Source organism: Rhodamnia argentea, chromosome 1 (assembly GCF_020921035.1).
Source record: "Rhodamnia argentea isolate NSW1041297 chromosome 1, ASM2092103v1, whole genome shotgun sequence".
NCBI lineage: Eukaryota > Viridiplantae > Streptophyta > Magnoliopsida > Myrtales > Myrtaceae > Rhodamnia > Rhodamnia argentea.
The window spans coordinates 32,782,989-32,852,896 of NC_063150.1; the positions used below are offsets into that span (position 1 = coordinate 32,782,989).

The following is a 69,908-nucleotide window of genomic DNA, read 5'->3' on the forward strand; positions in this document are numbered from 1 at the left end:
GATCCTCGCAATTGAATGGCAACCAAGGTCGCCAAGGCTCGAGTAATTCTTAAACGTGATTTTTATCACGGGTCGATACGCGTAGCTCCTAAAAGCCGCCCGTTAGTTTGAGACACGCTGAAATTTCTATTGATCGAGATTGATCGCGAATCAAGCTTCGGAATTTGACGTCGGACCTTAGGGGTTTCAATACTTAAATTTTGGACATTTCCTCATCCCGTGTGAAATTCCTTCGCGGTTCGCCCCAAAGAGGTTCGGGAAAAGTATATTTGGACTGGATATGGGAAAGGACCCATTTGCCCTCGAAAAATACCCCATTTTTCACTTGGAACTAAGGGTATTTTGGCCATTCTCCCTTTTGGCCGAGATTGACTAGTCAATGAAGGGAAATAATTATTTTTTTCTCTTGACTTTGGGAGCATAATTAATTATTATTAACCTATATTAATTATTATATTGGCATCTTCTTCTTCTTTATCCAAAGACTCTCTCTCTCTCTCTAGCTCACTTTCTCTCTACCTCACTCTCCCTCTCCCTCACTTGGCCGAACACCCTCTCTCTCACCTTCCGTTGCCGAAAATTCTTCAAGCCTTCTTTGGTGTCGCTTTGGAGCGCTTGGAGTCGCTAGAACGTCGCCGAGTCGCCGGCCGTGCAAGGACCGCCGGAATCGCCGCTCGATTCAAGCTTTTCCTCAACCGTTCAACGGAGGTTTTTGCGAGTTTTTGAGGTAGGATTGTTTCTAAACCTAAATTAGGTGGTTAGGTTGCTAAAAGACCATGAAATTGTGAATTTTTGATGAAGAAAAGTGTTGGATTGGAGCTTGTGGAGGGGTTGGACGAAAATTGCAGAAATGGAGGTGAGATATGCTTGTTCTTGCAATGAATAGTAATTGCAAGAGGATATTTGTTTGGTCAAAGTTTGACCATGGTTACCCTACCAACCCTAGTTACTTTTTGTTCAACTGTGGTTGCTTTATGCTATTTATTAATCATGGTTAGGTTAGTATTTGACTCTAGTTAGTTTTTGAACCATGGTTAGTTTAAATATTAACTAGAGTTACTTTTATGTGACATAAAGTCGTTATGCCACGGTGCTAATTAAATGTGACATTGTTATAGTATAGTACTATGGTCGTGAATTAATTATATGTTAGAAAATTATTATTGTTCGGCCGTGATAAATTTCCACGTTAGTATAATTTTAGTGGCGCGTGATTTATAAATTGCTACGTTAGCGTAATATGGTCGCATGACGTGGATTGGATACTATGGTAGTATTAATTGATCGGGTAGTCTGAATTAATATTTGGATTAGTGTGAATTAATCGGGTGATCCCGAATTATTAATTCTCTAACGTGAGTGAATCACGTGGTCCCGATCTATTCTGAGAAAATGAGAAGGGTCGTATTCAATCGAGTCGTCCGAGGCCAAAGTGAGCCGTATTCGTCTGATTGTCCGAGACCGACGAAATGTGAGGGTCGTATTCAATCAAGTCGTCCGAGGCCAAAGTGAGCCGTATTCGTCTGATTGTCTGAGACCGAGGAAATGTGAGGGTCGTATTCAATCAAGTCGTCCGAGGCCAAAGTGAGCCGTATTCGTCCGATTGTCCGAGACCGAGAAAGCAAGAAAGTCGTGTTCAATTAAGTCGTCCGAGACCAAAGTGAGTCGTGTTCGACTAATTGTCCGAGACTTGATCCGGTCGTGTTCCTATGTGTCCGAGACCGAGATCCGTGGGTCGTATTCCTATGTGTCTGAGACCCTGATATATATAGAGCCGTGTTCCATAAAGGTCCGAGGCTCAATTTCATGAATGTATGATGTCGGTGGAGTAACATGGAATATTTTTGGAGTAACGTGGAATATTCTGGAGTAACGTGGAATATGTTTGGAGTAATGTGGAATATTCTAGAGTAACGTGGAATATTCTAGAGTGACGTGGAATATGTTTGGAGTAACATGGAATATTCTGAAGTAACGTGGAATATTCTGGAGTGACGTGGAATATTTTTGGAGTAACGTGGAATATTCTGGAGTGACGTGGAATATTTTCAGAGTAATGTGGATATTTATATTATGGCCGGATGTGTTAAAAATGGGCCCCGGAGTACGTAGAATATTTTATTGTCGGACTGAGGCGTGGAACGCCGAGACGGGAGTAACGTAGAATATTTGAGAAGGTGTGAGAATTTTCGGAGAAAGAATGGAATTTTCTGGAATTTAATTGGGGAATTTTTTTGGGTAAGAAAGAAAGAGTTGTTGGAAATTGTTGCTCGCCTAGATTGTGTCTGGAGGCACTAGCGACCTGATCTAGGGTTAGAGATTTTCCTATCGAGATTTTATCTCACCCCGTCGTGGGTTCGTTGTTTATTTCGGACCCTCCGCCGCAAGCATGAATGATCTGCCCAGGAGATTCGGTATTCCCCGAGGTCATGGTACCGGGAAAAGATGGGAAGGTTGTAGAGCCATCGGATTCGAAACAGCCACTTGAGCTTGACGAGGATGAGTTGGAGGCGAGAGATGATATAGTACCGGATAGCGAGGACGAGGCCTAGGGTAGTTGGCCTCTTGACTTTTGTTGGTTGTTTTATTTTGGATGTATAATAGGCTTCGACCACGTAATCGTTTTGTTTTAGTGGTCATAGGCTTGTACAGTGGCCTCCGAAGCCGTAGGTTTGGAAAATTGTATAGAACATGTGGATATGTATATAAGTTTGTTTTTACCGTCCCAAGTCATCATGATGTTAATTGTTTCTGTACGGGGATTTGTTTTTGCTTCCAAATGAATTTGTTGGCCTTTGGATCCTGGAGAACTGTACATAATCATGGCCAGGTGGGATGTTAACGAGCTCGCAGGATTCGGGTCGTGACATCCCCGTTTGGAGTGGTATCAGAGCAAGGTCAGCTCGATCAAATGAGATTGAGACTTGGAGTAATAAGGAGTGATGACTTGGGGACGATTAGATACTGGGACCCTTAGGATAAGGCATTGATTTCTGAATTTTGAGGATTATAGGCTTGAACTTGTATTGTATTCTAATGGTTCTAGTATCGTTTTGTTTTATTGGTAAATTTGGGTGATGATATTATTGAGGTTTATAAGTGAGCAAGCAGGAAATTGAGGAGTCATAAGTATGGATTTTGAGGGTGTACATGTGGTTGAGGCTAATAGACGATTGCTTTTGAGTGAAGGGTCGGTTGGATTATATGACTATGATTATGGTTTGTCAATGACTCAACTTGAAGAATATGCTAGAACATAGGCAATTGATCTATGAGACGTGACAGTCATTGGTGGAATTAGAGATCTTTTGTGGATAAGAATTGATCGGGAAGCGACTATGGTACGTCGAGTAACGAGGACAATCATGCAGTGTAGGTGTTTGTGGCATTAAAATGAAAGTTGATGAATGTGCATGCATGAGCTTATCACGATTGGACTTAATAAACTGTCGCTTGGTATGGGACAAGTGACGGGATACCTATAAACCGTAATGAAGCATGATATGGGTCGTGTGGAACGGGACTCACTCCGTAGAAGTATGACTTGGGACAACCTGCAACGACCAGGTTTGATGAGGGCGGGGAGTGGTCGCCGGGACAGAGAGGTCCAGACAAGGAGCGGCTCCCGACAGGCTTCTAAGATATCAAGGAGGCAGGAATGACCCGGGCCATAAATTGAAAGGGAAAGTCTAGGTATCAGGTTAAGTCCGATCTTGATTAAGAGACGTGTTGCACCGAGTTGATCCTCAAGGTGAAATTTCAAAATTTGCTTGGCATTTGTGATGGCGCCTGGGATTGGCATGATTAAAGGCTTCATTTCGGGCGGTGGATGCCGTTATGTAGTTGGCATCATGTGATTATTGTGGCAAAGGTCTAACCGAGAGATTAGACGGCGTGTAGGGTTCATACCCCGTTGAACTGGTATCTTCCGAAAGTGTGATAGTCTATTGTGTTCGTATTAGAGGAACAAGTGCCTTTATACTTAAAATATGAGTGATTGACTCACTGAAGTAATGTCTTGAATAATTGCTTGATGTTGGCCTAGTTGAGGCATGCTTAGTAATTGGTGGCTAATTGAGAAATTGCCTCGTTGAGGCTAACTTGATAGATAGTCACTGGTAAAGGGTGACTTGGAACCCTTGGATAATTGGCCGATAGTTGAGAGTTGCCTAAGAACCACTGGGTGGTTGATTGCTGGTGACAGATAATGAGATGAGCAACTTGGAACTGCTAGACTCAAGTATATAACTTAACTCTTTAATTCCTATAGGGAATTATAGTGGTTCAAGTGCTATAAGAACCTAATGAGGTCAAACAACCAGAGTATGGTCACCGGAGGAGCATTTGGCTCGAGTATACAAAATATGAGTAGATCCAAGAACCGAAAGGAATCGTGATAAGTGAGTAAAGATGAACCACGAGAGTATGAACGCTGGAAGAGTGTTTGGCCCAAGCTTGTAAATTGTGGGAGACCCTAGAGTTGAAGGGGTCAAGAGAACCTTGAAAGGAATTTGAAATTCGATGGGTAGGCGACTCAAGAAGGAGCTGCCTTTGTTGCCCAAAGCAGATAAGACTGCTCTTGTTGATTGTGTTGTTAACAAAGTAAATGGTAGAGATCGTGGGAAAGACGATGGAGAATGGAAAAGAAAATTATTTGAAAGAAAGCTTGTGGAAGGATGCATAAGAGTGAGATTGATTAAGTTCGATGGAGAGAGAGTGAATTTTAAAACTGCCTTTCTCTGGATTGGGGATTATGTAAGGAAACCTCGGAGGTTCGGGGTGCACGGATGAAAAGAAAGTGACCCTGGCAGTTACCAACCTTAAGAGACCGTCGATAATTGGTGAAAGATTACTAAAGGAAGGGTTTTTCCTTGAAGGCATGATACATGCCTGGATTGTCTTCGCCAAGTTGTCCAATGGAAAGTACCTTTCTAAGGTTACTCGAAAACAAGGATTGTCTGAACTTTAATAGCTTTGCAAAGATCTGAAGGCGATCCACCAATATGAGACAAAGTTCTCGAAGCTGTCTACGTGTACTAAGGGTGGTCAAGGACCCTTTGAATGAAACGTGAAGTTCGTGAGGGGATTGAAATTCGAAAGTCTTATGACTAGTTGTTACCCTAATTCTGAGGAATGATAATGGGTCATAATGAATGAAGTGGATGATCGGAAGAGGAATAAGCAAGAGAATTTTCGTTCATGGATTGCGAGTAAGGGAATTTCACTTATGGAGCACAGAATGTGCTGGGGAGGAATGGCTATTACCTTGGCATATAGCCTCTAATGAAAGATTGACGTTTCTTCCCCATTACGGGAAAAAATTATGGAAAAAGTTATGTCAATAGTCCGACTTCGTTGATTTATATGCGATTGAGTGAGGTTGAATCGGGACCACTAGAAGTGGTATTGCGAGTTATCATCCTAAAGGATAGGGCGTTGTTTTTAAGGGGCGATTGGATCATGAGATGGTCGTTAATGGAAAGGAAATGGAATAGACTTGATAATCCCGATTACCCACAGTGCTTATGGATGGAGGAGTAAGCAAAAAGGGGTACTTGGATTGTAACCGCAAGGTGAATTGATTTAATCAATTAAGATATACAAGGTGTGGATGTGTGGAGGCCGAGGAAAAACCTCGACTCCTTTGAACCTTGTCACTAAAGATGACTGGGTTACTAGAAAATAATGTCAAGTATGGGGGCATCTGAATCTTGGAGTAAGAACACCGCTTTTGGCATGGACTCCAAGGACAAAGTGGATTCGAAGTAGAAAAAAAAAAATACCACTGAAGTGTACAGTTTCCTTCATAGGGTAAGAGACCCTAATGTGGAAAGAAGAGAAAGTTCTAATTGTCGTGGCATTAAGATTGAACATCTAGATCGAGAAAGAAGACGCAAATTCAAATGATCTCCGTAAAATTATTCTAAGGAGCTGTCTTGTAGACAATGTTGAATTCCGGGAAATGTCGATGTTCGGTTAAATGAATGAAATGGGGATAAGATCGCATTAACTGGTTGTGGAACCAAGAGATTGAGACACCGATGCTTCCCGAGGAAAGGGTGACAAAAATGAATAAAATGCGGCATGGTCTAACCGGAAATCTATAAAGACAGAAAGCCAAAGTATAAGCTCTCAAATGGATGGTACAAATGACAGTTTAAACGAATCGACACATGGTAGCAAGAGTTAACAATAGTCGGATTGTGTATCCAAAGAATAATTGAATTAATTGTTACTGTCTTTAGAGACGATGATCGGACTCGTTTAAGGAGTCACGAGAAGCATGACCCCGAGGAAACAATCATTGTATGCTAAGTGTGAAGAGTGCGAGTTTTAAGTCCGATAAGGTGAAATTCATTAGTCGTGTGAAGTCCAAGAGAGGGGATCCCTATGAATCCTTCGGGAGTAAAAAGTGATGATGGATCGACTAAGGTCGATGTGAGTTATTGAAATTTGAAGTTTCCTGAAATTGATGGATTGTCATAGACGGATCGTAGGAAGATTCCCCACAAGAATTATTCCATTGATGAAAAGGACTAAGGACAAGACGTAGCGCGAATGGATGAAACTGTTTATGAAAATGAGAGCGTTGCTTGTGCAAGGAATGACCTCGTAACTATGTGAACTACAAGAGTTAGAAATATTGACTACACCAAAGGGAACCGAAGGAAAGGTCATGATTGCGATGCCCTTATCGCTAAGGAATGGTAAATTAGTAGTAGAGGCATACAATTGAAAATTGAGCGTCTTGCATTTGGCAACGAAGGGACAGACCTTACCTCGAGGAATAAGAGATTCAACTTCTAAATTGGAAGTTTACCAATTGACTAGTTTGATGGCTACTTGAAGCATCAAGCCCGAAGGTCAGAAAGGAATTGAGATGTAGCAATGAATGGACCCGGACTTCTAAGGGTCGTGGAAACGAATAGAATAAGGAGGAAATCCAAACTTCTGAGTACTTGGAAAAGAAATCTCGAAGTTGAGGATAGAAACCTTGAAGTTCAATAGACGAGTGTACGAGTTCAATAGTGGAGAGGAATCTAAAGATATGACCTCATCGAAATTTGAGGGGAGAATTACGGTGTCCAATGGAATGGACTGAAGGTTGGATCGGTCTTACATGTGGTCAAGGATGAGACATGCCGGCCGGGAAGAGGCATGACCTTGAAAATCGAAAAATTACTATGATCGTTGAAGGTTTTCAAATGGAATTAAGAGCAGATTACTATGAAAGTAATCTTGAACTTGCTTAAGGAGTCGAGAAGGTTACGACTCGATTTGGATAATAGAGGGCAAGTTGATAAAGGCCATGAGTCTTATGCAATGCTTTGGAAAGACCTTGATCCCAGAATTAGAAAAGCAGGTATGCATGTTATTCTTGGACCAATAGGCAATTGAAGAGGTGATTTGAATACTCGAGGGCATGCTACCAACAGATTTTGCGAAGGTCAAAAGGGAAGAGGAAGGTGAACACAGTGGAGGACCAAAGAAAACGAGTTTTGAAGGATGAAAACCGTTGCTGTTAAGGACGTTATCGAAGTGTCAAGTGACGACAAGAACTACTTTGGGAAGCGTGGTAGCGATGAGGCGTCGGTACCCTATAAGACGAGATGATTGGAGGATTGCAAATTTCGAGGACGAAATTTTTGTAAGGGGGGAAGAATTGTGACATCCTGAATTCCGACCCACTTTCGAAGCTTTGAATAAATGAAAGGTCTCATTGATGTATTTCAGTCTAATCTCACTCGGAGTTGATCCCTCTCGAGCGGACTAACCAAATGGGAATGGCTAGCTAGGAAAATCAAGTACGTGGACCTAAGAACTTGATCCTGGATTGACTCTTTGGCCATGAAAATTGTCGAGGGAATATTCTGGACCAATATAGGCCGATCCTAGAATGATTAAGGAACGATTTGGATAATACCCTACACTTGGATCACGGGTGATTCCGTTTGACCTCGTATGGGTTCCGAACGTCCCTAAATTATTTTCTAATGATCGTGTCCATCGGGACTAGTGATTGATCCTCGCAATTGAATGGCAACCAAGGTCGCCAAGGCTCGAGTAATTCTTAAACGTGATTTTTATCACGGGTCGATACGCGTAGCTCCTAAAAGCCGCCCGTTAGTTTGAGACACGCTGAAATTTCTATTGATCGAGATTGATCGCGAATCAAGCTTCAGAATTTGACGTCGGACCTTAGGGGTTTCAATACTTAAATTTTGGACATTTCCTCATCCTGTGTGAAATTCCTTCGCGGTTCGCCCCAAAGAGGTTCGGGAAAAGTATATTTGGACTGGATATGGGAAAGGACCCATTTGCCCTCGAAAAATACCCCATTTTTCACTTGGAACTAAGGGTATTTTGGCCATTCTCCCTTTTGGCCGAGATTGACTAGTCAATGAAGGGAAATAATTATTTTTTTCTCTTGACTTTGGGAGCATAATTAATTATTATTAACCTATATTAATTATTATATTGGCATCTTCTTCTTCTTTATCCAAAGACTCTCTCTCTCTCTCTAGCTCACTTTCTCTCTACCTCACTCTCCCTCTCCCTCACTTGGCCGAACACCCTCTCTCTCACCTTCCGTTGCCGAAAATTCTTCAAGCCTTCTTTGGTGTCGCTTTGGAGCGCTTGGAGTCGCTAGAACGTCGCCGAGTCGCCGGCCGTGCAAGGACCGCCGGAATCGCCGCTCGATTCAAGCTTTTCCTCAACCGTTCAACGGAGGTTTTGCGAGTTTTTGAGGTAGGATTGTTTCTAAACCTAAATTAGGTGGTTAGGTTGCTAAAAGACCATGAAATTGTGAATTTTTGATGAAGAAAAGTGTTGGATTGGAGCTTGTGGAGGGGTTGGACGAAAATTGCAGAAATGGAGGTGAGATATGCTTGTTCTTGCAATGAATAGTAATTGCAAGAGGATATTTGTTTGGTCAAAGTTTGACCATGGTTACCCTACCAACCCTAGTTACTTTTTGTTCAACTATGGTTGCTTTATGCTATTTATTAATCATGGTTAGGTTAGTATTTGACTCTAGTTAGTTTTTGAACCATGGTTAGTTTAAATATTAACTAGAGTTACTTTTATGTGACATAAAGTCGTTATGCCACGGTGCTAATTAAATGTGACATTGTTATAGTATAGTACTATGGTCGTGAATTAATTATATGTTAGAAAATTATTATTGTTCGGCCGTGATAAATTTCCACGTTAGTATAATTTTAGTGGCGCGTGATTTATAAATTGCTACGTTAGCGTAATATGGTCGCATGACGTGGATTGGATACTATGGTAGTATTAATTGATCGGGTAGTCTGAATTAATATTTGGATTAGTGTGAATTAATCGGGTGATCCCGAATTATTAATTCTCTAACGTGAGTGAATCACGTGGTCCCGATCTATTCTCGAGAAAATGAGAAGGGTCGTATTCAATCGAGTCGCCCGAGGCCAAAGTGAGCCGTATTCGTCTCGATTGTCCGAGACCGACGAAATGTGAGGGTCGTATTCAATCAAGTCGTGCGAGGCCAAAGTGAGCCGTATTCGTCGATTGTCTCGAGACCGAGGAAATGTGAGGGTCGTATTCAATCAAGTCGTCCGAGGCCAAAGTGAGCCGTATTCGTCGATTGTCCGAGACCGAGAAAGCAAGAAAGTCGTGTTCAATTAAGTCGTCCGAGACCAAAGTGAGTCGTGTTCGACTAATTGTCCGAGACTTGATCCGGTCGTGTTCCTATGTGTCCGAGACCGAGATCCGTGGGTCGTATTCCTATGTGTCTGAGACCACGATATATATAGAGCCGTGTTCCATAAAGGTCCGAGGCTCAATTTCATGAATGTATGATGTCGGTGGAGTAACATGGAATATTTTTGGAGTAACGTGGAATATTCTGGAGTAACGTGGAATATGTTTGGAGTAATGTGGAATATTCTAGAGTAACGTGGAATATTCTAGAGTGACGTGGAATATGTTTGGAGTAACATGGAATATTTCGAAGTAACGTGGAATATTCTCGAGTGACGTGGAATATTTTTGGAGTAACGTGGAATATTCTGGAGTGACGTGGAATATTTTCAGAGTAATGTGGATATTTATATTATGGCCGGATGTGTTAAAAATGGGCCCCGGAGTACGTAGAATATTTTATTGTCGGACTGAGGCGTGGAACGCCGAGACGGGAGTAACGTAGAATATTTGAGAAGGTGTGAGAATTTTCGGAGAAAGAATGGAATTTTCTGGAATTTAATTGGGGAATTTTTTTTGGGTAAGAAAGAAAGAGTTGTTGGAAATTGTTGCTCGCCTAGATTGTGTCCGGAGGCACTAGCGACCTGATCTAGGGTTAGAGATTTTCCCTATCGAGATTTTATCTCACCCCGTCGTGGGTTCGTTGTTTATTTCAGACCCTCCGCCGCAAGCATGAATGATCCGCCCGGGAGATTCGGTATTCCCCGAGGTCATGGTACCGGGAAAAGATGGGAAGGTTGTAGAGCCATCGGATTCGAAACAGCCACTTGAGCTTGACGAGGATGAGTTGGAGGCGAGAGATGATATAGTACCAGATAGCGAGGACGAGGCCTAGGGTAGTTGGCCTCTTGACTTTTGTTGGTTGTTTTATTTTGGATGTATAATAGGCTTCGACCACGTAATCGTTTTGTTTTAGTGGTCATAGGCTTGTACAGTGGCCTCCGAAGCCGTAGGTTTGGAAAATTGTATAGAACATGTGGATATGTATATAAGTTTGTTTTTACCGTCCCAAGTCATCATGATGTTAATTGTTTCTGTACGGGGATTTGTTTTTGCTTCCAAATGAATTTGTTGGCCTTTGGATCCTGGAGAACTGTACATAATCATGGCCAGGTGGGATGTTAACGAGCTCGCAGGATTCGGGTCGTGACACTTATCTTCTCACATGTTTCCTTTAATCGGCTGTTGTTAGAGTATATGTGTTGCATTCGCCGTATATATGAGGAACTAGAACCTTCTAGTTATGATGAGGCAATGACTGATCCACATTGGCAAAAGGCTATGGAGGCAAAACTACGAGCCCTAATGGAGAATCATACATGGGATATTATACCACTATCTTCCCATCACAAGCCGATTGAATGGAAGCGGGTATACAAGATTAAATATAGAGAAGATGGTTCAGTTGAACTATATAAGGCTCGGTTAGTTGCTCAAGGTTTCATAAAGGGGGAAGGATTTGATTACCATGAGACTTTCTCCCCCATGGCAAAGGACATTAGAATTTGTTCTTTTCTATTGGTTACTGCTTTTCGTGACTTGCCACTACATCAAATGGATATCCACAATGCGTTTCTTCATGGTGACTTGGATGAGGAGATTTATATGGATCTTCCACAAGGATTACGGAGACAGGGGGAGTCTAGATTATGCCATCTTTGTAAATTCCTTTATGGCCTCAAGCAAGCTTCTCGACAGTGGTATGCAAAATTTACCAACACACTTACATCTGTCGGTTTTAAACAGTCCATTTATGATTATGCTCTATTTACATGGACAAAAGGTATGTCATCTATTTATCTAATGATCTATGTTGATGACATACTTATCATGGGAAATAATGAATCTGTTGTGAAGAATCTTAAAGAGTATCTACATTCCACCTTTCACATTAAAGATTTAGGCACCTAAATATTTTCTTGAAATTGAGATAGCCTGTTTAGATCAAGGAATCTCTCTTAGCCAACGGAAGTTTGTGCTAGAGATTATATTAGAAGCGGGTCTATCGGGGTGCAAGCCAGCTGTTGTTCTAATCGAGCAAAATATCAAGTTAACCACATTGGATTATGATGCAGGAATATCTCAAGATGACTATCCCATGCTCGGAGATCCGTTAAGTTATCAAAAACTCGTTGGAAAACTCATATATCTAACCATGACTAGACCGGATATATGTTATGCCGTGCGAACACTTAGCCAATTTATGCATAAACCAAAGCAATCCCATATGAATGCTGCCTTGAAAGTCATGAAGTACTTGAAGAAATGCTTGGGACTCGGGATACTTCTTTCCGGGAAATGCAACAGGGAAATGACGGCTTGTTGCGATGTAGATTATGCAACTTGTCCGATAAGTAGAAGGTCCATCACAGGTTTCTGTATTAAAATGGGAGAATCTCTACTCTAATGGAAGATGAAGAAGCATCCAACTGTCTCATTGTCTTTAGCAGAAGCAAAATATCGAGCTATGGCAAAAACCACTTGCAAGATAATATGGTTACGAAGCTTACTTCAAGACCTTGGGGTACAAATAAAGGGACCAACCAAGTTGTTTTGTGATAATGATGCAACACTCAAACTTGCATCTAATCCCACAATGCATGAAAGAACAAAGCATATAGAAGTGGATTGTCATTTTACCGGAGAGAAGATTCAAGAAGGGGCAATTGACACAAGAGGAATTGGGACTACGGAACAACCCACAAACATGTTTACTAAGCCTCTTTGTCACAGGCAATATGCATATCTATTAAGCAAGTTGGGCATCTTGGACATCTACAAGCCACCAGCTTGAGGGGGACTGTTGGAAGATATGCTCGAGATTCGGGGGATTTGTCTCAATTATACTTGATACACAGATTTGTCCCGATTATAATTAATACACTTAATCAGGGATTGTGATCAATCTAGGATAAGTTTTGATACACCTATATTAGAGAATATATACTTGCTTTTATTAATCATTCTTTGAACTTTATATAAGTCCTCTTGTACAAGCAGAAGAAGTATGAATGAGAAGTGCACAGTACATAATTTCACTTCCCATTTCCTCCTCTTTATTTTCTTTTCATCTGAAATTGTGACATGTATTTATTCGTGAACTTTTGTGACTTATCTAGGCAACCTTCTTCAGTGAAATGACGACATTGACGAACGTGGGGTTTTCCGTGGACATGCGAGCGGCTAGTTGAGCCTTGCACCTCTTGAAGACCTCATCGATGATCTCTTCCCCAAAGTGATGGACGACCAAGGGCTCGGCCACAGCTCTAATGCACCTGGACAGATGGTATCCCCCATCCTCCGAGACAACATTAGGGTCGAAATCTGAACCAATTTTACTCCAATCCACTTCGGACACCTCCAAGCAATTGATTGAGAAAGAGCCTTGCTTTTGGACCTCCAGTCGTACTTCTTTTGGTGAGGGAGTATAGTTAGGGATGTTGAAGGAGTCAAGTTTCTCTTCTTCTATGAGTCCCTAGATTAGTGGTAAGATGTAAAATTTAGATTGTGCTACCGAAGATTAGAAACAATTGCGAAATCACAATTCTTTTGAATTTCTCTTTTTTGTTTTGGTTACCTCGGAGACCATTTGATTGAGAGCAACAGCCAAGAGCTCCCAAATGGAGCAACACTCTTTGCTTGAAGGATCGTCGCTTCTTCGACCCATGAGGGTCAAAACCATAAACCCTCCCATTACCAACTCTTGCCCACGACACTCCAAGAATGTTGAGAAGTCCCTCTGGAATTGCTCGTAGTATGCCCTAATCACCTCCGGAGGGCTCGATCTGGCAATGTATATGTTGCCTTTGTTTCCCTCTAGCCCTCTTGGGATCTGATAAAACAAGGAGAGAGAGAGAGAGAGAGAGAGAGAGAGAGAGAGAGAGAGAGAGAGAGAGAGAGAGAGAGAGAGAGAGAGAGAGAGAGAGAGAGAGAGAGAGAGAGAGAGAGAGAGAGAGTAAGTTTGTTTTGCATCAAGTTAACAAATGAAACTGTGGGCCAAAATATTACTTGAGACAGCCAATGGAGACTGTACGAAGAATAAATCAAGTGCAGGCTCTCCCGAGCAAACAATCTCCCATAGAAGGAACCGGGAACCCCATTGAAGAAGCACGACAAGGTCGCTGACGCTCCATACTTGCCCTTCATTTGCTCGCTAAGCTTTTCTTGGAATCTCGGCAAGAGGCTACTGAAGATGGTATTGAAGTCGTTCCCCGGGAGATCGTTCAAGAACACTTGGAACTCCGGCAGCTTGCTGTTCGTAGCCTCGCAGAGATTGATCATGATGGTGATGATCTCAGACATGGCAAAGAGAGTGTTGGGGCCAGAGGAACAGCCCAAGTCCGCGATTGCGAGGCTTGCATGGAAGGCGGTGTCGGCAGCGGAGAAGAGAGCAGTAATAGCTGCCTCGGTTATGGGCTTCGTCATCAGTATCACCATTCTCTACAAAAGAAAAAGAAGAAGGCATTGACTCTGGATAAAGAGAAAAGGCTCGTATCTTTAGTTTTTTTCACGGACAAAAAGATAAATCTCATTTGTTATGTATATCTTCTACTGTCGAACAATGATATATTCTCGATTGAAAGGTGAACATTTCATATAGAACGATCAAATCTTGTGGATTCCACATATTTGCTATGTTGATTCGAATTTGAATGTCGCAAAAAAAAAAAAAAAAAAAAAAAACTAGTTTCATATAGAATGAAGAGAATATGTTATGGCACATAATTACCAAAAGAGTGTGTAATAATCAATCTTTAAATGCAGTTTAATCCACAATTTTATGCGATGAGAGACGCACCTGAAGCAATGAGTTGTTAGCATAGCTTGTTTCTCCCATTCCTCCATTCATGTGTAATACTTGCATGACTTCCATCTCTCTCTAATTGGCTTGCGTTCGAATTGGTTTGAGACTCTTCTATTTATAGACATTTTAAACGTACTTTGGGTCGATGATTGATTCTAAGTTGTGTTTCAGTTAGAATGTGAAACACGCATGGGCACGAATTTTGTACCGAACAAGTCCATTTGGTGGGATCTCTATCCGCCGTGTGAATTCTGATTCCTTCCAAATCAAGGACAAAAAAAAAAAAAAAGACAAGATACTTGCGACATTCATGTCGTGTTGTGCTTCTTCATGCGCGCACGAGTTTAGGCACATGTGCTTCTTCATGTGCGCACGAGTTTAGGCACATGTGCTTCTTCATGTGAGCACGAGTTTAGGCATATGTTAGGAAGCACCAACACTTTTCGGGGCTTCCGTATCGTGTCGTGTTGTATCGTGTCCGACACTCCCCGTCACTTTGACACTCTTTGACAATCCCCGACATGCGATAAACACGTGTTCAACGCTCCAACTATACTAGCGATACACGAGTCTAGCATCCTAACACACCATTTTGGTCACATACAGGTCAATTTCAAACAAGCATTTTCAATAATTTAGGGATCGAAATGTATATTTTTTAAATATATATTAAATATGATAATTTATCATGTATATATAAAAATATATATTTAGTATATAACTTGTCCCAACGTGTTAGAATTTTCTATTTTAGAAATGACTTGTCTGCGTATCGTGTCGTGCTGTATAACATGTCGTGTGTCGTTATTGGTGCTACTTAGGATACATGCTATATTGCCTTAATTATTATGTGTGAGCAAGATAGACTGGCCGAACAGGAAACCGTCCGAACGAATTGAACCGGCCGGTTAGGTCTGTTTCTAGAGGTTACTGTTTCAGTTTCCCATTTCTAAAAGTGGAACCGGTGTCCGGACGGTCCAATTTTCGATTCCAACGGGAAACCGGACCGATAATTAATGGGCAATTATACATACTACACTACAGTGTCTTGTGGCATTGATGTCTATAATCTGTAGCTAAATCTCGCGTACAGACGCAACAAATCAACCTAGTTTTCCACTAAAATGCAATTTTTAAAAAAAAAAACCTGATACACAGGAGTTCTAGAAAACGAATCTTGCAAATTATTGAATTTGTTATGTGTTGGAGTCACGATCAAAAAGGAAAGTTCATAGCTGGATTTGCGTGTCCATGTTGGAGTCCTCTTCCACAGGTTTTAGTTGCGCAACATGTATATCCGTGATTGAGGCTGTTTTTCTGGTGCCGTTGTTGATGCGAGAGTCTTGAAGCGCCTGTTTACGTGAGTGCTTGGGACGTATTGAATACATGTAGATATTGAAGCGCCGTTTTTCGACAAGTACTTGGCAGAGGATTTCTTCGTGAGAATTATATCAACTATTCAAGTGTCAAAGCCGATTGACTCTAGTGGTAAGATTTGTGTAATTTCTTTATGAGATTGAAAGATTATTTCGTAAGGAATTGAGAGCCTAAACACTATGTATGTTATTGAATGTAATTGAGGCTGAGACACACCGAGAACGTTTAAGTGACTCGAGTGTGATTTGTAATCTCCATGTATCGTTTGTTTTATAGTGAAATTCGTCGCTGCTCTTCTTGCAGACGTAGATCTCTATAACCGAACCACGTATCACTGATGTTCGATTTATTTTCTTCCTCTGTTTATTTATTATTCGATCATTTGTTTCCGCACAGCAAAATCATCCAAGAAATTAGAGACAATCCTTGGGCTGACACCTCATGTTGTGCCATCTTGCTGACTGATTAACATCCCCGGGACATTATATTCAGTTGGGCTTCTACAAAAAGCTGCTTCACATTGTAATTAATTACAGGTTTGAGCAGCCGTGGCAAGTGGGTACTTTTGTCAATGCCCGTTGCCGTAATCAGGAGTAGTAGAAGAATATAAGGTGGGGTGTGGGAAGGCTTGTGTGTTTCTGTTGCTGTACTGCACTTATGCATGCATAATTTCTTTTTACTATGCAGAATGTATTGGACATAAAAAGCCTTCGTCACTTACCGGTTTCACTAGACCTCCCCTGAGCATGACCAGACCGATTAGTCCGGTTCCAAGGACTTCCGATCTAGTCTCCAATTCCGAAAACTGGGAACTGGGATCACCGGTCCAGTTTCCGGTTCCTGAGAGAACCAGATCATGCTCACCCCCCAATAATTATTGCTGAAATATAAAAGACGTTATTTATTTTCAAGAGTTTTATTGACGAGTTTTATTAAAACTATAGGTAATAAAACTAAAATAGCAGAAAAATTGTTGATGTTGTCTGAGAATCTCTCTGTGTTGGCCCCGTTTCCACGACTTCACCAAGACCTCTTCAAATATCTCCCTTGCCTCCTTCTGCACGTTTTCTTCCGTGGACATCATTCACTTGCCATCGAGTGGTGGGCAACGAGATTAAAGGGATTGCAGGGCGGGTTTCGCCCTCATGGCCCCGGGTCGATGTGGTCCGATTCAATTTTTTGCAATTTTTTATTTTTTTCTTTGTCTTTATTTGTGATAATAAAGAAAATATGTATATTTATCTAATTTGGCCTTATTCCTTTTCACGGAAAAAGTAAAATTCAGGACCGACAAAATTAGGTTTCAACATGTATGCTCACAATATGTTTGACAACGTGTTATTCTACTTTTTGGGATTTTTCTCCAAGTTCTTCTTATTAAGATAACTAAAGTCTTACTGGGGGCTTTGACTTGTCGTTAGCCTGCGCCTAATAAGGAGTGGAGTGTATCATCTTAATGCCTCGGGACTGAACAAACTCCGATACTTCTTTTTCAGTAAACACGGTCCCTTGGTCTGCTGTTTGTTGGAATATATAAATATTAAACCACGCATTCTTCTAACAGCTTAAAATTTTAGAACAGTTGGTAGTGGTCCCATAAAATTAGAGCAGGAGGTCCCGAGTTCAAATCTTTCTAGGCCTCTATTTACCTCCTAGGCAAAAAGACGAATATTTTTACGCTTAACTAGGCAAAAAGACCAGACTAAATGTAAGAGGGAGTGTTGAAATATATAAATATTAAACCACGCATTCTTCTAGTCCCATAAAATCTTTCACTGTTATTGTTTCGGGAATCTCATTCACACTGTTATTGTTTCGGGAATCTCAAACCGATAAATGATGTGTTGCTCAATGAACTCCATCACGGTTTTCTGGGTTATATTTTTATAAGACTCACTTTCCACCATTAAGTAAAGTAGTCCGTGGCAACCAAAATAAAGCCATACTTCTTGATTGACGGTGGGTAGATCTTGCCAATAATATCCAGAGCCCAGCCATGAAAAGGCCAATGCTTGACTATCGGGTTTAACATGGAAGCAGGCACACGTTGTATTTGCCCACGCATTGGACAAGCCTGGCAACCCTTTGCATAATCAATGCATTCCTAGGTTATCGTCGGCCAAAAATATCTGTGTAGACGCAAAAGCCATTCATGCACTTCAGTCATGGCGTTCAACGCTTCTTCTTTATTTGGACATCTTAGCAGAACACCCTCTACCGTTCATCTGAATAATTCGTCCCCAACTAATACATATTTGAGAGCTCGCCCCTTAAAGGCTTTATCTCACGATACGGGGTTCGTCAAATACTCAACGTAAGGTTTTCTCCAATCCTCTTGAACGTCGGTAGTATTGATTTCAAAGGCCATTATCCGATTTTCAATCGGTAGTAACATTTTTTACCTCGGAACTTATAGCATCAGCTAAAGCCTTAGTTATACTATACCTTGACTTCAGTTGAGCTAACTCATTAGATTCCGCGTTATGGCATATTTTGATATGAATCAAATTGTGGTAGGGAAACATTTCCAACAAGCCTTTGGTTATGGTGAAATATCCGATCAAATTTTCGTTCAAGCATTGGTATTTCCCTCTTGGTTGATTAATCACTTACTGAGAGTCTCCTAGATATACAGGCCAACTATTAGCTCCTTATACTCCACCTGATTATCAAAGCACTTGAAATCTAGTTTGAGCATTAATCTCGTTTTCTGCCCCCTAGAGAAGCTATTAAGATACTAATCCCTGATGCTTGGCTTATGCTGGATTCGTCAAAGTATAATATCCAGGTTACAACTTGGGCGTAATTTTCCTTTTCATATTCTTAAATTTGCACACATGGATCCTAACCCTTAACTGCTTTCATTGGTACGGGAACTAGATCCAATTCAAACATGGCAAATGCCCATTTAGCCATCCGGCCTTTAATAATATGCCTGCTTAGCATGAACATAACAATATTTGTGTTGCAGATTACATGGACAATGGCAGACAGCATGAAATGCCTGAGCTTAGACAAGCCTATCTTTTCTAAGGTTGTGTATCTCTCTTGGTATTGCTCAGCATCCGGCTTAAGTAATAAACCGCTTGTTCCTTGCCCTCATGATTCTCCTGATCCAGCATGCTCCCCGATTGTTGTGTCGATAGCCGAGAAATAGAGTTTCAACGACCTACTTGTTTTAGGTGGCATCAAAATAGGAGGATTAGACAAATATTGTTTCACCTGCTCAAAGGCAAGTTGTTGTGGCTCCCTCCACACGAATTCTTCTGGGTTCTTCAACCTAACCAATGGGAAAATGCCTCTATCTTCCCGGACAGGTTAGCAATAAATCTTACGCAGAAACTTTCTTTACCCTATCACCATTTGCAATTCTTTCTTTGTCGTCGACGGTAACAATTCTTGGATAGCTTTAGCTTTATTCGCACCCATCTCTATACCACTAGCATTAACCAGAAATCCTAAGAAATTACTTGCCCTAACTCCAAATGCACACTTTAGGGGATTCATTTTTAGTTGATAGTTTTTCATCCTAACAAATGATCATTCAAGACAGTCAAGATGACTCACCTTTGTCGATTTGTCAATGATGTCATTAATGTACACCTTGACGAAGTCTCCGGTCATGTCATGGAAGATGAAATTCATCGTCCTTTGATACGTCGCACAGGCATTCTTTAGTCTGAATGGCATCACCACCCACTCAAAAGTTCCTATGGCTCCTAGACACTTGAACGCTGTCTTTGGCACTTCCTCTTCGGCAATGAAAAATTGATTATACTCTGGGTGACTATCCATCAAAGATATCATCTCATTTGACCCTTCGGCATTGCTGCATTCAAATTTCTGAAGTCGATGCGTACCCTTAACTTTCCATTTTTCTTCTTTACCGAGACTACATTAGTGAGTCATTAAACATACCAGCCGTTAACAGCCTCTCTATTTCTTCTTTAACCTTTGATACCCCAACGAGAGCAAATCTCCTAGGGGATTGTTTGCATGGTCTGAACTCCTTGATAAGAAACTTATGCTCAATAACGTCTCTTTGCAACCTGGGCATTCCATGATAGTCTCAGGCAAAGCACCTTTGTGCTTTTTTATCAAACCGATTAACTCGGCTTGAATTCTTCTTCTAGCAAGGCACTTACAAAGATAAGCTGTTTGTGCCCCTCATCACCGATAACCATTTCCACTAAGGGATCCTTAATCTCCAAGACTTTAGTGTATTCTTTCAGGGGAGATTCCTCAAAGTCCTCGACTCAATCTGTTATGGCTAGCGCCTCCTCTGTTGCACTTGCCAAGAAGCAAAAGCACCGCTCAACAAGCTCTTGTAACAAGCTATCTTTTCCCATAAAGAACATCAAATTCCTCTCTTGCCAGCCTATTCTTCTTCGGGATCCATTCTAATCCCCTACTAGTAATGCGGCAATAAACTAATTTTTTAGTACTGACCTCTGGTGGTTTAATCACGAAGGCGTTGTTATCCACGCTTACATCAAGCTGAACGACATCTGCCCAAGTGATGCTAGAGCTGTGATTTGCTCTCGCATACTTCACTTCATCGTCATTCCAGAAAGCCAGAGTTTGATGCAGGGATGACAGTGCAAACTGATTTGTGTGAATCCAATCTCTACCCAGTAGCAAATTATAGGACAAACCAACGTTCACTATGAAGAAAGTGGCCTTTGACGATCTGTTCTTGATAGCCAAATCTACCACCACTGCCCCCTAGCTTTACTAACATCCCCAGTGAGGTCTGATAAGGTGACATTTATCAGGATCGCATCTTCATCTTTCTGCCTGATTTTCTTCAAGAACTTATGTTGTATTAAGTTCTATGTCGCACCAGCATCGACTAGAATTCGGTTAACCAGTCAACCATGAACTCGTCCCGTCATCATCAGTACTTTTAGATGCTTTGTTTTATATTGGAGCAACTTTTCGAACTCTACATTATCCTCGTCGGTAAATTGAAGTTTGGCCTCAGGCTTCTCTTCAATTTCAATTCCATTTTTCTCCGGTGAAGCCACCCTCATCACCAAGGCTAAAAAATTACGGAGCAACCTGGCCTGCATCATATTCGATCCCACTGACAACGCAGACGCTTCGGCTCGGTCGAATTTTGATTTGACCTTTAGGGACTCATACTTTTGTTGCTTTTCCATAACTTTCTGCGCTAAGTTTGACCCCTTCTTATCTTCTCTTTTTCACACTAACTCTGCGGTCTAGCCTTCTTTGACTCTCGAGCTTCTTACTGTCAGTTCAATTGTTCTAACTGGAGTTGTAACTTGTTTCTTTGAACCCAACGCCTATGAGTCCTAGACATGCCCCTAAATTTTCAGCATCGGCATGTCCTATATTCTCTTGCTGCTTTTGGATAGAAAACCACTGCCCTTTAGGAAGATTTTGACGAACCTTCAATGTGCCCTTGCAATTAGTTTTCCGGCTCAGTAATGAAGGAAAATCATCACCCTCAAACTCCAATCCCCATCCGCTAGGCTCAATATTTTTAACGTTAATACCGGTACTCGGTGGCTTCAAGTAGCGAACATAGAAGTTGTACTTCCTACTCGGCTCACCCAATGTACCGATCTCTAGGTCGCCATCTAGGTGGTGTTGCTTGAATGACCTTTTATCCACTCCTTCAGGTCTAACCTCACAACTCTCAGCCCTGACTGGATGGTTACGTTGAGGTGGAGACCGTTTGACGGCAGGTCCTTGCATACGCGAGTTATTCCTAGGTCCCAACAGCTTGGCATTCAACAGCAATACACTAATGCGTATTGATTCTAATGGTACATGTATGCTTCTACATGCAGATCCTCGTATCTCGATTCCCATGGCGACGGTTGCCACTTGTACCTTGGCTTCCTCCTGCCGTATCTGGACAGAAAACCGTAGCTCATCTCTTGATGACACCTCTGGCACAGAACCATCAGCGGTGGTCCCTTTTCAGACGCTGGAGACACCATACCGGTCATCTGAGGAGAAAGATACTCATCAATTTCCATCTTCTTTTTTGGTTACTCGGGGAACTCATTCTTCCCTTGGCGGATAGCTTCCTGAACCGTTCCCTTAAAAATGATACAATTGTATGTACTATGGCTCCAAAAGTGGTGCCATTTGCAATACCTCCTATTGGATAACTCTTCTTTGGTCGGTATCTTCTGACCTCCAGTTAACTTGATAAGGCCATCTTGCAAAAGGAGATCGAAAATCTCGTCCAACTTCGTCGCATCAAATGAATAACTTTCAAATTATTTTGCCTTAGTCATACCTGATTCTCTTACCCTTGCTGGCTTCAAAGCCCGGCATACATAAGGCTTATCTAGGACCATCTTGGCAACAATGATCTCAATCGGCTCATCCTGATCACTGCCCTCATCAGAACTCTCACAATCCGCTAAAATCAAGTTATGCTTACATTCCTTGTAAGGCTTTTTGTCCTTCTCCTTCCACAGATTCTCAAATCTCACTTTCGCAGCGGTTAAAGGGAACAAGTCTCTAAATTTTTGGCCTTCTAGGTATTCTCTAAAATTAAACTTCAAACCGGCTTTCGCCAAGTCTGTCACTTCCCTCTCAGCAAGAGTAACCATATAACAATTTCTCAATCTCTTAAACTGTGCTATATACTATTCAATTGTTTCATCGTTAAATTATCTAATATTGGCTAACTCAGACAAGGTAACTTTCGGTACCCTTCAGTAGAACTGTGCGTGGAACTTGTTCTCCGTGTCCTCCTAGCTCTACACATAATTAGGTGCCAGACTTGTATACCACGTAAATGCCGTTTTAGACAACGATAGCAAAAATAACCTTAACATAAGGCTCCAATCATTGTTCGCCTCACAGCATTGAGAAGTGAATTTACTGATATGTTCAATAGCCGATTGACCATCATCTTCCGTGAACACAATGAAATCGGGTATCCTGTACCCTTACGGATATGGCACGTTATTGACCTAATCAGGATACGGCTTCTGATAGATGGGCCTCGAAATCATTCCTCCTTCAACATCCATGCCCTGTATCGCAGTAACCGTAGCATTTTCAACGATATGCTGGTCCCAGAGTGGATCAAATATCTAAACAGTGTTTCGTCCCTGCCCCCTGGTGAAGACAGAGGTCTTGCCACATTGTTCGCTTCACACGGTGGACGGGTATGACCCAGGACGCATAGAGACACCCATACCGATATTATTGGGTTCGGTGGGTTAGCTGCTCCCTCCAGATGGTATCCAACATTGCCACCCGGTCTAACGTTATAGTCAGTGTCTGGCAACACATTGACTCTTGGATTTTCCATCCCCGATGCCATAACATTAGGTGTACGATTCATTTCTACAGCATTCCCATCTACATTGGCGTGTGGGAATCCGCTCACATTGCAGGGTTATTAAGGCCGCTCCCAACAACTCCGCTCTGATTATGGCGGTTGACGGTATTAGTCCCCTAGAGTATCCTGACACCCGCTTGGATGGTCGCTTGATTCAAACCCCTGCTTCCACTCGGAAAGTGTAGATGTTATCGACACCCCATCTGCAAGTGACTTTACTCCTTGTCAGACAATGGTTGATTGGCTTGGAAGTTAGTTCCGTTACCATAGTGGCAATCATTGGTTTGAGAACATCAGAAGGATAGTTGACCATACGGTTGGCAAACTCCTCAAACATTCTCTTCATGGTGGCCACCGAAACTGGTTCTGGGGCCAACTCTCTTCTTTCATTATCGATAATTTCCCGTGGTATATTTACCTAGTACTATGGTCGGAGCAACATTGCTGTTGATCTAGCCGTCAGTCGTTGACAGCAGTTGAATTGATCCTCGTCGGTGATGTCGCTGCCTTGATTTCTGGTCTAGCCATCAACACTTCCTCAAATCAAACTACAATTGGTCCCACTAGCCATGCCAAAAAGATATTTTTCCAGAAATGTTCGCGACGAAAGATCTTTCACCGAATGTGTAGAGTATTTGAATTTGATGACTAAACGGGTTCTTGTAACGACTCCGGACAAGAAGTGAATAAATGGACTGAAAGATAAATCTCGCGATAAAGATAAATGCAATAAAGGAAAGACATATATGATAAATTGCAGAATAAAAAGATAAGTGTTATTGATTATTGATTGGATTTCAGATCCTTTACAAAGAGTCGTCTCTGACTATATATCCAAGTACAAAGTGTAACCCTTGGTGATGGTTATTTTCCGTGCTCTATCCCTGAATAAGTGTAACCCTTATTGATTCCCGAATTGGCTTTGATAACTGCTCTTCTTATCCTTTGGATGGGTTGAACTACGGACTTATCTACTCTGCTTATCTGTCTGTGTAATGTACCGACCTTGTGGTGTCACCAATGTTTTGCTTATTCAAGTGTCGACTATATTATGTTATTGGCTATCGATACATGTTAGCTCTGGGCCTTTAAATGGCAAATCACTCCATGGGCTTTCCCAATATCTGTGGCCTAGGGCGATTTTGATGTTAACAAATGTAAAAATGAAATAAGCATCACGGATAGGTAGAACTTAGTAATGTAGATTTTTTAAAGAACTTCTGACTTTTATGCACTGATAATATATGTAGCCAAGTACAAAGTTTAACTATCGATGACGGTTATTTTCCGTACTCTATCCCTAGATTCCTGGATTGTCTTCGATAACTGCTTTTCTTATCCTTTGAACGGTTTGAACTATGAACTTATCTACTCTGCTTTGTTATCGGTGTAACGTACAAACCTCGTGGTGTTACCGATGTTTTGCTTATTCAAGCGTCAGCTGTATCATGTTGTTGGCTACCGATACATGTTAGCTCTAGACCTTTAAATGACAAATCACTCTCATGGGCTTTCCGACTCTCTGAAGCCGAGGCTGATTTTGGTGTGAACAAATGTATATAGGAAAATAACCGTCACGGATAGGTTAAACTTAGTAATGTTCATTTTCTTTAAGAACTTCTAACTTTTATGCACTGAAGAATGTAGAATTTTATTATCTCCAATTCCTCTTGACATACTTATATCATTCCTGTTGACATTCTTATATCTTAAGATGCTTATTTTTAGGACTTTGACATTTTAACTTATGGACAGCCCGATCTCATGACCATATAGAGATTCGATTATCAAACCAACTTAGTCTATACGTTTCGTGAAATTTGGGCCTACTGACACTAGAGTACGTAGAAAGAGCCTCAACTGATGATGGACTGAGTAATAATCTCTAAACTTGAAATCTTTGTTAGTGGTCATTTTTTATGCTCGATCGGTTCACTCAAAGAGTCATTGTTTTTACACACAATAACTTAGGACGCCGCATAAAAACCTGACTTCCTAGAGGCTCATGAAACATCCCGCAAGCCTTACGAGCCGATTGCGTCTCCACTTGTTTTGGGCCGTGCATGTGATCCTGACATCGAGCAATTTGAACACATTTAGTGGGATTTAAATGTACAACCTCTAATTTCTGAATTACAAATCTTCATCATTTATTTCACGCTAGTAAGGCAATTGCGAGGAAAGAAATTACGTCTCAATTCTGAAAAACTCGAATGGAACGTGAGAAAATAACATGAAGTGTAGTGCGTGAGGACCCTAGTTGTATTCCATAGTGACGTCACGCAATTTATGCTCTCTAGTTTCATGAAAAACGAAAAAAAAAAAAAAAATACATTTTTTTAAAATTATCACTTGTACCGTTCGTATTCATTATCAACAAAGACTTATATATCAAAACATTTTTGTGGACGATGAAAATATTTTTCGTTGATTCATTTTTTCAAATGATATATGCGATCATTTCAAGAAAAATATCTTATAAGATCAAGAAATTTCCAAGAACAAACGGTGCTTAAATTGCGATGGTCGTTTGAAGTTTCTATTTGAAGAAAAAGTACACATAAATCCATGGAGTCACAGCACAAAAAGTTTGATTGCCGGTGCATTTTCTGCTTTGCGGAAACTAAAACGTGCGTCCATGCATTCTCACATGATTTATAACCTGTGAAGCAAGGCAGGTCTTCGGGACAAAGAACATGCTGTGTGGCCGTTTCTTGAATTTGTTAATCGACAAGAGAAGACTCACGCATAGACCCTCACGTTGTATGGATGCTAACACAAATGTCAAAAGTGTTTAGCTAATAGTTAAGAACATGGAGTGGGGTTAGTCGGCTATCCATCGGCCTCTACGCTTGAAAGCAGACCGAAAGTCTTCGTTCAGGGTATATCGAACTACTTTTACATTGAACGAATTTTATATATGTAACGAGCTAAAGTGAGTATCTAAATAAGTGGTCATATTTATATATATTTACAGTGTTGGGCATGTATATATTTTAATTTGAACTTTCGTAAACATCTCAACTAAATAGACGAAAACCCGAGATTTTTTAACCAATCCCAACCCAATTTCAAAGAACCTTCGACCCTATGTCCTCAGTCAACAAGATAGAGTCATTCTTAACGAGAGAAAAATGTTTTATACTAGACACCAGCAAACTTAACAAAAACCAAAAAAAAAAAAAAGGTCCGGTAGAGTAGACCTTTTTTAATTTGTATGTTATGCTGATGATGGATGAAAAAGACACTTCATAAGATAATGCTCCTGTTCATGATTGGCTATCGGATAACGAGAGAGTATTTACTGATAGGCGTTTTACCTTCTCTCTTGATTCCGTTTCTTTTCGCATAAAATAAATAATTTGTAAAATATTTTCCTTAAAGGAATCGCCGGTAATGATACGAACCCCTTTCTCTCTTGCCGATTAGCCACTTACCTAACTTACCTTACGTGCATCAACAACTTCGAATAAAAATAGCATTTTTGAGTTTTTACTACCCCGCATCGTTCTACAGCTTCAAGAAAATCTTGAGATTCGTATAATCCTTCACATAGGTATCTTTTTATTCTCTGAAAAATGGATTGGTTATTCAAAAGGCTAATGCCACTGATAGTAAAATTCATATACTAAAAGAATTCACTAACAAATGATATTCCTTAAATAAGCCATTAATTTGAATAAACACTTACAGCTTGCAACATTGGTCAGTAAACCTATTTAGTTTATGAGTCTTAATATCTATGAATTACTCTAGTCAAAATTGCCAAAGCTAATTAAGGGGCTCCTTTGTATGAATTCTTAAAATGGGTATTGAGGTAAGTGGTTCCCGAACTGTTCGTCATTGTCCAATGTCAGCCCTATATCCAACGCGTTACGAAATGCTGAATAACCCTCTGCATGGTGTTATATACTATCATAGTGACTTGCTACTTTTAGTTTATTTATGCCTCCAAGTTCTTAAAATTAGATGGCTTCATTAAATTTTTTTTTTACATGTTTACATTCTTACTTACATGTTGGAGTAAAACCTTTCATATGATTCGTCGATACTTCAACTAGCTCTTTTTTTTTTTTCTCCTAGCACAAAAAAAATCAAGAAAGCACCACATTTGCTCCATTAAACCAATGCATCGTGGGATATGCCATAGAAAAATCTACGAAACACAATTCCAAATGTCAAGCCCTTCAACTTGGAAGTCTCTTCCATTTTCTTCACATAAGATAAGATATATGAAGTCAGACAGGTGAAACAGCCACAACTTCTTCAAACTATAATTGTAAACACACTTGACACGTTCCTATTTCAACTTCACTAGAACGAACATACATCTGTAGTGTATCTATTCGCAAGCTTTTGTAACTTATCTAGGCGATGTTCTTCAGCGAAATGGCGACATTGACGAACGCAGGATTTTCCTCGGACATACGAGCGGCAAGTTGAGCCCCATATCTCTTGAAGACCTCATCGATGATCTCTTCACCAAAGTGATCGACAAGCAAGGGCTCGGCCACGGCTCTCATGCACCTGGACAAATGGTATCCCCCATCCTCCGATACGACATTAGGGTCGAAATCCGAGTCAAATACACCCCAATTCACTTCGGACACCTCCAAGCAATCGATTGAGAAAGAGCCTTGCTTTTGGACCTCCAGTCGTACTTCTTTTGGTGAGGGAGTATAGTGAGGGATGTTGAAGGAGTCTAGTTTCTCTTCTTCTATGAGTCCCTGGATTAGTAGTAAGATGTAAAATTTAGATTGTGCTACCGAAGATTAGAAACAATTGTGAAATCACAACTCTTTTGAATTTCTCTTTTTTGTTTTGGTTACCTCGGAGACCATCTGATTGAGAGCAATAGCCAATAGCTCCCAAATGGAGCAACACTCTTTGCTTGAAGGATCGTTACTTTTTCAACCCAGGAGGGTCGAAACCATACGCCCTCCCATCACCAACTCTTGCCCACGACACTCCAAGAATGTCGAGAAGTCCCTCTGGAATTGCTCGTAGTATGCCCTAATCACCCCCGGAGGGCTCGATTTGGCAATGTATATGTTACCTTTGTTTCCCTCTAGCCCTCTTGGGATCTGATAAAACAAGAAGAGAGAGTTTGTTTCCCATCAAGTTAACAAATAAAAATGGGGGCCGAAATATTACCTGAGACAACCAATGGAGGCTGTACGAAGAATGAAGCAAGTGCAGGCTCTCCCGAGCGAACAATCTCCCATAGAATGAACCAGGAATGCCGTTGAAGAAGCATGACGGCATCACCGACGCTCCATACTTGCCCTTCATTTGCTCGCTCAGCTTTTGTTTGAATTTTGGCAAGAGGCTATCGAAGATGGTGTTGAAGTCGTTCCCAGGGAGATTGTTCAAGAACACTTGGAACTCTGGCGGCTCGTGGTTCATTGCCTTGCAGAGATCGATCATGATGGTGATGATCTCAGACATGGCGAAGAGAGTGTTGAGGCCAGCGGAACAGCCCGAATCCGCGATGGCAAGGCTTGCATGGAAGGCGGTGTCGGCAGTGGAGAAGAGAGCAGTAACAACTGCCTTGGTTATGGGCTTCGTCATCCATATGACCTTTTTCTACAAAAGAAAAAGAAGAAAGCATTAACTCGATATAAAAAGAGAAGGCTCGTATCTTTAGTTTTTTTCATGGACAAAGAAATAAATAATTTGTTACGTATATCTTCTATTCTGGAATAATGATATATTCTCGATTGAAAGGTAGGCACTTCATATAGAACGATCAAATCTTGCGGATTCCATGTATTTGCTATGTTGATCCGAATTAGAATGTGACGAAGAAAACCCTAATTTGATATAGAATGAAGAGATTATGTTGTGGCACTTAATCACCAGAAGAGTGTAATAATCAATCTTTAGATGCAGTTTAATCCAAGATTTTATGCGATGAGAGACGTACCTAAAGCAATGAGTTATTAGCATAGCTTGTTTCTCCTATTCCTCCATTCATGTGCAATACTTGCATGACTTCCATCTCTGCCTCTCTAGGTGTCTTGCATTTGAATTGGTTTGAGACTCTTCTATTTATAGCCGTTTTTGGGGTACTTAGTCTCAATGATTAATCCTAAGTTGAGTTTCAGTCCGAGTGTGAAACACGCATGGGCGTGAGTTTTGCTCCGGACAAGTCCATTTGGTGGGATCTCTATCGGCCATGTGAATTCCGATTCCTTCCAAATCAAGTACAAAAAAAGGGCAAGGTACTTGTGACATTCTTGTCGGTTTGTTCTTCACCATGCACAGCACGAGTCTAGATACTGTTGGAAATATAGGATAAATTGAAGGATGAATGAATGAGAAATTGATGCTCAAAGAACACTCTTGAGTTGGAAGTGGGAAAGTGAAAAATATTAATCCCACATTGAAAAGAAAGAAGACTTTAAAGTGCTTTATAGATAGTTACCCTCCTTTAGAATGGTAACTATTATAGCACAATAATTGTGCCGCACGCGCAGGCGTGGGGGGTGCAAATCCCAGGCCTCAACAGAGGCCCAACGAGCTGAAACTTGGGCGCGGGCGCATGACCCGGTTACACTAAAGGTGGGCCTCGCAAAAAGCCCATTTTTGGCTTCTAGTTTATTTTCAAGAGAGAACTATATGACACTCTCACGGAGAGGGTCCTAATAGACGAGAGAAGGATATCTACTCGAACTAGGTTGTGCTTTTGAAATTCACCAAAATATGAGCTTAGATTGACCTTTTTTCACGTTCATCGACACATAAAAATAAGCGATATATATAGGATAAACTTATAAATATAGTTATTTTTAAGAACTTTAGATTATTATGCACTGAAAAATGTAAAATTTTCTCAGCTCCAATTCTTATTAACATACTTAGATCTTTGGATGCTTGTTTTTTGGACTATGACTAACTCATGTTTAGTCTCATCTCATGACACATATAGAGGTTCAACTACCATAACCGACTTATTATACACGTATCAAGATATTTGTAATTTTAAAAAAAAAAAATCAACAACAACAACCTCCCCAACTAACGATGGACTAACTATTAATCTCCGAACTTGAAATCTTCGTAAGTGGTCGCATTTGATGATCAACAGGTTCACTCAAAGAGATTTTTGTTTTGGTTAACTCAAGGACCCGGCGTAAAGACTCGACTACCTTGGATGCGCTAGAAACATTCGTCATGCCCTATGAACCGATTAAGTTTGGGCCTTTGATATGTGGAAATGGCTCTAATCTAAAAGCAGCGATATTCGAACGGTGACCTCTAACTTTTCAACTGAGAATTCCCCAACTGTCCTAGCTAACCGAGCCAATATCGAGGGACACTCAATGAGTTGCTCTTTTAGCATCGTACTTCTATGGCATTTAGCATGATGGCATAAGCTCCTCTTTCTAGAAGGTGATGTGATGATGGGACCGTAAATATTACTAATTGATTTGACAACATCTGATTTACGGTAAATTAGATTGGTAAGTCAATTGCAAGGAAATTGCCTCTTCATTCTTTGAAAACTCAAATAGAAGATGGGAATAAAGGGGCTAAATTTGAAGTGTCGGTGTGTGAGGACCTTAGTTCACTCATTTGATGATGACGTCATAAAAGATACAAGAGCTTGTCACCCGCTCTTGTAGAAGAAAAGTTGAGGCGAATAAAATTGTACAGGTCGTACACATGACAAGACGCTTCCACCGGCAAAAACAAAATTGGATTGCTTGTGCATCTTGTGGGGCCCAAAATGTGTGTCGCGTGCATTTTCGTACGATGTATGATGAAAATGTGATGATGAATACTTTTTTAAATTTTTCGCCACTTACAGTTGTACGCTTACATTTTCAATTCGAATCCTCAAGGGAATTTACCACGTCGAACCGTTTAATACTAGTGATTGTAGGCCGTTTGTATTCATTAGGCATAACCCAACATTTGTTTAAATTAAGAAATGTTTAGTTGAGCTAAAAAAAGTCAAATTATCACAAATGAAAACAAAATAATAATTACTAATCTAAGCCTAGGATTTCCATGCATTGTTTCCTCAGCTTCATTCGGGCGGTTCTCAAGCTTGTTAGCCAATAAGAAAAGACTCATGCATTGATTATTATAACACACGGATGCTGCTGAATTAGATAATGTACATGCGGGTTTGGTCTAATTGCATTGCTCGAGATAGTGCAAGTTTTGTATTAGGGGGCACAATCAATAAGGAGTTTTAGGCAACATGATAGTTGAAATGCGATACAATAGGATTTCCATGCATTGTTTCCTCAGCTTCATTCAGGCGGTTCTCACGCTTGTTAGCCAATAAGAAAAAACTCATGCATTGACTATTATAACACATGGATGCTGCTGAATTAGATAATGTACATGCGGGTTTGGTCTAATTGTATTGCCCGAGATAGTGTAGGTTTGTATGAGGGGGCACAATCAATAAGGAGTTTTAGGCAACATGATAGTTGAAATGCGATACAATAGTAGCATGATTGCCTTAATCTCGTATGCAATTATATGTTCCTTTATACCATCTTCCTCTAATGTTGCCACTTTGTTCTTTTGAGAAGTAGTTAGATTGCATGGGGTGCTTAAAACTTTTTTTTTGTTGTTGTCAAATTTATACTTATCGTCCAATCTCATGATTCCTCACCAATCGATCTGACCTATGATTAGTTAGCGGAAGTCCAGGAAAAACCTGTTTTTCTATAGCAAGTTCTACCCACTTGCTAGTGGCCAGGAAAGAGGATTCTGATAGATTCCTTGATGTTGAAAAAAATGCCTTGAAAGGCCAATGTCCACCAAGTCAAGCTCAGCATTCCCATTATAAGAAATTTCATGACTTGGAAGACTCGATTCAAGGCAATGGGGATGCGCTCCATCTTCGCAAGATTGTTGGGACAGTGGATGCGAAAGCCAAAAAAAAAAAGGAACCGACCCAAACACTTGGGACATACCAGACCCGACCCCTTAACGCCCCTACTTATACTTGTAATAAATGGGAAAACAACACGAAAATCCGTCATTATTTCATGATCAAATTCAACTTTGGACATCTTGCATGCTCATTGTTGATACAACTAGACGGCTTCGTGAAGGCTCAAGTTCTGTGGCGACTTCCAATGGATGGGTCTGTTGAAACTCGTAGTCGCGAAGCATGTCTCGATTCTCAAGATGATCGAAGACTATTGAAGGTGAAAGGTTCTCTTCACACGAGAGAAGTGTTCAAGAGAGGAGATAGACTCTACAATTTTCTATATTCACCTTACTTTCACCTTTTTGGAAACGATTACAAGACTCGCCTATATATAGGCGTAAAACATGACTCCCGACATGCCCTAGGTACGGGAAAAGATACGTCTAAATACATAGCAGTAATTACACATCGGAATACTAAAAAACTTTCGAGACACACAACAAATAATGACTCTTAAAAAACTACAAAGCAATAATGACACTAAACACGCGCGTCGGATAGACGACTGTCGAAATCCGAAAAGTCTATCGACAATCATACGAAGAGTCACGCTATTGAAGATTCTAGAGTAGGTGGTGATATCTTCAATACTCCCCCTCACCGACTACTCTCTCTTAAGACAGATCTCTCGACCATACCAAACTGAGTTCTAAACTCATCGAACTTTGCTGCTCCAAGACCTTTGGTGAAGATATCAGCAACTTGATCACTTGTTTTGGTGTATTCCATTTTGATCTCGCCCCGCAAGACCTTCTCACGCAGAAAATGATGGTGTACTTCCACATGCTTTGTTCTAGCATGAAAAACTGAATTTTCTGCCAAGCTTATAGCAGTTAGATTATCATAAAATAATGTTGTCGAATAATCTATCGATTGATGAAGATCATCCAATAACCGCACTAGCCACGTACTCTCCCGAGCTGCCATTGCTGCTGCTCTGTATTCAGCTTCTGTTGTTGACAGAGACACGATCGATTGTCTTTTACCGCACTAGGATACTACTGCTGATCCAAGATTAAACGAGTATCCAGTAGTCGAGCGCCTTGTGTATTGATCTCCAGCAAAGTCAGCATCGCAATAACCGACCAATTCACCCGATGAGATTTTCTTGTACAAAAGGCCAAAATCAAACGTCTTCTTTACATACGTCCGGATACACTTGGCTGCATCCAAGTGAGGCTTCCGTGGCTTCTCCATAAATCGACTTACTACTCCCACTGCAAAAGCGATATCAGGTCGAGTTATGGTAAGGTAAATTAGACTACCTACCAATTGCCCGTACATGGTCGAATCTTCTAACTCTCGACCTTCATCTGCACACGCCTTTGCATTCCCATCCAATGGAGTAGATATATGCTTGCAATCAAGCATCCCGAACTTCTCCAAGAGATCTCGTGCATACTACTGTTGACATAGGAATAATCCTTCCTTTGTCTGATCAATCTCGAGTCCCGTAAAGTGCTTGAGCTCTCCAAGCTCCTTCATCCGAAAACGGACGTAAAGATTGGCTCTAATTCGACATATCTCATCTTTATCATCTCCAGTAATGATGAGATCATCTACATAAACCAACACAGTCGCTATCTTTCCATCTTACGCTTTCACGAGCAAGCTCGAATCTGCTGGGGCTACAGAATAACCACTTCTCAATAAGAATTCTGCGATCTTCCCATACCATGCTCTCGGGGCTTGCTTCAAGCCATACAATGTTTTCTTTAGCTTGCAGACATATTCTGGATGATTTTTGCTCTTGAAACCATCCGGCTGCTCCATGTATATTTCTCGATCAAGCTCTCCATGAAGAAAAGCATTCTTCACATCCATCTGCCATAGATTCCATGACTTGCTTGCTGCAAGTGCTAACGTAACTCGAAAAGTAGTAACTTTGGCCATTGGGCTAAAGGTTTCTTCATAATCGACGCCATACTTTTGCGAAAAACCTCGAGCGACTAGACGTGCTTTATATCTCTCTATCGACCCATCTGGTCGAGTTTTCAATTTATAAACCCATTTGCAAGATATAGGACATACCTCTTCGGGTTTTGGCACCAAGTCCCACGTCTCATTCTTCTTTAGTGCGAGGATCTCTTCCTCCATGGCTTTCCTCCATTCTGCATCCTTCGATGCTTCCTCATATGTCGATGGCTCCACCGCGGCAATATCTTGAGGCAATGCTGCATTGGCATACTTGGGGTTTGGCCTCCTCTGCCTCCGTGATCTCCGAAGTCGAGGCTCCTCTTCTTCAGGTACCTCTACCCGACTTGGTCGAAATTTTTCCGTTACTATTCGATGCTCACCAAATGAACTTGTTGAACCTTGTGAATATGCTTCGACATCCTTTTCGACATCTTTTTCAATAGGTTGATCCTCATCGAATTCTTTTAGCCTTTCTTGAAACTCTTCTTCGATATGCTGTGAATCTGGCAATTCGACAGCTTGAGATGACCACCATGAAGACAATTCGTCGAACACCGCATTCCTCGAAATATAGCACCTCCCTGTTGTAGGATCACAGCATTTCCACTCTTTTCGTTGATCATCATAGCCCACGAAAATACATCGAACCGCCTTCTTGTCGAATTTGCTGCGAAGGTGTTACGGCACAAATGCATAACATACACATCCAAAAACTCTGAAATGACTTAACATGGGCTTACACTTCCATAACCTCTCGTATGGTGAAGCAAAGCCGAGCCTTGCTTGAGGTAGTTTGTTAATCACATGTGCTGATGTCTTCATACACTCAGCCCAAAATTTAGGTGGAACATTCTTCGCATGTAGCATGCTCTTGCATGTCTCTGCTAGATGCCGATTCTTCCTTTCGGCAACTCCATTTTGCTGTGGCGTATACAGACAAGTAAACCGTCGACGTATCTTGCACTCTCACAAATACTTCGTAAATTCATTAGAAGTATATTCTCCCCCGTTATCGCATCGAAGGCAAAGAATCTTCTTGCCCACTTCACTTTCTACCTTCTCCTTAAACTCCTTAAATTTGATAAATGTCTCAAATTTATCTTTCATAAAATCAACCTAAACATACCTGGAGAAGTCATCGATAAATGTGATTATATGCTTTGATCCACCAATAGATGATTGCTTCACTAGACCAAATACATCCGAGTGAATGAGCTCGAGAGGCGTATGAGCTTTGAATGATGATTCCTCATAAGGAAGCCGATGTGCCTTTCCACACCGGCATCCGGCACAAACCACATCTTCTTGAACTTCCAACTGGGGGAGGTCCTTCAGCATATTCTTCTGCATTATCACTTTCAACTTGTGATAACTTACATGCCCAAGCCGCGCATGCCACAAATCAGGTGTATCATTCCTCCGGGTTTTGTTTACGTATGTCGTTTGAGCAGACATCACGTAAACGGACTCCAGTCGACGTCCCTCCATGATTGGTTGACTTGTGGTCTTTACACTTCGGTACACCTTAACATCTTGTGGATCGAATATAACATAGTTACCCGAGTCTGTGAGCTGGGACACGGACAATAAATTTTTCTTTATCCCCGGCACGTGATATACATTTTTCAATTCAACCTGCTGTGAATTGAATCGATGAGTTATCACCGTCTCACCAATATGAGAAATTGGCAACCTCGAGCCGTTTGCGGTAATAACTACACGTCCACCGGTATAATCAAGTGTATTCGACAGCTTGCTTTGATCTCCGGTCATGTGATTCGAACAACCTTAATCAACAATCCAGTCAACATCATAATTAATCGAATTATCACTTACGGTGATTAAATCCATCGAATGGTTCAACTCGGCAATGGACGAGGCAGCGAGCTCGTCTTGCACCTCCGTTGCAACAGACGCATGAAAATCCCATTCCACATTGTCATCGAAATCACTCCTCTTCGATGATGTTGCGACATTTCCTTCAACTCTCTTTGCTCGACAATCTTTGGCAAAATGACCTTCTTTGCCACAAATGTAACATCGTCCACTACGTCTTTTGTCATTGCCATAGCGGTTCTCGCCAAGCTCCCCCGATCGAAGGCTCGTCTCTCCCGGACGCTTTTTCCATTCTCCAAGAGTTGGCTACTTTTGCCTTTCGACATGACTTTTTCCCGACTTGTCATCTTTGTTGTTAACATCGATTCTCCTTTGGCCCTTAAACCCTCTTTTATCACCGAAGAGAGCACTCTCATCTCCCTTCATCGAAACCGTAGACATTTGACTATCTAAAGTTTCTTGGTTGGCCAAAATATTCTCCAGTTCGATCAATGTCGGTTGAGTTGCCCATCGACGAGTAGCCGTAATAATACCATTATACTTCGGCTTTAACCCGTGAATAATAATCCTTCTCATTCTCGTTTCAAAGATGGCATTATTTGGATCTAGCTTCGAAATTTTGTCACAAATAGACTTAACTTTGGAGAAATACTGACTCACCGTCATATTTTGTTGTGATATCGACAGCAGCTCGTTCTCCAATCTTTGCAACTTGGCATCATTCGACCTCGCGAACAACGTTACCAAGTTATCCTATGCCTCCTTGGGAGTCTGCGCACTCTTTATATGCTGCAACAAGTCATCTTCAACAGTCACAGCAAGAGCGTAAAGAGCCTTACCCGCTTTGATGTTCCATCTCCTCGGATCACCATCGTTTGTGGGTGTCGTGGTGTTGCTGCCGCCAACAATATCCCACAAATCTTGACCCCGCAAATAAAACTGCATGCGGGTACTCCAATTATTGTAATTGGAATTGTTGAGCTTCTCAATACCATTCGTCGAACTTGATACGTCCGCCATCCGATTGGAGAAAAATGCCCCGCTTGGTCCCAATCAATTGATCACGATCCCCGATCGTACTCCGGCAGAACTTCGACGTACTTCGGTCCTCGACCGCTTGCACACGAACAATGATTGCTAACCACCGTCTTCATGAACCACACTCCGGAAGACTTGATTCACGGTCCTCGATAATCGCGCTCCGATACCAAATGTTGAAATTCGGAGTCGCGAAGCATGTCTCGATCCTCAAGATGATCGAAGACTATCGAAGGTGAAAGATTCTCTTCACACGAGAGAAGTGTTCAAGAGAGGAGATAGACTCTACAATTTTCTATATTCACCTTACTTTCACCTTTTTGGAAACGATTACAAGACTCGCCTATATATAGGCGTAAAACATGACTCCCGACATGCCCTAGGTATAGGAAAAGACACGTCTAGATACATAGCAATAATTACACATTGGAATACTAAAAGACTCTCGAGACACACAACAAATAATGACTCTTAAAAAACTACAAAGCAATAATGACACTAAACACGCGCGTCGGATAGACGACTGTCGAAATCCGAAAAGTCTATCGATAATCATACGAAGAGTCATGCTATTGAAGATTCTAGAGTAGGCGGTGATATCTTTAGGGTCCATTACACACGACTAAGTATTTATGGCTAAAGCCCCTTCCTTGTTCCTAGTACACATGTCCTAATTCCACAGGATTTTAATTCTATCAATCAAGAGCTGTCCAAGTAAAATACATGAGGATATATGATGATGTGGAAGACCTACGGGGAGAAGTACCGAAAAAGCCCTAAACTTGTTGCTATTGTGCTAATTTAGTCCTAGATATTTTTTAATAGATTCAGTTCTAAATTTTTTGCAACTATTTCAATTTAGTCCATCCGGCGAATTTTGGCAAGCCAATGCCGACGTGAAAACAGACCTTCCGGCGACATAATATGTTAACATATATATTTTTTATATTTTTTTATTATTTTTCCTTTTTGCTTTTCTTTTTCTTTTTTTTTTCTTCCCTCTTCTTCCTCCAGCTAGTCGTCGGCAGAATCGGGCCGTAGGTGAAGGCCGAGCCTCGCCATCGCCGGGCGTGGCCACCGCTCGCCCATCGTCACCTCACCCAATGACAATGAGGTCGAGACTCGCCATGGCTAGGTGAGGCTTGACCTAGTTAGATCTAGGCTGGTGAGGCGAGCCTAGCCTAGTCAACCGTTGCCTCGGGCTGATTGTCGGCGGAAGAAGAGGAAAAAAACTGAAAAAGGAAAAAGAAAATAAAAAATTCAAAAAAAAAATTTAAACATTATGTTGCTGACCGGGCAAAATTGGTTGGATTGATGGAACCGACACAATTGCAAAAAAAAAAAAAAAAAGGATCAAATTAACACAATTATAATAGGTTTATAACGTTTTTGATAATTTTTCCACGACCTACGTTTGATCTAAGATGGTACGTGGATCGCGAGGTGACTAAATTTGGTTTTGCACCCTTCAATGAAATGGCTAAATTTTGTCGCCTTTCTTCATGGTGTTTGCTCCGTCGTTTTTTTGTAATTTGCCGCCTAGGTGACAAATTATTTTCTTGCCTATTGTAACCAAAGAAGACAGATAATAACATTCATTGCTTTTGAAAATCAAAGGCGACGGGAGGAAGGTCGCTTGACGTCGATGCGTTACGAGATAGAATGAATCAGAAAAGATACTAACAGAAGCAAAAGGAAAGGAGGATTCCAACACAAAAAAGGTCGCAACAGTCATACAACAAGAGAATGATAAAAAAAACTCTCAAATCTATTATAATTATGTCAATTCAATTCTAAACTTTTTTATTTTCTAATTCAGTCATAAACATTTTGTAATTATGTTAATTCACTCTATCATGTGGCATAATATTTAATTTTTTTGAATTATTTAATTATTTTCCTTTTTTATTTTATTTTTTAATATTTTTTGTTGTCTTGACTAATTATTTCAAATGACATGAATGATACTATTGAGGAAAATATTTTTTCAATTATTCATCTTTCGTGAAATAAATAGAAGTGTTCCTAGAATCATCGTTAACTCAATAGTTCATGATGTCAACCCCTCTCTCTCTAGAGCCGATTAACCACTTACCTAACCTACCTTACGTCCATCAACACCTTCAAATAAAAAAAAAGAAGAGGTAATCTTGAGTTTATACAATTATCCCGCATTGTTCTACAGTTTCAATAAATCTTAAGATTCGTATAATCCTTCGCATAGGTAACTTTTATTTACTGAAAAAAAAAATTATTGGATATTCAAAATACTAATGCTACTGATAAAACTTATATGCATCAACTCACTAAATGATAAGACAAATTCCTATTAAGTATTTAAATAAGCCACTAATTTGAATAAACACTTGCTGCTTGCCATATCGTCTAGTAAATCTATATTTATTTTGTGAGTCTTAATATCTATAATGCTACTCTTATCAAAGTTGCTAAAGCTAATGAAGGGCCTGTTCAGAAAAACAAAAATAAAAATTACGGGTTTGTTTGTTTGAATTCTTAAAACGGGTATCGACGCAAGTAGTTCTCGAACTTTCCATCATTGTCCAATGTCATCCCTATGTCCAACGCGTTACGAAATGGTAGGGGCAGGGTCCTTTTGTTGAATAAAGCTCTGCGTAGTGTTATGCACTATCACAGCGACTTCCGAGTTCCTACTTTTAATTTATTTCTGCCTCCAAGTCCTCAAGTGTGGATGGCTTCATTAATTTTCTTTTACATGTTTACATTCTCACTTACATGGTGGAGTACAACCTTTCATAAGAAAAGGGGTTAAAAAAGTCCTAAATCTATTCTATTGATGTCAATTCAATCCCAAGCTTTTTATTGGTGTCAATTTAGTCTTAAACTTTTTGCATTTACACCAATTGATTCCACTAGGCTAATTTCAACAGAAAATTGTTGACGTGAATGTCAATTGTCCCACGTGGCACGACCGACATAACGTGGACATTTACACACACACGCACATATATATATTATGTTTTTTTATTTATTATTTTTTCCCTTTCTTTTCTATACTTCTATTTTTTAACAAGGGTCGATAACGGTCTCTTGCCGACCACTGCTCCTGGCGAGGGTCATTGGCCCTCAATAAAAAGAAAAGGATGTGGAAAAGAAAAAGAAGAAAAAAAATAAAAATAAAAACCAAAAAAATGGGAGGATAACACTAGGAGTGCCAAAAATTATGTATGACGTTCACTTTAGTGCCAAAACTTTTTCTCGAATCACTTAAGTGCCAACTCCGATCCGCTTGGCTCGAAATTTGATGTGACTTTCTTAATTAATATTTGATGCTGATGTGGCTTGCCGGATGTCTAGTTAGCAATAAAAAAAAAAAAAAAATTAGCAAAACATAATAAAAAATAAAAATTACAAACTTAACTAGATTAAAAAAATAAAAAAGCTAAAAATTCCCAAAAAAAGACATGTGTACTAGAGGTCTTAAAACTTGTTATGAAAGTTCAATTGAGTCCTAAAACTTTCAAAAAAAAAAATGCATTCAAGTCCTAAAACTTGTCAAATTGTTGCAATCAAGTCATTCTTTTAACTCCATACATTTGGACTAAAGGAATAATGATGTTTTTTTTTTTATATTTTCGCTCTCTTACATGGTATTGATGTGGCTGAGAAAACATTATTTTTGTGCAAATATGATTTTTAATATAAATTTCATTTAAAATATATTTAAAAATAAGCTCAAAATTTTTAAAAAATATCATTGGAATTCGGGCGATGAGGGTCACCGGTCCTCCTCGAGGTCTAGCCAAGGGCCGCGAACCCCGCCCAAGTCCGGGTGTGCTTGTGGGCGATAGGGGTTGTCGGCCACTAGCGGGGCTCGGCGACCCCTACCGGCCATGCTCCACCCTCGCCGCCTAGCTCTCCATCTCCATTTCCTTTTTTTATTTAAAATTTTTACCTTTTTTTTGTTAAATTCTTAATCTTATTTTAAAATATATTTTAAATAAAATTTGTATTTTGAAAAAACTTAGTTTTTAGCTTTTTTAAATCTAATTTTAATTTGTTTTAATTTATTTAATGTTTAGAAGTTCACATGTGTTGAGAAAAATCCCTAGATGGTTTTGAAGTTGACAAAACAATCCAAGTACTTTTGTGTTTTGAGATAATGCCGTGATTTGCTTGTTTTGCAGATTATCTTTTGGTGCGGGGATGCATGAGATTGAATCTGGCAAAATGATTTGGCTCAGATATTGTTTCTGAGAGTCTCGGACGCTGGTTCGAGCTTAGACGTTGAGCGGGGATAGCTCGGACGTTGGAATGACGCTCAACCTCCGAGAGAAGTACTTCACAAGCAAGAATCAGAACCTCAAGAGGAATACAAATTAAACTTAATCGATGCATATCAACGGACGCCATCAAGCTAGATCATTCTTGAAGATTCTTTGTAATAGAGATCAATCAAGGATGCGGAATCAAGAAGACTAACAGAAACTTTCCAAATGGAAGAAACCATCTATGGAAACTCGGGATCATAATTGTATGGGCGATTTGATCCAAGCGGGGAAGACTTTCCTTTGGCAATCCCCAACGGCTAAGAGATTTTCTTTTGGTAATCATCTCATCCAAAAGGGTAGATTTGGAGAGATCTCTTCTGGATACCTTGCAATGACTAGATTGAAGGTGGAAGAGTATAAAAGACATCTCGAAGACGAATGGACAACAGATCGCGTTAAGAGGGAAAAGTGTTCATAATTCTTAGATAGAGTGAACTCCATTTTCAATATACTTCTTGATCCATCCATTGTAAATGTGAGGAGGTGTATACACGAGTGTTAAGCGCTAGGTGCGAAGTTCTGCATGTCAAGGAGATCATTCATCTGTAACCCTCGAGCGGTTTACTAGTGAAATCCAGCCGATTGGCTGTCAACCGAAGAATTGGACGTAGACTTAACTAAAGACGAACCACTATAAACCCTCTGTGCAGTTTCTCTTATCCCTTACTTTAATCACTCTAGATATATTGTGATAGCTAAACTGCACATGAATAGCGCGCATTGATCATATTACATATTCTACATCAATTGAATTACTTGCTCGTTGTAATATACTCTAGCTCCATCATCTAAGATCTCTGTTTTATAGTGTGTGATCTAAACTCCGCAATAAGTTCTTAAAAATCACACTCTATCACCTATTCACCCCCCCTATAGGTGAAATCACTAGCCATCAATAACATGGGCTTAACTAGTATCCCGACACTCGTTGGGATGGTCGCTTGATTCATGTCACGCCCCGACTCTCGAGCTCGCGACATCCCTACCTTACTCGCCTCGGGTCATAAATGATAGCGTCCTAGGTAAGCTATTAACCTACGAAAATTTTGACGCATGCGGAATGTGTAACTCCTAAACAAACAAGATCAGCGGGGATAGTTCAGAGGGCCCGACACCACAGTCAAATCACAAAAGATAATTTCATTAAATAGCCAAAGCAGACTAATCTTAATCCTACTGAGCTACAGTAAATATTTACAACCCCATTCTTCGGGGCGGCTTACTAGGACCTCAAAAAGACACAAGGTCGGGTAAGGTTAATCCCTCGTCTACTCCCAAAAATCCTACCACAATCCTCTCGGTTCAATGTCTGCGGCTTCCATCACCGCCTGAAAATTGTTAACCACGACGGGGTGAGAAATTAATCTCAATGAGCCAACGCCTAAGCCCGGTTAGAACGTTGATTTGCTCAGACACCCTAAAAGGCAATCACATCATCATAGAACAAATATTTCAACCACATGCAAGCTTACCCTCCAAGCCACACGTAATGCAATGCGGACTCGACTCAATAGTCAACCAATCAAATCAATTCAGCTCACCGCAAAGCATCACAACACTTGTATGCACAGGACACCACACGTAGTCCATTTATTATCGGATCCGACCCATAGGTCCAACACACTAGTCGGTTGGGGCTCTCCCGGCAGAACCATGCATCATCCCTTACTTTCGGCGACGGCATCTGATAGTCCATGTGACTCCGCTCTACCAACCAGAAGACAATGATTGTCGACACGGCATAGAGCTAACAGAAATCCTAAAAAGGTTTCGGCCCATCACAAGTTGCGACCGACAAACGTACAGCCAAAAGACAATGACCGACGTGCATCCAACAACTAGAAGACAATGATTGCCAGGACCGATCAACCAGAAGATAATGATTGTCGGAATTATCCCATTATGTGACCACTCGGGCACTTCGACAACCAGCCAGTTCTTTTTTTGGATTTAGGTTGAATGCTCATACTTGCATGTTCAAATACTTGGTCAAAGGCCGTTTTTGTGCAAAAACATGTAATTTTATCTCATACATGGTCACATGAATGCGCAATTTAAATCGATTGCCACACCGGGCAATTTGGGGCGATTAACCTCTAATTGGACCCCCACGGAAATCAACAGCCAAACCGGCACTCACGACCAATAATTCAATAATTCAATTAATCAATTGCAGCCGGTCGATTGTTAATCCCAATTTCAATTGCAATTGCGCACTTGTCTCTAACCTAACGCTCGCTCGCGATCAATCAATTCAATTAGTCAAAACAATCAATCTCATTTAATTATGCATAGAATCCTAACTAATTAGACTAACTTAACCAATTAGGGCCATTGAACCTAAACCAAGTTTCTAATCTAAACCGGCCCTAATCGAGCTACCTAAATACCTAATAATTTAATTAAACTAATCTGAACGCAATTAGCGTCCTAACCAAGAGTTAGGGGTTAACTCACAATTTTAATTGCTCGAACGGACTCAAATCGGGCGGCGGAAAGACGAACTCGGCCCGGCTCTTGGCGATCGGCGACGACTCGCGGCCCGACTTAACTTCGGGCTTCAACTTGGTCAAAGGCGGTCTGCGGGACTTGACGACAACCCGGGACAGCAGCACGAGGTTCAAGGGAGGTGGCCAGTGGCCGGAGCAAATGCGGCCGACGGTGATCGGTAGCGTCGCAGAGAAAAACAGGGGAAAACGGTGGCTTTGGGGGCTGCTTTGTGGGGTTTCGAGCGTCCGAAGGCTGGGGGAAAGGTTGGACCACGGTCGGGGGTCTCCGGGGAAGCTGCTGGTGGCGCTAGGGGCAGTGGCGGACCGCCGGAGGCGACCGAGTAGTGGCGGCCAGAACTGGAGCAGAAAACAGGGGACGTCGGGCAAATCAGGGGAGGGTTTCCGAGATTCAAATCGAGCTCCACAGGTGCCGATTGGTTGCGGGTGGCTTTGGGGGATGTCAAGGGGTCGAGGACGACGGCTTGGGTTGATCGGCGGCCGGTGGGAGCAGCTGAAACGCGGCGGAGGGTAGCGAAATAGAGGCCCGGCAAAAACAGAACAGGAGGGGCTTCGGTTCTGTTTCGGGGCTAATCGGCGACTCTGCGGTGGCACACGGTGGTAGGATGGCTTCTGGGGGTTGATCGGCGACTCCGCGATGGTGGGTGGTGGTCGGAATGGGTACGAGGGGGCCGGAGCAGCTCGGGCAGTCCTAGACTCAAAACAGGGTAGTTCGGCACTGGGGCTGTTTCCTGTGTCCTGTGGCGGCGCGCGGTGGTCGGGGAGGTGGCGATGAGGTGACCGAGCGACGGCGGGGGAGTGAGGAGGTGGTCGGGGGTGGTGGTGTCGCTCAAAAGGCTAGAGGAAGGAGGATGGAGGCTGTTCGGTGGGGGGTGGTCGCGCGGGTGAGCGGGAGAAAGGGAGAGAGTGCAACGGAAGAGAGAGAGAAGGGAAGGAAAGAGAGAAGACTTTGACTGTTGACTGGGGGGTTGACCAGATTTGACTGGGATGGGGCCCACGGTCACCTCAAAATTAATTTATTTGTCTTATATGCACAATATCTGAGGGTGGTTCTGTAATTTAACAAATCGGGACTGATTGGATTTTTGGCTTAACCAATTGGGAAATAAAATTGGGAATTTCACGGGCTAGGTTTGGTCCGGAAAAGTTTAGGCGTGAGGATTAAAATCCTAAGTTGCGACGACCACGGTTTCGAGACCCAATCAAAACCGAACGACATTTCGGGACTCGTCCAAATTTGTCGCTTACGTCCTTGCGATCCGAAATTTGTACCGACTAACATTCAATTTCTTCCTTTTTATGAATTAGGGCAAATTTACAGACTTCGGATTTCCCGGGCGTCATAATTCAAACCCCTACTTCCACTGGGAAAGTGTAGATGTTATCGACAACCCATCTACAAGTGAATTTACTCCTTGTCACGACAATGGTTGATTGGCTTGGAAGTTAGTTCTGTTACCATATTGGCAATCATCGGTTTGAGAACATTAGAAAGATGATTGACCATAGGGTTGGCAAACTCCACAAACATTCTCTTCATGGTGGCCACCGAAACAGGTTCTAGAGCCAACTCTCTTCTTTCGTTGTCGATAAGTTCCCGTGGTATATTACCCAATACTTCTGATCTAGCCATCTATCGTCGACAGCTATTGAAATTGATTCTCGTCGGTGACGCGGCCACCTTGATTTCTGATCTAGCCATCAACACTTCCTCAAATCAAACCACAAATGGTCCTACTAGCCATGCCAAAAAGATATGTTTCTGAAAATGTCCTCGACAAAAGATCTTTCACCGAATGTGTAGAGCCTTGGGATTTGATGATTAAATGGGGTTTGTGGCGACTCCAGACAAGAAGTAAACAAATGGACTGAAAGATAAATCTTGCAATAAATATAAATGCAATGAAGGACAGATAGATATGATAAATTGCAGAATAAAAAGATAAGTGTTATTGATTATTGATTGGATTTCAAATCCTTAATAAAGAGTCGTCTCCAACTATATATCTGTTGGAGTTGGCGAATATTTCGGGGACCCTTGTTTCTCACACCGGGCACGCCCACATAAGCTTAAGGAAACTGAAGTATAATCCGACGACATGTGACCCTTGCGCACGGGATGCGGGGGTTCGGGGGTATATATATATTTGCTGAGGGATTAAAGGGGTTTCTGATAGATTAGGTTTTGGTCCCATTTAGGGCATATATATATTTGCTCGTTTTTGGCTGATCATTGTAACGAGTTGTGCGGCTGTAAACCAAAATCATAGTGAAATCTCTTTGCATGACGTAGCCCTATTTTGGGGTGAACCTGGGTAAACGTGCGTCGTCTATTTTTCTTCTATTATCTGTGTGATCATTTTGAATCGGTTTACGATAGATCTCTTCAATATCCAAGTACAAAGTGTAGTTGTCGGTGACGGTTATTTTCCGTGCCCTATCCCTAGATTCTCGGATTGGCTTCGATAATTGCTCTTCTTATCCTTTGGATGGTTTGAACTACGGACTGTTGACACCTAAATTTTTATTATCCTTTGTTATTAGTTTTTGCATAAAAAATTAGAGCTAATTTAAGTTCTAAACAAAAAAAAAAATTCAAATCAATTTTTCAGGCATGCATTACATCAGCATTAATTTGAACTAAAATTGACAGAAGTTCAGACGAGGCTTGGAATGGAGTTTTCGGCCATTATGGAAAGTTAGTGCCGAAATTTACTAGATTTTGAGATCAACTTAAAAAAAAAAAAATTGGACTAACTCCACAGTGAAAGAAAATTGTTCAAGTTCATGATTTTCTCCACGCGACCAAGAATTGCGTGCACTCTATGCATGTGGTGCCCAATTTAGTAAGAATGGCATTTTTTTTATTGAACTTTGGAAAATCAAAGAGACATTCTGAGTGCAATTGAGGAGCTTCGGTCTTGGCCATATAGACATAGCAGAACAGTGATCTTTTAGGGCATGAATTGAGAAGAGGAAAAAAAAAAAAGAGAGAGATCAATCAATCCCAAAGAATGAGAAACGCGTGATGGAGCAAGACATAATCGGATGTGGGCAGATTCAGTCAATAAAAAAGGATATTTGGTTGAAGTTAAAGGAGGTAAAAATCAGGAAGGAGATATGCATGATAAGCCGAAGAGAGAGCCGTGACCTCTTTTGACGAGGAGAACAGGTCCTCGGCAAGTGTTCCTTCGTGGGATAATCATCAGTCTTCGGCCTTTATTTACTGCTGCAAGGATAAGGACGATTTGTCCTTGTTGCTCGGTGATCAGGACCGCTGATCCTTCTGCTTAGCCCGACGGTCCCCTCTGCTTTCCTCCTCTGCTGCGATTTCTGATTTGCTACTTTCCTTGCTCTATACCCGTGACCACTGCTGGACCCGAAACTGCTGGTGTTCCAGGAGCACCGAATCCCAAACAGACCCCAAGGCAACCGCTACACCAATTATTATTATTTTGTTTAGGTCCAATTTACGTTGATTCAAATCACTGAAGCTCTCTGTCATTGCTGCTGTTCACATTACATGAGAGGCAAGTCCGGCATCATTGAAACCCGTCGAACGTGAGTCCCAGCCGTTGGTCCCACGTGCCAAAACTTGGTCGTCAATTTAGGCGCAAATTCGTACTTGGAAAGGCAATCTTTGGGTATATTCTCTTATCGATTATTGCATATCTTGTTATACCTTGCATTACATAAAAGCGGATATCTTTTAAAAGACAGGTTGATTATCCGCAACTTGCCATACAATCGAGAAAATCCACCTTTAAGATTATTGATGGAATGCTCGATTAGGCAAGGATTTGGGTTAAATCGTTGATCGTAGGATTATGAATTAAAGAATGGCTCAAATATTCGCGATTGATTGATATATTCACTTTCTTGATTGACATTAATTGGCATATTCACTTTCCTAATTTAATTTGAACTGTTTGATTGATGTAATCTCGAAAATTCTAAAAGATTTTCAGTCATTCACTTTTCATATTTGAAGATTGCATATCTTTTCAAAAATAGCATCATGTAGATAATTGCATATCTAATCCTAATTGTAAATAATTAGATTAGATTACATTTTAGGATAGAAATTGCATGTTTAAATAGAATTTTATGTCTAAAATAATCTATCTTTATATATTATGGTTTAGGTCAATTTAAACTCTAAAATATGCAAGATAAATATGGTTTTGGCATAGTTCTATTTTAGGAAATTAATTCATCCGAAAATAAAAAAAATCATTCATCCTTGCCACGTCATTCATGCCATGTCATCTTTACCACATCGTCCATGCCATGTCATTATCTCTTGCCATGTCATAGTAGGTTGCATTTTAGGCCAAATTGCATATTAGAATTGCATGTCTAAGTTTTAATTAATTTACATGTCACGTAGTTAATTTAATTAAACCATGGTCTCACTTGTACATTCATTTAATTTAATTTGCATGTCATCTAGTTTAGTCTTGTATTTAATTCATGACATTGCATGATTTAGAATAGGTTCATTCATTCATATAAAAGAAAAAAAAAAAAAAAAAGAAACATTGTTTTATGTGGCGCATGCTCCCTAGATTATATTGATTTCTAGATGTTTAAGTAATTGATTATGCACCCGCATGATAACCTTTGTTAGTGACTTAGGTTAAAATCAATTAATGTTGCCTTCTCAAATGATTCTTCATGAAAAAAGGGGTACCGAAAGGGCGTTAGAATAATCTAGTGTAATTAAGTCTCCGAACTCTTAATCTCTGGTTCATAGAAGTAATTTAGTTCTCCCGCTAATTTACTAAGATTTTTAATCGACCTACCAAAAAACGATTAGTGGTGACTCCAATTTAAAAATCTTTGCATGTTAATTAATTTGAATCATAAGTTGCAATTTGGTATGAACTTGGAAGAGTCCGAATTGGGTTAGTTAAATAATTAACCTAATAATCCATTAGCTCGAAATTTTTCTAAATTTTAGGTCACGACTTTTTCTAGTTTGCTTATCTGTCGGTGTATTGTGTCGACCTTGTGGTGTCACCGACATTTTGCTTATTCAAGTGTCGACTGTATCATGTTATTGACCACCAATACATGTTAGCTCTGGGCTTTCCACTATCTGAAGCCCAGGGTGATTTTGATGTTAACAAATGTAAAAAGGAAATAAGCGTCATGGATAGGTAGAACTTAGTAATGTAAAATTTTTTAAGAACTTCCGACTTTTATGCACTGAGAATATAACCACATGATTTATAACCTGTGAAGCAAGGCAGGTCTTCGGGACAAAGAACATGTTGTGTGGCCGTCTATTAACCTTTAAAAAAAAAAGTTAGATGGTTTTATTTATTTACAGATGAAAACTAAATAAAGGTATCTAAGAAGCACCTTATTGATCTAACCCTAGGATTCCCATGGATTCATTCCTCAGTTTCGTTTCAGGCGGTGCTTGAATTTGTTAATCGACAAGAGAAGACTCACGCGTAGACCATCACGTTGTATGGATGCTAACACAAATGTCAAAAGTGTTTAACCAATAGTTAAGAACATGGCGTGGGATTTGTCGGTTATCCACCGGCCTCTATGCTTGAAAGCTGACCGAAAGTCTTCATTCAGGGTATATCGAATTACTTTTATATACATCGAGTGTCAAGATCCATGTTACATACATTGAACAAATTTTATATATGTAACGAGCTAAAGTGAGTATTTAAATAAGTGGTCATATTTATATATATTTATAGTGTTTGGCGTGTATATATTTTAATTTATAGATAGGCTTTTAACATTCTCACTTGATTCCCTTTTTTTTTCGCAAGAAATAAATAATTTGTAAAATATTTTCCTTAAAGGCATCGCCGGTAATGATACGAACCCCTTTCTCTCTTGCCAATTAGCCACTTACCTAACCTACCTTACGTCCATCAACAACTTCAAATAAAAGTAGCATTTTTGTGTTTTTTCTACCTCGCATCGTTCTATAGCTTCAAGAAAATCTTAAGATTTGTATAATCCTTCACATAGGTAGCTTTTTATACGCTGAAAAATGGATTGGTTATTCAAAAGGCTAATGCTACTGATAGTAAAATTCATATACTAAAAGAATTCACTAATAAATGATATTCCTTAAATAAGCCAATAATTTGAATAAACACTTACAGCTTGCAACATTGGTTAGTAAACCTATTTAGTTTATGAGTCTTAATATCTATAAATTACTCTAGTCAAAATTGCCAAACCTAATTAAGGGCTCCTTTGTATGAATTCTTAAAATGGGTATTGAGGTAAGTAGTTCCCGAACTGTTCGTCATTGTCCAATGTCAGCCCTATATCCAACGCGTTACGAAATGCTGAATAACCCCCTGCATAGCGTTATATACTATCATAGTGACTTGCTACTTTTAGTTTATTTATGCCTCCAAGTTCTTAAAATTAGATGGCTTCATTAATTTTTTTTTTTTTACATGTTTACATTCTTACTTACATGTTGGAGTAAAACCTTTCATATGATTCGTCGATACTTCAACTAGCTCTTTTTTTTCTCCTAGCACAAAAAAAAATCAAGAAAGCACCACATTCGCTCCGTTAAACCAATGCATCATGGGATATGCCATAGAAAAATCTACGAAACACAATTCCAAATGTCAAGCCCTTCAACTTGGAAGTCTCTTCCATTTTCTTCACACAAGATAAGATATATGAAGTCACACAGGTGAAACAGCCACAACTTCTTCAAACTATAATTGTAAATACACTTGACACGTTCCTATTTCAACTTCATTGGAACGAACATACATTTGTAGTATATCTATTCGCAAGCTTTTGCGACTTATCTAGGCGACCTTCTTCAGCGAAATGACGACATTGACGAACGCTGGATTTTCCTCTGACATGCGAGCGGCAAGTTGTGCCCCATACCTCTTGAAGACCTCGTCGATGATCTCTTCACCAAAGTGATCGACAAGCAAGGGCTCGGTCACGGCTCTCATGCACCTGACCAAATTGCATCCCTCATCCTCTGAGACGACGTTAGGGTCAAAATCCGAGTCAAATACACTCCAATTCACTTCGGATACCTCCAAGCAATCCATTGAAAACGAGCCTTGCTTTTGGACCTCCAATCGTACTTCTTTTGGTGAGGGCATGTATTGAGGGATGTTGAAGGAGTCCAGTTTCTCTTCCTCTATGAGTCCCTGGATTAGTGTAAGCTGTAAAATTTTAGATTCTGACTACCGAAAATTACAAAACAATTGCGACTTCAAGTACTCTTTTGATTTCTCTTTTTTGTTTTGGTTACCTTGGAGACCATCTCATTGAGAGCAATAGCCAAGAGCTCCCAAATGGAGCAACACTCTTTGCTTGAAGGATCGTCGCTTCTTCGACCCGGGATGGTCAAAACCATACGCCCTCCCATCACCAACTCTTGCCCACGACACTCCAAGAACATTGAGAAGTCCCTTTGGAATTGCTCGTAGTATGCCCTAATCACCCCCGGCGGGCTTGATCTGGCAATGTATATGTTGGCTTTGTTTCCCTCTATTCCTATTGGGACCTGACAAAGAAAAAATGAGGGAGACAATGAGTTTGTTTCCCATCAAGTTAACAAATGAAACTACGTGTCAAAATATTACCTGAGACAGCCAATGCAGGCTGTACGAAGAATGAATCAAGTGCATGCTCTCCCGAGCAAACAATCTCCCATAGAAGGAACCAGGAACCCCATTGAAGAAGCACGAGAAGGTCGCCGATGCTCCATACTTACCCTTCATTTGCTCACTCAGCTTCTCTTGGAATCTCGGCAAGAGGCCAGCAAAGATGGTATTGAAGTCGTTCCCGGGGAGATCGTTCAAGAACACTTGGAACTCCAGCAGCTCGTGGTTCGTAGCCTTGCAGAGATTGATCATGACGGTGATGATCTCAGACATGGCAAAGAGAGCGTTGGGGCCAGAGGAACAGCCCAAGTCCGCGATTGCGAGGCTTGCATGGAAGGCGGTGTCAGCAGTGGAGAAGAGAGCAGTAGCAGCTGCCTCGGTTATGGGCTTCGTCATCAATATCACCTTTCTCTAGAAAAGGAAACGAAGAAGGCATTGACTCGAGATAAAGAGAAAAGGCTCGTATCTTTAGTTTTTTCCATGGACAAAAAAATAAATCTCAATTGTTATGTATATCTTCTACTGTCGAACAATGTTATATTCACGATTGAAAGGAGTGCATTTCATATAGAACGATAAAATCTTGTGGATTCCACATAGTAGCTACGTTGATCTGAATTAGAATGTCACAGGAAAAAAAAAACACTAGTTTGATATAGAATGAAGAGATTATTTTATGGCACATAATTACCAAAAGAGTGTGTAATAATCAATCTTTAGATGTAATTTAATCTAAGATTTTATGTGACGAGAGACGTACCTGAAGCAATGAGTTGTTAGCATAGCTTGTTTCTCCCATTCCTCCATTCATGTGTAATACTTGCATGACTTCCATCTCTCTCTAATTGGCTTGCGTTCGAATTGGTTTGAGACTCTTCTATTTATAGACATTTTTTAGGTACTTTGGGTCGATGATTGATACGAAGTTGTGTTTCAGTTCGAGTGTGAAACACGCATGGGCACGAATTTTGCACCGGACAAGTCCATTTGGTGGGATCTCTATCTGCCGTGTGAATTCTGATTCCTCCCAAATCAAGGACACAAAAAAAAGTCAAGATATTTATGACATTCATGTTGGTTGTGCTTCTTCATGCACGGCGCGATTCTAGCCACATGTTAGGAAGCACCGACACTTTTCGGGGCTTTTATGTCGTGTCGTGTCGTGTCACGACCCGAACCCCGCGAGCTCGTCGACATCCCACCTGGCCACGCTTATGTACAGTTCTCCAGGATCCAAAGGCCAACTAATTCATGCGGAAGCAAAAACGAATCCCCGTACAGAAACAATTAACATCACGATGACTTGGGACTGTAAAAACAAACTTATATACATATCCACACGTTCTATACAATTTTCCAAACCTACGGCTTCGGAGGCCACTGTACAAGCCTATGACCACTAGAACAAAAAAAAAGATTACGTGATCGAAGCCTACTATACATCCAAAATAAAACAGCCAGCAAAAGTCAAGAGGCCAACTACCCTAGGCCTCGTCCTCGCTATCCGGTACTATATCATCTCTCGCCTCCAACTCATCCTCGTCAAGCTCGGGTGGCTGTTCCGCATCCGATGGCTCTACAGCCTCCCCATCTTCTCCCGGTACCATTACCTCGGGGAATACCAAACCTTTGAGACGGGTCATTCATACTTGCGATGGAGGGTCTGAAAAACAACGAACCCACGACGGGGTGAGATAAAATCTCAGTAAGCTAGCCCCTAATCCTATATTAGGGCCCTAGTGCCTCCAGACACATTTTCAATGAACAATTTCCAACAACTCTTCTTTCTTATTAAAAATTCCACAATTTAATTCCAGAAAATTCCGTTCTTTCTCCGAAAATTCCCACACCTTCTCAAATATTCTACGTTACTCCCGATTCGGCGTTCCACGCCTCAGTCTGATAATAAAATATTCCACGTGCTCCGGGGCCCGCATTTAACGCATCAGGCCATAATATAAATATCCACATTGATCCAAAGCCCGTGTTTAACGCATCAGGCTGTCATAGAAAATTCCACGTTACTCCGAAAATATTCCACACTACTCTAGAATATTCCACGTTACTCCAAAATATTCCACGTTACTCCAGAATATTCCACGTTACTCCGAAAATATTCCACACTACTCCAGAATATTCCACGTTACTCCAGAATATTCCATGTTACTCCATCGCCATCATACAAGTTCATAACAATGAGCCTCGGACCTTTATAGAACACGGCTCTACTTATATATATATTCCGGGGTCTCAGACACAAAGGAATACGACCCACAAATCTCGGTCTCGGACACATAGGAACACGACCGGATCAAGTCTCGGACAATTAGTCGAACACGACTCACTTTGGTCTCGGACGACTTAATTGAACACGACTTTCATACTTTCTCGGTCTCGGACAATCAGACGAATACGGCTCACTTTGGCCTCGGACGACTTGATTGAATACGACCCATAAATCTCGGTCTCGGACACATAGGAACACGACCGGATTAAGTCTCGGACAATTAGTCGAACACGACTCACTTTGGTCTCGGACGACTTAATTGAACACGACTTTCATACTTTCTCGATCTCAAACAATCGGACGAATACGGCTCACTTTGGCCTCGAACGACTTGATTGAATACGACCCATAAATCTCGGTCTCGGACACATAGGAACACGACCGGATTAAGTCTCGGACAATTAGTCGAACACGACTCACTTTGGTCTCGGACGACTTAATTGAACACGACTTTCATACTTTCTCGGTCTCAAACAATCGGACGAATACGGCTCACTTTGGCCTCAGACGACTTGATTGAATACGACCCTCATATTTTCTGAGAATAGATCGGGACCACGTGATTCGCTCACGTTAGAGAATTAATAATTCGGGATCACCCGATTAATTCACACTAATCCAAATATTAATTCAGACTACCCGATCAATTAATACTACCATAGTATCCAATCCACGTCATGCGACCATATTACGCTAACGTAGCAATATATAAATCACGCGCCACTAAAATTATACTAACGTGGAAATTTATCACGGCCGAACAATAATAATTTTCTAACATATAATTAATTTATGACTATAGTACTAAACTATAGTAATCATGCCACATTTAATTGGTACCATGGCATAACAACTTTATGTCACATAAAAGTAACCCTAGTTAATATACAAACTAACCATGGTTCAAAAATTAACTAGAGTCAAATACTAACCTAACCATGATTAAACAATAGCATAAAGTAACTCTAGTTTAGGCATAAAGTAACCATGGTCAAGCTTTGACCACACCCAAACCCTCTTGATTTCACTATTCATCTCAAGACCATGGTTTCTCTGTCCTCACTCCCTCCATTTTCGGCCAAGGCATGAAAATGGCCAAAAACCACCAATTTTTCACCCAAAACTACATAATCTATGGTCTATTAGCACCCTAGATACCTAATATAAGGTTAGGGACCAACTTACCACAATTCTAGCGAATTTTCCGGCGAGAAAACGAGAGAAAATTTGATTCCAATCCGGCGGCTCTCTTGTTCGGCTAAAACCCCCAAAGATCCGGCGGTCCCGGGCGACTCACGGTGAAAGTTAAGCTCCGGCGGTCCAAGGCGACACCGGCGGCGCTTGAAGAATTTTCGGCAATGGAGGGTGAGAGAGAGAGAATTTGGCCAAGTGAGGGAGTGTGAGGTAGAGAGAGAAAGTGAGCTAGAGAGAGAGTGTGCTCTTGAAAAATGAAGAAGAAGGGGCCAAAATAATAATTAATATAAGTTAAGATAATTATTGGATCCACAAAGTCAAGAGGGATAAAAAAAAATAATTTCCTCCCCACCAAGACTAGTCAATCTCGGCCAAAGGGAAAAATGACCAAAATACCCTTCGCTCCAAGTGAAAAATGGGGTATTTTTCGAGGGCAAATGGGTCCTTTCCCATTTCCAGTCCAAATATAGTTTTCCTGAACCTCTTTGGGGCTAACTGCGAAGGAATAGCACATAGGATGAGGAAACGTCAAAAATTTTATTTATTGAGACCCCTAAAAGTCCGACATCAAATTTTGAAGCTCGATTCGCGATCAATCTCGATCAATAGAATTTTCAGCGTATCTCAAACTAACGGGCGGCTTTTAGGAGTTACGCGTATCGACCCGTGATTAAAACCATGTTTAAGAACTTCTCGAGCCATGGCGACTTTGGTTGTCATTCAATTGCGAGGGTCAATTACTAGTCCCGATGGACACGATCGTTAGAAAATAATTTAGGGACGTTCGGAACCCATATGAGGTCAAACGGAATCACCCGTGATCCAAGCGTAGGGTATTATCCAAATCGTTCCTTAATCATTCTAGGATCGGCCTATATTGGTCCGGAATATTCTCTCGACAATTTTCATGGCCAAAGAATCAATCCAGGATCAAGTTCTTAGGTCCACGTACTTGATTTTCCTAGCTAGCCATTCCCATTTGGTTAGTCTGCTCGAGAGGGATCAACTCCGAGTGAGATTCGACTGAAATACATCAATAAGACCTTTCATTTATTCAAAGCTTCGAAAGTGGGTCGGAATTCAGGATGTCACAATTCTTCTCCCCATACAAAAATTTCGTCCTCGAAATTTGCAATCCTCCAATCATCTCGTCTTATAGGGTAACGACGCCTCATCACTACCATGCTTCCCAAAGTAGTTCTTGTCGTCACTTGACACTTCGATAACATCCTTAACATCAACGGTTTTCATCCTTCAAAACTCGTTTTCTTTAATCCTCCACCGTGTTCACCTTCCTCTTCCCTTTTGACATTTGCAAAATCTGTTGGTAGCATGCTCTCGAGTATTCAAATCACCTCTTCAATTGTCTATTGGTCCAAGAATAACATGCATACCTTACAACAATCCAGCTTTTCTAATTCGGACTGAAGGTCTTTCCAAAGCATTGCATAAGACTCATGACCTTTATCAACTTGCCCTCTATTATCCAAATCGAGTCGTAACATTCTCGACTCCTTAAGCAAGTTCAAGATTACTTTCGTAGTAATCTGCTCTCAACTCCATTTGAAAACCTTCAACGTTCATAGTAATCTTTCGATTTTTAAGGTCATGCCTCTTCCTGGCCGGCATGTCTCATCCTTGACCACATGTAAGACTGATCTAACCTTCAGTCCATTCCATTGGACACCGTAATTCTCCCCTCAAATTCCGATGAGGTCATATCTTTAGATTCCTCTCCACTATTGAACTTGTACATTTGTCTATTAAACTTCAAGGTTTCTATCCTCAACTTCGAGGTTTCTTTTCCAAATACTTAGAAGTCTGAATTTCCTCCTTGTTCTATTCGTTTCTACGACCCTTAGAAGTCCGGGTCCATTCATCGCCACATCTCAATTCCTTTCGACCTTCGGGCTTGATGCTTCAAGTAGCCATCAAACTAGTCAATTTGGTAAACTTCCAATTTAGAAGTTGAATCTCTTATTCCTCGAGGTAAGGTCTGTCCCTTCGTTGCCAAATGCAAGACGCTCAATTTTCAATTGTATGCCTCTGCTACTAATTTACCATTCCTTAGCGATAAGGGCATCGCAATCATGACCTTTCCTTCATTCCCTTTGGTGTAGTCAATATTTCTAACTCTTGTAGTTCACATAGTTACGAGGTCATTCCTTGCACAAGCAACGCTCTCATTTTCATAAATGGTTTCATCCATTTGCGCTACGTCTTATCCTTAGTCCTTTTCATCAATCGAATAATTCTTGTGGGGAATCTTCCTACGATCCGTCTATGACAATCCATCAATTTCAGGAAACTTCAAATTTCAATAACTCACATCGACCTTAGTCGATCCATCATCACTTTTTACTCCTGAAGGATTCATAGGGATCCCCTCTCTTGGACTTCACACGACCAATGAATTTCACCTTATCGGACTTAAAACTCGCACTCTTCACACTTAGCATACAATGATTGTTTCCTCGGGGTCATGCTTCTCGTGACTCCTTAAACGAGTCCGATCATCGTCTCTAAAGACAGTAACAATTAATTCAATTATTCTTTGGATACACAATCCGACTATTGTTAACTCTTGCTACCAGGTGTCGATTCGTTTAAACTGTCATTTGTACCATCCATTTGAGAGCTTATACTTTGGCTTTCTGTCTTTATAGATTTCCAGTTAGACCATGCCACATTTTATTCATTTTTGTCACCCTTTCCTCGGGAAGCATCGTTGCCTCAATCTCTTGTTTCCACAACCAGCTAATGCGATCTTATCCCCATTTCATTCATTCCAATGAACATCGACATTTACTGGAATTCAACATTGTCTACAAGACAATTCCTTAGAATAATTTTACGGAGATCAATTAAGTTCTGCATCTTCTTTCTCGGTCTAGACGTTCAATCTTAATGCCACGACAATTAGAACTTTTTCTTCCTTCCACATTAGGGTCTCTTACCCTATGAAGGAAACTATATACTTCAGTGGCATTCTTCTACTTCAAATTCACTTTGTCCTTGGAGTTCACGCCAATAGCGGTGTTCTTACTCCAGGATTCAGATGCCCCCATACTTGACATTCTCTTCTAATAACCCAGTCATCTTTAGTGACAAGGTTCAAAGGAGTCGAGGTTCTTCCTCGGTCTCCGTACATCCACACCTTGGATATCTTAATTGATTAAATCAATTCACCTTGTGGTTACAATCCAAGTATCCCTTTTTGCTTACTCATCCATCCATGAGCACTGTGAGTAGTCGGGATTATCAAGTCTATTTCCTTTCCTTTTCATTAATGACCATCTCATGATCCAATCGCCCTTTAAAAACGACGCCCTATCCTTTAGATGATAACTCGCAATACCACTTCTAGTGGTCCCGATTCAACCTCACTCAATCGCATATAAATCAACAAAGTCAGACTATGGACATGACTTTTTCCATAATTTTTCCCCGTGACGGGGAAGAAACGTCAATCTTTCATTACAGGCCATACGCCAAGGTAATAGCCATTCCTCCCCGGCACATTCTGTGCTCCATAAGTGAAAATTCCCTTACTCGCAATCCATGAACGAAAAATTCTCTTGCTTATTCCTCTTCCGATCATCCACTTCATTCATTATGACCCATTATCATTCCTTAGAATTAGGGTAACAACTAGTCATAAGACTTTCGAATTTCAATCCCCTCACGGACTTCACGTTTCATTCAAAGGGTCCTTGACCACCCTTAGTACACGTAGATAGCTTCGAGAACTTTGTCTCGTATTAGTGGATCGCCTTCGGATCTTTGCAAAGCTATTAAAGTTCAGACAGTCCTTGTTCTCGAGTAACCTTAGAAAGGTACTTTCTATTGGACAACTTGGCGAAGACAATCCAAGCATATATCATGCCTTCAAGGAAAAACCCTTCCTTTAGCGATCTTTCACCAATCATCGACGGCCTCTTAAGGCTAGTAACTGCCAGGGTCACTTTCTTTCTTTAGTGCACCCAAAACTTTTAAGGTTTTCTCACGAAACCCTCAATCCAGGAGGAAGGCGGTTTCAAATTCACTTTCTCTATCGAACCTTAGTTGACCTTAGCCTTGTGGTCCACCTCACAAGCTATTCAAAGCCCTTGTGGTTCTTTCCACGCCTTCAATTCAGAAATGAGTAACTCATAGTCACCTTTCTCGTGACTTCCATCACTTAACTCATCAACACTAATATCCGTCACCATAGTGACTTAGGCACAATGGCAGCTCCTCCTCGAGTTTGTCCACCCATTAATTTTTCTCATTTCCATTTAGAATTCTCGCGATCCCTTATTCCACTTGAGTCTCGCATACTTAACAAATCGAGTCATATTCTTCTCTAGTACTTATACTCCAGTCGCTTATCTTTACTCAATTCTCGTAATCCATCTCAGTTCTTGGATCCTTTCATATCTCACATAAACGAGCCAAGTGCTCCTCTAGCGACCGTACTTTGGTCGATCAACCTTATTAGGTTCTCATATCACTTGAACCACTTGTGATTCCCTTCGAGAATCAAAAACTTGAGTCATCTACTCAAGCCTAGCGATTTCAGGCTGCTCATCTCATTATCTATTACTAGCAATCAACCATCCCAAGTGGTTCTTAGGCAACTCTCGACTAATTGCCCATTGTCTAATGATCCCAAATCATCCTCAAGCAGCAACCACATAACAAGCCAGCCTCAACTAGGTAGTTTCTCAATTAGGAGTCATATACCCAGGCAAGCCTTAGCTTAGCCAATGCCAATCACAAGCATCAATTTTCTTCTCGAACGGCTCCCGCCGCCAAGTACGAAACTCATAATCACGCCAATCACAGGCGCCCTTACAAATGTCAAGCCACTACAAAATTCAATATGAGGATCAACTCCGTACACTACATCTCTTAACCAAAATCAGACTCAACATGATACCTAGACTCTCACTTTCAAATTATGACTTGGGTCATTCCCGCCCCCTTGCTATCTTAGAAGCCCTGCCGAGAGCCGCTCTTTGTCCGGACCTCTTTGTCCCGGCGATCACTCCCCGCCCTCATCAGACCTAGTTGTTGCACGTTGTCCTAAGCCATATTTCTACGGAGAGAGTCCCGTTCCACACAACCCATATCATGCTTCATTACGGTTTATAGGTATCCCGTCACTTGTCCCACACCAAGCGACAGTTTATTAAGTCCAATCATGATAAGCTCATGCATGCACATTCATCAACTTTCGTTTTAATGCCACAAACACCTGCACCGCATGATTGTCCTCGTTACTCGACGTACCATAGTCGCTTCCGGATCAATTCTTATCCACAAAAGAAATCTAATTCCACCAATGATTGTCACGTCTCATAGATCAATTGCCTATGTTCTAGCATATTCTTCAAGTTGAATCATTGACAAACCATAATCATAGTCATATAACCCAACCGACTCTTCATTCAAAAGTAATCCTCTATTAGCCTCAACCACATATACAACCTCAAAATCCATACTTAGGACTCTTCAATTTCATGCTTGCTCACTTATAAACCTCAATAATATCATCATCCAAGTTTACCAATAAAACAAAATGATACTAGAACCATTAGAATATAATACAGGTTCAAGCCTATAATCCTCAAGATTCAGAAATCAATGCCTTAGCCTAAGAGTCCCAGTATCTAATCGTCCCCAAGTCATCACTCCTTATTACTCCAAGTCTCAATCTCATTTGATCGAGCTGACCTTGCTCTGATACCACTCCAAACGGGGATGTCACGACCCGAACCCCGCGAGCTCGTCGACATCCCACCCGGCCACGCTTATGTACAGTTTTCCAGGATCCAAAGGCCAACTAATTCATGCGGAAGCAAAAACGAATCCCCGTACAGAAACAATTAATATCACGATGACTTGGGACTGTAAAAACAAACTTATATACATATCCACACGTTCTATACAATTTTCCAAACCTACGGCTTCGGAGGCCACTGTACAAGCCTATGACCACTAGAACAAAAAAAAGATTACGTGATCGAAGCCTACTATACATCCAAAATAAAACAGCCAGCAAAAGTCAAGAGGCCAACTACCCTAGGCCTCGTCCTCGCTATCCGGTACTATATCATCTCTCGCCTCCAACTCATCCTCGTCAAGCTCGGGTGGCTGTTCCGCATCCGATGGCTCTACAACCTCCCCATCTTCTCCCGGTACCATTACCTCGGGGAATACCAAACCTTTGAGACGGGTCATTCATACTTGCGACGGAGGGTCTGAAAAACAACGAACCCACGACGGGGTGAGATAAAATCTCAGTAAGCTAGCCCCTAATCCTATATTAGGGCCCTAGTGCCTCCAGACACATTTTCAATGAACAATTTCCAACAACTCTTCTTTCTTATTAAAAATTCCACAATTTAATTCCAGAAAATTCCGTTCTTTCTCCGAAAATTCCCACACCTTCTCAAATATTCTACGTTACTCCCGATTCGGCGTTCCACGCCTCGCCCGATAATAAAATATTCCACGTGCTCCGGGGCCCGCATTTAACGCATCGGGCCATAATATAAATATCCACATTGATCCAAAGCCCGTGTTTAACGCATCGGGCTGTCATAGAAAATTCCACGTTACTCCGAAAATATTCCACACTACTCTAGAATATTCCACGTTACTCCAAAATATTCCACGTTACTCCGGAATATTCCACGTTACTCCGAAAATATTCCACACTACTCCAGAATATTCCATGTTACTCCGGAATATTCCATGTTACTCCATCGCCATCATACAAGTTCATAACAATGAGCCTCGGACCTTTATAGAACACGGCTCTACTTATATATATATTCCAGGGTCTCGGACACAAAGGAATACGACCCACAAATCTCGGTCTCGGACACATAGGAACACGACCGGATCAAGTCTCGGACAATTAGTCGAACACGACTCACTTTGGTCTCGGACGACTTAATTGAACACGACTTTCATACTTTCTCGGTCTCGGACAATCGGACGAATACGGCTCACTTTGGCCTCGCACGACTTGATTGAATACGACCCATAAATCTCGGTCTCGGACACATAGGAACACGACCGGATTAAGTCTCGGACAATTAGTCGAACACGACTCACTTTGGTCTCGGACGACTTAATTGAACACGACTTTCATACTTTCTCGGTCTCAAACAATCGGACGAATACGGCTCACTTTGGCCTCGACGACTTGATTGAATACGACCCATAAATCTCGGTCTCGGACACATAGGAACACGACCGGATTAAGTCTCGGACAATTAGTCGAACACGACTCACTTTGGTCTCGGACGACTTAATTGAACACGACTTTCATACTTTCTCGGTCTCAAACAATCGGACGAATACGGCTCACTTTGGCCTCGGACGACTTGATTGAATACGACCCTCATATTTTCGAGAATAGATCGGGACCACGTGATTCGCTCACGTTAGAGAATTAATAATTCGGGATCACCCGATTAATTCACACTAATCCAAATATTAATTCAGACTACCCGATCAATTAATACTACCATAGTATCCAATCCACGTCATGCGACCATATTACGCTAACGTAGCAATATATAAATCACGCGCCACTAAAATTATACTAACGTGAAAATTTATCACGGCCGAACAATAATAATTTTCTAACATATAATTAATTTATGACTATAGTACTAAACTATAGTAATCATGCCACATTTAATTGGTACCATGGCATAACAACTTTATGTCACATAAAAGTAACCCTAGTTAATATACAAACTAACCATGGTTCAAAAATTAACTAGAGTCAAATACTAACCTAACCATGATTAAACAATAGCATAAAGTAACTCTAGTTTAGGCATAAAGTAACCATGTGTTGACACCTAATTTTGGTGATCTCATATTGTTATTGTTATTGTTATTATTATTATTATTATTATTATTATTATTCGTTAAATAAGAATACGTCTAATTTATTTTTGTCTTATTGCAAAATAGAAAAAGTAAAATATATATATAATGAATTTTAAAAGAAAAAGAAGAAAGAAATAAAAAAAAGAAATAAAATCAGATCGGACCGGTTGGATCCGAGCTCGCGCAGGCGAAACCCGGATAGTGTGACCCGGTTGGGCAATTCTCCTTGTCAGTCCATTTTCTTCTCTTTGTCTACTGGCCCACACTTGATTCATTCGGCCCAAGTCTTTTTCTTTCCTCTCCTTCTTATTTCTTCTTGTGCTATTTGCCTTTCTCACGTGCGTTTCTTGCACCAGCCCACTCTCACGTCACTCTCTTTCACTTTATTCACGTCACTTTCTCCTTCACTCATTTACAGCCACACAAATTCACGGTCACTTTTCACACACATCACTCATTGTCATCCGCACAAAAAAACTTGGGGAAGGAGGCAACGTGCATAAAAGGAAGGAGAGAGGGCGGGCCCTCGGTTGGTTCGTTCGGGGACACCAAGAAGAAGGAGTGCGTTGCAGAAAGGGGAGGAAACAGCGAGGCTTTGGAGGCGGTTCGGAGGACGCTCAGAAAGAGGGAGAACACAGCAATCGATCTCCGGGAACTCACCCGCGAACGCGTGACTTCGTACGAAAAGGTTGGCGTGCTCTCTTAGGTTTGGTTGCCTCGTTTCAGTCCTGGAGCTCGCCGGGCCGAGAACTCTGATTTCTCGGACCGGCGAGCCTTGGGTTTCGGTGTCGTCTTGGCTACCGTGGATGCTGCTGTTGAGCCGTTGGTTCGCTTTAGATTGACCACCCATGTCTGGTTTCAAGTTTCCGGTCCATTTTCTTAGTTCATTACTCGTGCATACCCGTTAGTCTTGATAAATTAGTTTACGGTCCCAGTCTACATTCAACTGTGGGTGGTCTTTTGAGTGAATAACGATTCGGAGAGTTTCAGTTGTGCGAGATGGAATAGCTGTGATAATCTTGAGCCTTCGTCGAACCCGTTGTGGGTGGTCTTTGGTTTTACGGAGGATCGTGGTGTTCCGTTGGAGTTTCTTTGTGGGGGACGGGCCTGGTTAAGTGGTTCAAGGGCTAGTAGGATTCCGACGCATGAGGAGGCTTGAACCATAAGTGGTGGCTTGACGGGAGCTTGAGCGATGTCGATTCGGCGGTCCGTGTCGAGTATGAAGGCCGCCGGTTTAGCGTCGGGCTATTCTTCGGGAGATCGCTAGTGAAAGTCTTTGATTCGCGGAAGATCCTACCGAAGTTGGACTGGTTCAAACGTCACCTCGCGGAGGCTATTGGGGTGCTTTACTCCGTTTTAAAAAAACAAAAGGACTCGTGCAGGCAAATGCGAGATCGACTAAGCCGGCAAGGAAGAGCAGAGTTTGGGGCCCGTCTACAAGCAGCGGCATCTTGAACAGACCTAAGCGTCTTTGGTGAGAAGGCTCGTTGGAGCGTGACCTGCCAGCAGTGTGATGAGCGAGCCTCGACAGGTGCCGAGGCGACTCGAGCTCGGGCTTAGGCGACGCGAGTCCGAACGAAGGCGACGCGAGTCCGAACGAAGGCGACGCGAGCTCGGGTTTAGGCGACGCGAGTCCGAACAATGGCAACGCGAGTCCGAACTTAGGCGACGCGAGTCCGAACGTAGGCGACGCGAGTTCGAACGAAGGCGACGCGAGCTCGGGTTTAAGCGACGCGAGTCCGAACTTAGGCGACGCGAGTCCGAACGAAGGCGACGCGAGGTCCGGAGACGACCGCAAGCTCGAACCAAGTGACAACGCGGGTGGCGACTCGGACTAGCGGCGTCGGTTTTAGTCATGGCCGTAAGCGAAGTCGGTGTTGCGTAGAAAAAGGATGTCGCGGCGCATGAAGAAGATGGCTGAATAGGGATGAAAGCATGCATTTTGGCTGTTGGGATGGGCTGGCGTAAAAAGAAAAGAAAAGTGGAAGTTGGGCTGGTTGAATAAAAAAGGAAAGATTAGGTTGAGTGGATGGGCTGGCAAAATGAAGAGATTGGGTTGGGAAAGATAAAAAACGAGAAGAGGAAGAAGAAGAGCTGGGTTGGTAGAGAGAAAAAAGAATATGTAGGGTCTGGTTTGTGTTATTTCTCAAATGAGCTGGCGTAAAAAAAAAAAAAAATAAAAGGAGGAGAGGAGCTGGGCTAAAGAGGGGAGATTGGGGTGGCGCGAAAAATAAAAGGGAAGGAGAAGGAGTTGGGCCTTTGCTAGAGTCGGGCTCGAGATGAAGAGAAGACTCAAGAGAGATTTGGGCTCACTCGGATGGGCTGGCTTGAAAGAAAAAGAAAAGGAAAGTTGGGCTAGGAGAAATATGGAACCCAGTTCAATTAAAATAAAAGAAATTGGGCCCGAACCCTTTTGTGTCCACCGGGCCCGGGTCCGGGTCTCTCCCGCGGACCGGATCGGGCCCAACGACCTGATCCAGGTCCGGGTCCGAGAACCCGACCCGGAGCCGATCCATTTTAATTAAAAATATAAATTAAATAATAAATAATAAAAATTAAATAATAAAAAATAATAATAATTCAAAAAATAATAAAAATTCAAAAAAATCAGAAAACTTTCGGAAAATTAGAAAAATGGTTTCTTTGACCTTTTTGTCCCCAATGTGAGTTTCTAAGCCTTAAATTGGTGTTGATTGAAGACCGATGTCCAATCCGGTTTGATAACCGTTGTAATTCGACCTTCGAGTTGAAATTGTTTGTTTAAATATCGCCATCATAGATTTGGTCCGCATGTGCTTATCCCGATCTTTATTTGGCATATTTATCTGATTGAGTGTTTACATACATTGTCTTTTGAAAAATTGCCTGTTGATCGCTTTCCCTATATGTTAGGTTAAGGATAAATAGGTAATTGCACGAAATGAAGAAGAAAAACATTATGCATGATCATTTAGTACCTTGGTTAGATACCCGATAAGTTTAAAATGAAATGCGAGAATGTATGGTTACCTTAGGGAATATCGGTTAGGTACCGAAAGGGCGCTAATTATCTAGTTAGCGTAAATAAGTCCCCGAACCTAGAAGCTCTGGTTGCGTAGGAATTGAGATAACCCTCCCGTGTCTCGATTGGTTTCTAGCCGACCCCAATAGGCTAGTGGCGACTCTTAATAGCATTTTAATTTGCTAATCAGGAAAAAGAAATTCAATGTCACGCGAGGTAGGACTTGGGAGAGTCCACGCCATTGATCTATGGCAATACCTCTAAACCCCGCCGGACCCTCTAAGGGAGGCCAAAGGTGAGGTCGCGACAGCTTGGCGACTCCACTGGGGAAATTAATAGGTTAAAAATCTATGTAGACTTAGGCCGTAATAACCAGTTGATTATTTCCTAACTTGATCACCATTTTGCTGTGTTGGTAAAAAATCGGGTTAATCTGCTAATTTTGTAATTAGATGTTCTTGCAGGTTGGGAGTCATAAGGGGCGGAGTGATTGTTGACATATTTGTTTTGCGAGGAGTCGTAGGAATGTATGTTTTCTATATGTATATAGAAGCGATGTTTGATATACCCCGCTATGCATGTTTTTCATACACAACACTTTTTGCACACACATCCAGTGGTCAAACCCGGATCGCGACCCCAGGAAACCCTTAGGAGGTATCAGAAATAGATTGGGCCATACGCAAGTCCGCAAATGGCACAATCATTTTCGATCCCGCTCATCACCTCGAAATGTGTGCCCCGACCCGATTATGCTGTCAGCGTTTTTTGGGGGCGGTACATCATTTCGTTGTGGTGGGAGCCTTTAACCATTAGTCTACCCTACCATTTATGTGTCGAACCTCATTGTTAGCATACGCATGTCAATGCCATTAACAGGTACCGTTCACCGCCCACTGTGAGTTGATTTTAGATTTCCTTGGTCCACTACGAATTTTATTTTTGATAGTTCGCGAAAATCAATTGAATGCCCCGCATGGTATAAGTACGTAATTGAAAAATTTTGGCGATCACTTTTTGTAGTGAATTTGAAGAGTAAATTTCAAATGAACAAATCATTTTGTCACAATTTTCATGTCGTTCTTGCGAAAGGATTGTCCTGAAGCAATTTTTCAAAATTGATGCCATTTTGTGTGCGTTAAATTTTTGAAATTGAATGGGCATCCTATTGATAATCGTGAACGATCTTTTAATGATATATCCTCTTACAATGAAATTGTAGCGAAGTACCGAATGCCTTTAGATTGAGATTGCGGGGCAGGTATCGTCGCCTCATTTTCATATAAGAGGCGATATCATTGAAAGATCGGTTCTCTTTCTAGGAGCTAACATTATTGTCTTTCCCTCGTAGGATATGAATAAAGATCATTCTTTGAGATTCTCTTGATCGACCATGCAAAGATTGTGTCGCAAAGTGATGCCCGAGATGTTAAACCTGTGTTCATTCTCGTAATTGGGTGGAGAACGTGAAGGCCACACTTCCAAACGAGTCGATGACCTATCATCCAGTTCGGCAGAATGGGAAAGCCTCATTCCTCTTTGTTTTTCAAGCCAAAGTTGGTTAGCGAACGATGCGCCGAAATGGACAAGAAGAACCAATCTGGGGCAACTCCCCGAAAGACGGACCTATTCTGATGATAGTAGAGGATAGCCACTATGGAGGAGCAATCGTGCCCACGTGTGAATAAAAAGGAAGTCGTTCCTAATCTTTCTCATTCTGAATTATATGCTAAATATCGTCCCCTTTTTGCATGTGCAGTAAAACAAACTAAATGTGGACAAGATAGTGATATCATATGATCACCCGCTTGGAGGTGATGAACATGGATTCAAATGTGATGGCTAGCCCTCCTATCGAGGAAAAGTGGCCTCAACCTCCGAGCCCAAAAAAGCCGAAGATGCTCAAACTTGAAAAGGATCGCTAGACGGACTCAATGGAGCACCTGGTGTTAAGACCTTTCGGACGAAGGACGAAGGAGGATAAAAATGATATATCTCGTTCCTGTTCTTAGTCCGAACCATTGCGAACAGTTGATCTATTTTGTATTTACCATGTAGGAAGCTCTTAATTAGGAGAAACTGCACAATAGGTCGGGAACATGAATTGTCATGGTCACTCAACTCAAACGAAGAAAGGTTTAACATAAACCAAAAGATCTGATGGATGACACGATGCGCATCCATTCATGTGGATAATATCAATCCTCCTTGTTAGAAGAGCCTGACGAGATGTAATCACCCAAGACTGTTTCAAAAGTCAAATGGGGCAATGGATCCAGTCATTGAGGCAACCCCTAGACGCCAAGCGTGACGAGATCATTTGATCGGGGGAAAAGGATGTGTCGTTCCAAATTATCGTTTGAATTCATTTTCAAAATGACGTGTTATACACATTTCCTTGCAGATGACAAATGAAAAAGTCGTGACGACGGCCACGATAGTGGAGTCCGAAATGTTTGAGAAATTGGCACCAATCCACAATGAGGTCATTATCTCTGTTGATACCACCAAGGAGCTGGAGCAACGAGTCGAGCCGTAGAAGTTCCCTCCTCGGTCCTTAGCTTTCTCCAAGGAAATGACCAATGACGTTGCTGATTTCTTGAATCCCAAGAGGAAGATTATGGAGGAGCTGAAGTATTCCATCCACGGTCCCCACCAAGGGGATCGCGTTGTTCAAGGATAATTGGACCGATGTCATCTCGTTCAAGTTCCTCGGACTTCCCAATTTCAAGATGAAGTATGCGGTTGTCATGCCGCGAACCACGATCCACCGGCAAAAATAATCCAGCATCGATGCCCTCAAGAACGAGGACCTCGACGACGATCCGACGCAATCGTAGTCTTGCACGGCCAAAGGTCCAAAAACCCATCCCGTGTGCTACGACATCTGTGGAGAGTTTTAGAATGAGGATGCTCAGCCGGAAGACATTCACCAAAAGCGAAGAGCCTATTCTAGATGCGATGACTCTCGCCAACGAATCTGGATCAGAAAGAATCATTCGACTTCGGTAGCAGGGTGTATCGTTTCAAACTTAGCTCCATTGAGAATATGAAATGACTTGTTCTATCTCTCAATTTGCAGATAAATGAGTGTGCTCAACCATAGTGACAATGCATCCTACGTGGAAGAGACGATCGAGCCGAGCCATCTACTCAAGATAGAAGGGAGTATTTCGCTCCCAAAGTTGAATTCATCTGAAATGCAAGCTAACGCATTATTTCTGCTCACGCAGGTGAAAACGAAGAATGGCCCGAGCGATGAGCATAGAAAATCAACCATGACATCATATATGATCGTGATGAAAGCACTTGTGACTCGGATTCGTGAGGATGGGGTTTTTCAAATTCGGATAGTGACAGCGAGAATCCAAATGAGATAAAGTTCAAATGGAACTACCATGAGGAGTCGAAACCATCGACAGTAGAGTTGACAGTGGCGGTAAGTTTGGGTAATGCGGACGGTGTCAGAGAAGCCAAGATCGGGGCGTAATTGCAAGAAAACAGAAGCCACTAGATTGGTCAATCTTCTCCGAGGAAACTAAGATGCGATCACCCAGTCTTACATCAATACGCCAGGGCTGAACCCGGGCGAAGTGCTTCGGTAACCAATTTAGATGTGCCGCTGAAGAAATAGCAATCGAGAAGGATAAAGCCTAATTTGTCCAAGAAGATCGAACAGGAGGTGTTGAAGCCCTTGAAATTTGATTCCACCGAGATCGTTCACTATACCGGTTGAATAGAGGATATCGTCCACATGATAAAGGATGACGTCAAAATTATGTACAGCTAGATTCCAATGGTTCTCTTTCGAGAACAAGCCTTTCGGCTATAACGAGTTCGATGAAAGGAACATGATATGAGCAAAACTCCATTCATGACTCCATGCGGGAGCATTTCACTACAAGGCAACCTTTGAGGGCAAAGCATGTCTTCGTCGACAAACGAGTGGATTCAAAAGAAGCATTTACCCATCAATCAAGTTTGGCGCTAGAATGTCAGAGTCATCCAATCCATTGAAAAGGGCGACAATTAGCAGGTCATGTCACAACGAGGCAAAATAATTGATGAACCCTTTCT

At 41.3% G+C, this 69,908-nt stretch overlaps 2 protein-coding genes and 1 long non-coding RNA gene across 4 annotated transcripts; all 3 read right to left on the reverse strand.

The window, feature by feature from the left end:
- Positions 1-12,832: 12,832 nt before the first annotated feature.
- LOC115734019 (salicylate carboxymethyltransferase-like) lies at positions 12,833-14,722 on the reverse strand. The gene is made up of 4 exons (XM_048273112.1): positions 14,540-14,722; positions 13,750-14,181; positions 13,319-13,573; positions 12,833-13,216 (listed from the first exon to the last, which is right to left on the reverse strand). The coding sequence occupies exons 1-4, from the start codon at positions 14,612-14,614 to the stop codon at positions 12,857-12,859; spliced, it is 1,122 nt and encodes a 373-aa protein (XP_048129069.1). The 5' UTR covers positions 14,615-14,722; the 3' UTR covers positions 12,833-12,856.
- A 12,489-nt stretch (positions 14,723-27,211) lies between these two features.
- Positions 27,212-52,448, reverse strand: LOC125312987 (salicylate carboxymethyltransferase-like). Of its 2 annotated transcripts, XM_048273117.1 has the most exons (5): positions 52,214-52,448; positions 51,433-51,864; positions 51,099-51,353; positions 50,632-50,994; positions 50,399-50,446 (listed from the first exon to the last, which is right to left on the reverse strand). In XM_048273117.1, the coding sequence occupies exons 1-4, from the start codon at positions 52,286-52,288 to the stop codon at positions 50,635-50,637; spliced, it is 1,122 nt and encodes a 373-aa protein (XP_048129074.1). In that variant the 5' UTR covers positions 52,289-52,448; the 3' UTR covers positions 50,399-50,446; positions 50,632-50,634. The 2 variants fall into 2 exon arrangements, with proteins under 2 accessions (XP_048129073.1, XP_048129074.1); XM_048273116.1 differs by lacking the exons at positions 50,399-50,446; positions 50,632-50,994 and adding an exon at positions 27,212-27,982 and having other exon boundaries at positions 52,214-52,443.
- LOC125313089 lies at positions 30,085-36,999 on the reverse strand. Its single transcript, XR_007197124.1, has 3 exons — positions 36,837-36,999; positions 36,509-36,513; positions 30,085-30,094 (listed from the first exon to the last, which is right to left on the reverse strand). It is a non-coding gene; the product is annotated as an uncharacterized LOC125313089 (long non-coding RNA).
- Positions 52,449-69,908: the final 17,460 nt, after the last annotated feature.

Coding starts and splice junctions, on each gene's coding strand:
- LOC115734019 (XM_048273112.1), bottom strand. CDS start 14,614: ATGGAAGTCATGCAAGTATTACACATGAATGGAGGAATGGGAGAAACA. Junction 13,574..13,749: donor GTCTCCATTGGCTGTCTCAA/GTAATATTTTGG, acceptor TTGTTTTATCAG/ATCCCAAGAGGGCTAGAGGG. Junction 13,217..13,318: donor TCAATCAAATGGTCTCCGAG/GTAACCAAAACA, acceptor CCACTAATCTAG/GGACTCATAGAAGAAGAGAA.
- LOC125312987 (XM_048273116.1), bottom strand. CDS start 52,288: ATGGAAGTCATGCAAGTATTACACATGAATGGAGGAATGGGAGAAACA. Junction 51,354..51,432: donor GCCTGCATTGGCTGTCTCAG/GTAATATTTTGA, acceptor TTTCTTTGTCAG/GTCCCAATAGGAATAGAGGG. Junction 27,983..51,098: donor TCAATGAGATGGTCTCCAAG/GTAACCAAAACA, acceptor CTACTAATCCAG/GGACTCATAGAAGAAGAGAA.